A 72089-nucleotide genomic window follows, 5' to 3' on the forward strand; every position below is an offset into this window, starting at 1 on the left:
AGACAATTCGCACAAACAACATACACTGGTTCAATTTCTCGAAAATGATAGTTGTATCCGATTGAATTATTCGGGTGAACCACCGAAATAATTTGATCTGAGAGTGATTACACGCCTCTCTGATCATCCGGCAAACCGAAATTCCCCAACATACATGTTAAACGTTAAGCGGATTAACATACCATTAACTTGTAGCATAATCAGATTGTGACTCTGGATTCTGGTACGCCTGTTGGCAATGCGAGTCAATTCCCATTAGGAGGCAGCTTCGACAATGCCGGTGGCCTCTGAAAACCCCCCAAAGCCCATCCCCTCGTCCCAAACAACTGCTTCCTTAAAACATCATACAAATGCCAAACAACTCCTTCAACGCTTCAAACGCCAAATCCAACCTCTCCAACAATCCATCGCATTCTTATTATACATAAACAACCCATAATACAACTCAAAATTATAATAGTCTGGTGTCTCTCTCATGTAGGTATAATAGTCTTTTAACCATTTTTGACAGTCAACCAGATGTTTGACTGACAGTAGGTGTCAATGTGTGATGAAATGAGCATCACATGGTGTCATTTGGCAAAAGTTGAAAGATAGGGTGTCAATATGCAGTATGGACCAAACCACAGGATGGCAAGTTGTACTTTATTCTATTATTTATTTGAAAGGTAAAAAAAGTCATAAAAAAGAAGTCTGCATGCCTGCCCCTATCCACCTGTTCTAATAGTCACATGCTCAGAATATCAGTCTAAGAGCATTTTGTAACCTTGCTCTTATCACTTCACGCTAGTCCAAACGAAAGTATGTATGTCCTTAGGTATAATACATAGCATACAGAAGACGGAATTAGACAAACAATGATTGATGTTAAACTCTAACGATGGTTTGTTACAAAATTAACACAACAAAAGTCACTGAGCGTTAGATAAGTCTAATAAGAATTTAACGCTTTTTTTAGCTTTAAACCAAAATTGTAGTAGAGAAATACAGTTATCGAATTGACATTAACTCAAGACCCCCATTAATGATACTAAAATCCCAACTTTAAAACCTAAGTAGTTAGGATCAGTTGACGAATAAGCCTTTAACATTGGTTTAATTGATCGGAAGTGATACTTTGTGATGTGGGCCCAAGTGTGGAAGAGCGGGCTATTTTGTATTTAGAGGCCCAAGATCGTGTAACCAAAGGGGCTTCACTAAAATGGCTCTAACTTGGGCTACGAGCGTCCGTTTTGGGCGTGCGACCAGGCGAAACGAACATGAGAACGAGCTTCATCCACTACAAAAAAAAATGCCATCTAGTGGCATGCAAAAAGTGCCACAGAAAAACAAGAAAGTGCCACTAAAGAATCTTGTAAGAATGGGCAGCACACAAAAAAAGTGCCACAAGAAGCGCTGACGCTAAAGCCTTTTAGTGGAACTTTTTCAATGTGTCGCACAAAGTTTTTAGGCTTTTAGTGGCACTTTTTTATCTGCCAGTACAAACTTTTGAGCTTTTAGTGGCATATGTTTTTTGCCACAAAAATCACATCAAATTGACGTTTATCATATTAATTTTAATTAATTACAATTATCATTTATTTACATTAAAAATAAAAACAAAATTGTAAAATGTAAAAATCATAAAATAAACTTTTAATTAAAAGTTCAATCAATCTTCCAAAGATTCCAAATGTCTAATAAGTGTCAATCTAAGTCTAATGATCAAACATATAACCCAAATAAACTAACAAGTGTAAGAATAAAAACTCAAAACTTCATTGTTTTCATGAATCTCTTTCACAATCTTCATGCGAGTTAAATAATCATCGTGTTAACGTTTTCTTAGTAGTCATACTTCCACTTCATAGTTCCCAGCACTTACTACTTATTGTCGCTACATCAACCAACTGACTATACTCAACCTGAAATTTCACAATTCATGTTAAGTTGATTAGATCTGATAACCATAGCTATCAAAGATGGAAGAGCAGTTAACAAAAGGCAAACTTACTTCTTTTGACATCACTTTAAGCTCGTCAGCCAAAAGATTGGGTTCTTTTTTCAATACCCCAAGTTGTCGCAATTGCCATCACCATAACAACAAGAGAGTTCGTGATGAGAATGTTTACCCTTCGGTTTATAATGAGTCGAATTGAATTATCATCTGCCTTAGACAGGTCAATTGATGAACTAAAACATTGCTAAAAATATGATGAATGGGTCAATAGGGTCAAAAGATGCCCAAAGTAAATTCTTGAAGCATGCAATCTCTATTTTTGTACTGATGTAGTTTTTTAATCAATTAAAACCCGCTAACTAGAAGTTACACTTCTAGATGGAGTAATAGAACACACGCATACCTGTAAACATGGTAGGCTCTTAATATATTGTTCGATAAAAAAGCCACCTAGAGAAAATGCATAAGTGAATTAAAGTTAATACAACACACCTTCAAATTTGTAGCATATAAGATGAGTAACCTTGGTTACAATTAGCGGTTTCGAAACTTGTGCCCCCATCAATTAAACCATGGTCTGAAATATAGAACATAACAAAAGTTTCATATGATGTAAATCCATCATCTTGTATTATAAGAAAGTTTGCAGTAAAAATAGGAGATTGAAAATAGACTAACCATAATGTCCTCCCGATATTCACGTTGAGATCATGTAAAACATATAACTAGTGGCGTTGCACCTGTCAAACATATAACTAGTAACCAAACTAATCAATCCAGTAAATGTGCGGAAATTAATAAACGAAACTAAAAAATTGGAACCTGAGATTTTTTGATCGGGTCGAATCTGAGACAAACCATGCAGCACAAGAAAACCAGCACACAGAGGCAGGCAACTAGTAGATGCATGCCAATATTGCAACTGTTAAAAATTCAACATCTCTATAAACAAAACATGTTAAAAGCACAAAGGGTAAGATCACAGAAATGAATCAATGTCAGGATGTAAGCACATTTTTTTAAATTGTGAGATCTAGTTATTGCAACGGACTACGTCTCCTCCTATTCAGGCCTTACACAACAAGAACAGAATTCAGAATATACATCATGTTGATATGTCTTCTGCTGATGAGGTTAATAGGGTCATTCACCTGGTGCATTCGGCTGATGCTGTTGTTAACCAAACAACGTCCTCTGCAGATGTTTCTAGGGATCTGAATAACAAGATACAAGATGCTGAGGATGCGAACAATAAAGGAGGCAATGTATGGTTAAAGCAGGATGAGACGGGCTTATCGTTCGAACATAAAACAAGATTTTCCAAGTTTCATTACAAGATTCAAACAAACTGGATATATGCATTTATAGCGAAACAACTTTATTAGCGTAATCGACAAATTATGAGTGATTAAGAATAACCACACTGATAACCATGATAGCGAGTCCCATAAGGGTCGCTCCAACAGCAGTGTGCTCCATAGATATGCCAGCGGTTCCATTTGGATTCACAGTAACCCCATCTTTCAGTGAACTGCCAAAAAAGGACTGGAAAGTATCAGATAAAGTGTTCATCATATCAACAACTGTAACAGTAGTCTTCTGTTTGATTTCCTCAACATAATCCATAAAACCTTTTCCAGCCACGGCTTTAGATTTACCTGTTGCTTTTGTCGAATCAAACGCATTGTTTACATTCGAATCCACTTCTGGGAAAACATCTGCAAACATACAGAGTGTTTGTTTTACGGAGTGCTTTCGTGGAATACGATGATGAAAAGGTTAAAAAATCTGGACAGTTGCTAACTGGTTTTATGGGTCTGTACCCAATGGCGCGTTTCTAACCGAACTCAGCTTTGACCTGTACCCATTAACCTACAACAAAATGGCCAGCCACGACAGTTGAAAGCTAAAATATATTGTAAGGCATATATAGAACTGGTCATGATCATAATTATCAATGTTGTGTGACGAGATGAAACAAGCACAATAAAAGTAGCTGCAATAAAACCTTGTATCAGTGATAAACTCTGGCAATGAACTACAGGAACCACAAAATTGAACTACAGAAACCACAAAACCTTCTAAACACATATAATCCTTAATCTTAATAAAGCCTATTTCTTTTATTTTCCTTTTAAAATGAACTACAGAAACCACAAAATTGAACCTAAAAATTCAACCTTGGTGCTTCTATCATTGGCACTAGTCCATATATACTGTACATTAGCAATTATCTAATAAACTTAACGGATTTATATAAGAAAAGGCCAGATTTACTATTAGAAGCACATATACGCATTTAGGATTGGGGAAATTTTCTTACCAATTGCTCATGTAATCGACCTTTTCCTTATTTTGTATGCAATTGCTCTAGGTCACTGATCCAACCGATATGCACAAAGTAAGAGAAGAAATTTCCTTCGATTTTAGGAGAGTAATTCATACACAAACTAAAATTCGTGTTACCGACATAATGGATTAAACCCAACTGAAAGGTGCTAGCCAGAGAGAGTTGTGGAGATGTCCTAAACTGAACATATTTAGGGACTGGTAGAGTTCCATGAGAGGGTTGCTAATAGTAAAGGAGAGGAGAGCAAAGGTTTCGGTAGGTTAGGTGAAACCCTAATGGTTTGGGGCTGGGAGAGAACAGTTCGTTTAGAGGGAACTGAAAAATTAAACTTTTGAGTTTAGAGGGAAAATTAATATCATAAAGTAAGGGTGTGAATTTTTTACACGACCCGAAAATTCGACACGAACCTAACACGAATTTTGTGGGTTAGGTTTAGTCTAAACGGGGTCGAGTCAGTTTCAGGTTGAACTCGCAAACCCGTTTAGGTTAACGGATCAGGGTCGGGTCAACCTGCTCGGGTTGGCGGGTTGACCCGTTTAACACATTTATACTATATTATATTTTTATAATATATTTTATGTTATAAATTAAATGGGATGTGTATTTTATGTCATGATTATAGCTTAAAAAGAGAAACTAACATAGATTTTATAATTTAGATATGATATTATTATATACATTTGTGTTTTTAAGTAAATTGTAATTTTAATATATATAAATTTAAGAAAAAAAATTAAAACGTTCGGGTTACACGGGTCATGTTCGGGTCAACCCATGAAACTTCGGGTCGTGTTTGGGTTCATATGTACGATACGATTTTCGGGTTCGGGTCGGGTTCGTGTAAAATTTTCGGGTTCGGGTTGAACCCATGAACATGACCCGTTTATCACCCTTACGTAAAAGTTAAATTTTAGGGAAAGTATTATTAAAAGGTTTAGGAGGGAAAATGGAAAAAAAATAACAAAACTTTTAGTAACATATATGTAAATGTAAAGTGACACAAACCTTAATTAGCGGCATAAAAATCAAATGTCACTAAAAGTCAATGTTAAGCAATGTGGCATACGCAAAGTGCCATGAAAACCTAAATAAGTGGCACAAAAGCTAAATGCCACTAGAAGTGTGTGCCACTAAATGGACTTTTTTTGTAGTGATCTTGCTGCAAACGCCTACGGCGGTTTGGGTCGTCATCCGGGCCAAAAAACGCTTATTTCCATTACTTATTTGCATTTTTATATTTTTTTGAACTATTTTGGGCTTTTTGTTTTAGGCCGTGTGTTTGGCCCGTTATCTTTTTTAGGCCCATTTCGAATTTCGGTTTCTATTTATATGTCCCTCTAGTAATATGAATGATCAGAATTGAATTTTGAAACTATCGAATTTTTCACTTCAAATTCCGTGGCCCTTGGGTTGCAATTTGGGGGTTGGGGAAGAACTACACGGGTATTCGTAAAATCAACGTGTTGATCTTCATTTTCCGTATCACGCGCTACATCACTTTGTGAAGGACTAAAGCTGGAACAGCTGAAGGCTACAGGGGCATAATGAAACCATTCCTTTTATCCACATTCCAGCCCCAAAAGAAATTTCCCCCTTTCGCATATAGAATCTCTAAACCTTACTTGGGGCTTTATATAATGAGAAAAAAAAAAAAAAAACCCTCCAAAACCCTTCCTAGCTACGTTAGCTCATTATATATTTTTTAATCTAAATTTTAGTTTCTACAATACTAACATATAGTTAAAGGAAATGAAAAGTAAAACTAAAAAAATGATTGGTTCTTAGTAGTTTTCTTGGTTTTCAAGTTTTCAATGGTTTTCTAATTAACCCTACAAGACTAACATATAACTTTGATCCAGCCAGTTTTGACCCAAGTTCATGTTCATGCAGTACTTAGCCCGCCAGTACTTAGTTTTACTAGCCGTTTAAAACTTGGCCCCACCTTCAATTGCCCAAAACCAGTCTGGAATTCCGGACCTCCCAAACGGATGAGGCAAGGGGACTACAAACCTCCCGAATCGATGAGGCAAGCCGATTAGGGCTACATCGCCGGGCGTTTGGTTCTTGGCAACCAAAATTGCCAGCTAGATCCGGACCACCACTCTAGCAATGACATAAAATCGACCCCACTTGCACTCCTCTTTTTTCAATTCTACCCGAGTGGGTATCCTCCCTTGCGAGCCTTTCCAAGCCATCATGTTCGCCTATGGTATTGCCTATCCACTCCAGCGCAGTATGAAATCCTCTCTTTGTTGTGTGTTTTTTTCGTTTAGCTCCTCTCTTATGGACTTAACCGTGAAGCATACCTTTGAGTCGGATGCCCAACCCCAAACGTCACACCAGTCTTTCATATTCCACCTCCTTAACAGGCTAAACAGACTACGAAATTCTGCCCATGCCTCCACCAAATTGGGATGAGTTTTCCAAGTCCAGTCCCAAACAACATTGCTGCCCAACTCCATTAGGGAGTGATTAACTATCCAAGAGTCTTCCCAAAATCTGACCTTATTACCTCTACCCATCTTGCACAACAACTTTTGCGAAACATTGACATTAAGTTTCACAAATTCCTTATTGATACCCTCTATAGTCTTCCAGATTCCTGAGCGTGTTTGGTTAACTGGAACGATACTTTTCTTCCAGGAGAGTCCATTTAATGCCTTAATCACTTTCACCCAAAGTTGGTTGCCAACTTCCCTTAGCCTCCACCACATTTCAGTAGAAGGGCTTCGCCTCCCTTAAACTTCCCAGCCCCAACCACCACATTTTCTGGAAGCTGCCATTTTCTCCAAACACCTCCACAAAATAACTTTTCGGCTAATGCCTTCCAAAGTGTTTATAATCTTGATAGGAGCCTTGTAAAGAGATAGGTAATATGTCGGTTCTAAAAGTAACATTTTTCGTATAGCTAGCATTACTCGTACTAATAAATTAATAGAGTTTTACACCACAAATATATTAAAGAACTGCTGCTCATATAGTCCATAACACATGTGAATTCAGTATCAAGTATCTACTTGTGTGTCATGCTTCAATTCCATTAGACCAGACGGTATGGGGGCCGGCTTAGGCCCGGCGCCGGTCCCCCACACCGCCCCCCCGGCCCGGCTAGTCCCAAACGTCTCCCACTCGCCGGTCTCGCCGTGCCTCCATTCTCTCACATATACATATACATACATACATATATATATATATATATATATATATATATATATATATATATATAGGATAAGGATCATGTGAGAAGTGATAGGCTAGTTGAGAAACTTGAGAAGCATTCTGGACCACACATTTTTCTAAGCCTTTCGTAATATACACATATGTATAGTTTAAAATTGACTATATACATATGTGTATAACTCAATATACATATATGTATATAGTCAATTTTAAACTATACATATGTGTATATGACGAAAAGCTTAGAAAAATGTGTGGTCCAGAATGCTTCTCAAGTTTCTCATATAGGGTGGACTTCTTTTAGGATCCCTACCCTATATATATATATATATATATATATATATAGAGAGAGAGAGAGAGAGAGAAAGTATAATGTACTTCAAGGCTTAACCTACATTAACATACATGACAAAAAATATAACGTGCGTTATTATCATAGAACGTGCGTGATTATAGTCCCATGCGTGATTATGTGGTCCCATGCGTGATTATGTGGGCCAATGTGTGATTATGTGGTCCCGTGCGTGATTATACACCTGATCCAACGGTTACCATTGTCTCCTACGTGATGTATGATAAGGCTTTTTGTATGTTAACCTTACTCTATATATATATAGGGGAGAGTTCATTGGGGAACACTAAAAAAGTGGGGAACAGGGGAACACTCTTAAAAATTATACTTAACATGTTAAAAAAAATGTTTTTCTAATTTTTTTTCAGCGGTTTTTCTTATAAATACAAGTAGAAACATTTTTGATAAAAAAAATCAAAAACTATAAATATAAAAAAATGTTTAAAAAACAGTTATATCTTATAAAATTAACTTAACATGTTAAAAATAATTTTTTTTTAAAAATTTTTCAGCGCTCTTTTCTTTATAAAAAAGTGGTGAAACTAGTCTAGCAAAAAAATTTATTTTTTCTAAAAAAACATTTTTTAGCCTTTTTTTTAATTATTTTTTTTAATATTTTTAGTTTTTGATTTTTTTTATTAAAAATACTTCTACAAGTATATATAAGGAGAAGCGCCGAAAAAGATTTTTAAAAAAAATTATTTTAACATGTGAAGTTAAATTTTTAAGAGTGTTCCCCTGTTCCTCACTTTTTTAGTGTTTCCCAATGAACCTCACACTATATATATATATATATATATATAGGACAAAGATCCGTTAGGAACCACCCTTTATTGCGAGAACCGCGAGAACCAGTGTGAACACAAACAGTAATACCTAAAAAAATCTAAAAAACACCCAAAAAATTTTTTTTTATTTTTTTCGCTACTTTTAGTATCCAAAAAAAAAACTTTTTTTTTTTAAATTTTTTTTTTAAAAAAAAAAAAATTTTTTTTGGCTACTAAAAGTAGCGATTTGAACATAAAAAATAGTAAAAAAATAAAAAAAAATTTTAGATTTTTTTTTTATTTTTTTAGATTTTTTAGGTTTTTTGGGGGGTTTAGTTTTTAGCATTTTAGCTTGGGGGGGGGGGAGGGTGGGGGGGGTTTAGGTTTTTGGGGGGTGGGGGAGGGGGGTTTAGGTTTTTTTGGGGGGGGGGGGGGGGTTAGGTTTTTTTTTGGGGGGTGGGGGGTGGGGGGGTTTAGGTTTTTTTTTTGGGGGGTGGGGGGTGGGGGGTTTAGGTTTTTGGGGGGTGGGGGGTGGGGGTTAGGTTTTTTTTAGGGTTTTTTTAGGTTTTTTTAGCTATTTTAGCTTGTGTTCACATTGGTTCTCGCGGTTCTCGTAATAAAGGTGGTTCTCGCATGAACCTTACCCTATATATATATATATATATATATATATATATATATATATATATATATATATATATATATATATATATATATATATATATATATAAAGGGGTTCATCCCCCACCCCCTTAGGTCCATCCCCTTCAAGCCCTCCTACATGACGGTTACGTGACGGCCCATCCCTTGAGGATGAGGCTCTCCATACCCTTCAGTCTTAGATAATGCTAAAAATCATGTCAAACAAGAAATCAATACATCATTACATCATGCTTCAATTACTCATATTAACTTTAATCCGCAAAAGAACTACGAACACATCTTTAACTGTCAAAATTCAATACACACATGACACGGACTCACTTTTTTTAATTTTCTTCATATACCTTAGTAAAAAATACACAATATATCGGTTAAGTTCAAAGTTCAAACAAGTTCCATTCCAACAAAAACCAACTCTTTTGAGTTACGTGTTCTAATATCTTCAAAAGAAATTATATTATACATAATTACTTTCTTTTATTTAGAAGCTTGAAACACCATTATAATAAGTAGAGAAAAACATACGGTCTTCTTTGGTGGGCTCAGTTCAGCACATGGTTTTGGTGCTTCTTAATTGGGTGGGTTAGGAAGTTGTTCTTACCATTAATCATTTGTTTTAGGAAGATCAAGCTATGAGTTCTACACCAGTCAATCTCATTTCAGAATGCTTCATCAAACCACTGGACGAGCTCTCACCTGAGGCAAAGCAGCCTATCCATTTCACACCTTTTGAGCTGGCCTGGCTCAACTTCAAATACTCCCAAAGAGGTCTCCTTTTCAGAAAACCACCTTCACCAGATTGTTTCTCAATAACCACTTTCTTGAATCACCTCCAACACTCTCTCTCCGCCACCCTCACTCATTTCTACCCGCTCGCCAGTCGTTTTGCCACTAGAAAACAAGAAAACCCACCTTCATATGTCATCTACTTGGATCCAGAAAACTCCCCTGGCGCCAAGTTTATTTACGCCAAGGCGGGAGCCACAGTATCCGACGTACTTGACCCACCCGACGTACCTTTACTTGTCCATTCGTTTTTTGATCTTAATAACGCCATTTGCTATGACGGTCACACATTGCCTCTGTTATCCATTCAGGTACAAAAGGAAGGAAAAATTACGAAATTGTTGGTTGACCAAGAGGGTTTTCAATTTTGTCACCCTCCTGCGTCCTTGGAAGGATCACTCAGCACGGGAAGAGTCTGCATGTTATGTTGATGTGTCTATGTCCCTAGAGCTGACACGTGTCTGACACGTGTTCGACAGACCACTCCCGTGCGTCGGCGGACCACTCCCGTCCATCGGCAGACCACTCCCATGCGTTGCGGACCACTCCCGTGCTTCGCGGACCACTCCTGTGCGTCGGCAGACCACTCCCATTTTGGCTGACTCTTCGGACATACCGACAGACCACTCCCGTGCGTCGCGGATCACTCCCGTGCTCAGAGATCCTTCCAAGGACGCATGAGAGTGGCAAAAATGAAAACCATGTTGGTCAAAAGACAAATTCGTAATTTTCCCATAAATGTTTGGTAATTATGGTTGATATTTATACAATGTAGATATTTACATAATCAACCGTCTACTATGACTAATTACAATGGGTCTAATAACACAGGTGACTGAACTTGTGGATGGAATATTCATCGGTTGCTCTTTCAACCACATGGTGACCGACGGGACCTCTTTATGGCATTTCATGGCTGCTTGGAGTGAGATATTTAGATCCGGAGGACAATCAGTTTCTCGTCCTCCGGTATTCAAGCGATGGGTGCTGGATGGATATGATCCTATAATCAATCTCCCCTACAACCATCAAGATCAGTTTATTGAACGATTTGAAAATCAAACCTTTAAAGAGCGATTCTTCAGTTTCTCCACAACGGCCATCTCCAAACTCAAAGCAACAGCAAATTCTGAATGCAATACGCAAAATATTTCAAGTTTACAAGCCGTGATCGCGCTTTTATGGAGGTGCATCACCCGTGCGCGATGTCTACCACATGATTGTGAAATCATTTGTTCGTTGATGTTTTCTACGCGGGCAAGGTTAAACCCACCTTTGTCGGATGATTATTTTGGTAACCCAGTTCACATTGTGGGAGGCAAAGCAACTGTGGGAGATTTGTTGGCTCATGGTCTCGGTTGGGCGGCTTTCTGACTACACGAAGCCGTGATAAACCACGATGATAAAGCAATCAAGGAAGAGGTTGAGTCATGGATAAAAAGTCCGGTGATATATAAACGGATTCACCTGTTTGGTGCAAACCTTGTGCGAGCTGCGAGCTCACCGAGATTTGACATGTATGGGTGTGAATTTGGATTGGGTAAAGCGCTTGCGGTTAGAAGTGGGTGCACTAACAAATGCGATGGGAAGATAACAATGCATCCGGGGCGAGAGGGTGGCGGTAGCATGGACGTAGAAGTTTGCCTTTTACCGGAATATATGAAAAATATTCAATCTGACCAAGAGCTCATGAGTTATCTAATGATAGACTAAGAGATGAGTCTGCTTCTGTTGGATCTGGTTTAGGATCGGTCCATGATGGGCGCTAAACCCGCGTTAACGAGTCAGTCACATTGTTAAGTGAATGTGTCTTGTTTGTTTCCGTATTTTCTGTTTATCATTGAATTGGTCTATTGAGTCTGTAAGCTATTTATGGCTCTTCCTTTATTGAATGAGATATCACTATTTTGAGAGTCTATTCATACTTCTTGCGATCTTTCAGTTTCGTTACTAGAAGCCAAAAAGAGGAACAAAATAATGGCTTCCAGCATCCATATGTATAACTTGACTCATAAGGTCAATATAACTAAATTCTAACTAAAGTTTCCATATGATTTTGATAACTTTAAAAACATTTAATATACCTTTAGCAATGTTTGTGGTAAATGAAAATTCTAAGTTTGACATCCAACCCTTCCGGGATCTCTAAGCTTGTCACCTACAAAACCATAAATACTTCACAAAGTTTCACACCCAATCCTCCGGGATCTTTAAGCTTGTCACCTAAAAAACTATAAATACTTCAAGTAGATATCACACCAGAAAAAAAATATAGTTCAGTAAGATTAAAACATTAGGATTAGGATCAATTACAAAGGATCCTTATTATAAGAAGTGTAACAAGGATTTATAAAGTGTCAAGTGTCCAATAACCTAAAAAAACCACTACACAAAAAAAAAAAAAAATTAACATCCACCATCACCAAAAACCTAACCCCCCCCCCTCCCCCATCACCCACCCCAAAAAAAAAAAAAAAAAAAAAAAAAATTACCGGGAGGTGGGGGTGGGTGTTTAGTTTTTTTTAGATTTTTTTTAGGTTTTTTTTTGGGGGGGGGGGGGGTTAGGTTTTAGGTTTTTTTGGAGTTTTTTTTTGTGAGGTATAGTTTTTTTTTTTTTTTTGCCCGAGGGGTGGGGGGTCGGGGATTTACGTTTTTGGGTGGGGGGGGGGGAGTTAGGTTTTTGGGTGGTGGTGGGGTGGGGTGGGGTGGGGTGGGGATGAGTGTTTAGGTTTTGGGTGGTGATATAGTGGGTTTAGTTTAGGTTATTGGACACTTGTCACTCTATAAATCCTTCTTACACTTCTTACAATTAAAAGTCTTTGTAGAATAACTTAACCCTAAAACATTATACGTTTCGGATAAAAAAAGCCTGTGTCACATGTTGTTTCAATATTGGTGCTTCTCCTTTTAAGAGCAAGTGCCATATGTTGTTCTTGAGATAGAAGTGCATCTGGATCAATCCTTTTTCTATATCAAGAATTCTAAGACCTTTTAGTAAAGACATGCTATGTGGAAGATGACTTAAAATTGCATGCATCAGATTTAACTCTTCCAAACATTTTAAATCTCCTAGGTTCTCCGGTAATTTATCAAGCTCATAACACAAAGAAAAGTCAAGTTGTTTGAGATGTTTTAGCTTACAAACGCTACCTGAGAGATGTTTATCTTTTGAATTTGTTATATTTAGTTTTTCTAAACATTCCAGTTGACCAATGTCTTTAGGCAATTCCTCTATGCCACATCTTGTGAGGTTAAGAACTAAATGTTATAAATTACAAATCCTTCCCAGGAGACTCTTGAGCATTGTACATTCCAAGAGATATTGATAAGTGAGTTCTTAAAGTTTTTCAATAAGACATTTCTTTGTGTTTTATGGCCATTGCGTTTTTAAATTAAGACATTTCTTTGTGTTTTTGGTCCATTGTGTTTTAGAAAAAAGTCATTTTTTACGTTTTTTCCATTGCGTTTTACACAACTGGGCTTTCGAAAAAAAATTCGAAAATATAGTAATAGTATACTCGTTTTAAAGATTAAAAAACGCTCGTTTTTTGTGTAATTTTTATAAAAAAAATAATGTCGTATGAAAGAGTTATTAACGTTTAAAAAATGAGGGGAATTGGAGGAGAGAGAAACTATTGTCCTGGATTGACTAGAATGTCTCTACACAAACCCACGCACCTCCTTTTATTTTTCTTCAATTTCACTCATTTAATTAATCTTAGCTTTTGATTAAATCAACTGATAGTCAATATCACTTCCTAGCCTTCCTACCCAAAAAAAACTTCTTATTATATCCTAACCCCTTGGGATCTAATGAATGATGATATATGTATTTGATTCAATTAAGGAGAAGAAGAATCAGGAGTATGGGTGAGGGGTGATGCATCCATTGATTTAGATGAGGGAATCTATATGGATGAACGGAGGGGATGTTCAATTAGACGGTGATAAGTTTATATAGGGGTAAATGGAGGAGCGTATGAGAGAGAAATGTCTGTAAACTGAACGAACGTGGTGAGAGAATGATGGAAACTGCTAAACTGTCGCGCCCTAAAAAAACTGTCAAATTTTGGGAATTAATATGGCTGAGATTTAATCTCACAAATAACTGCCAAGATTGAATGGCCAAGATCATATCAAAATCAGTTATTTTTGTCAAAATTGGCAGTTTCTTAGCTGCAAACAATATAGTAATAATTACCACTTACCTGGAAATCATACCCACTAACTTCCAATGCTTATTAAAAACAAGAAAATATTAAGTGTAATCTATGTATTATATATTATAAAATATCTTAAAATACATACACTAACCACTTTTTCTTATATAACACGAACTTTTTTTTCTTTTATCAAGTTTGTATTTTTATGTATCTACTCCATTTTTGTATGTTTGTACTTTTTCTTTTATCAACTTTGTATTTTTATGTATCTACTCCATTTTTATATGTTTGTTTTATTTAAAAAAAATGTTAGGTGTATATGTTTTATCAAGTTTTTAGTTTTATGTATCTACTCCATTTTTTGTATGTTTGTTTTATTTAAAAAAATGTTATGTGTATATGTTTCAAGATATTTATAATGATACAGTGGTTGGGTTAAATTTGCTTATGTATTTTATAGCTATACTAGCCTAAGACCCCGCGAGCTTCGCGGGTGGCTAAACACCAACTAAACACATAGAATAATTTGAACTTAGAAGCGTTAAAGTGTGATTTGTTAAGCCTAATATTTTGAGACAGTTGAGCACGTCCCAATAGTACATCTACATAATGTTCGTTACAAATTAAGTTTTTGTCAACTAAACCTTCATGATGTTTTCATGATGTCTTCTTTAACTCCACTATCGCATTCATCCTCTGACATTATCAATTCCAATCAGGACGACCTAGAAATTAAAGCTCTATTGCTAGATTATTAAAAAGAGTTAATTAATGTTTTCATCCATGTGGTTTGTCAAAAATCACTATTTCAGTCCATTAGTTTAAAAATTGCGATTTCAGTCCTTGTGGTTTCACTTTCGTAACCATTTCAGTCCACCTCGTAACCATTTCAGTCCCTGTACTTATAGAATAAATGGATTGAAATGGTTATGAAAGTGAAACCACAGGGACTGAAAATGGTCACGAAAGTGAAACCACACGGACTGAAATCGCAATTTTTAAACTAATGGACTGAAATAGTGATTTTTAACAAACCACAGGATGAAACAGTAATTAACTCGAAAGAGTTAATTACTGTTTTATATACATGAAATTAATTTGAAAAAAAGAGATTCTTACTTAAGTGTAAGAACAACTCAAACAGGTTCTAAGAGATATCAACTCAAACGGGTTCTAAGAGAATCTAGCAATGACCAAGAGAGATTAATGCAACATTTGGAAAAGCGAACATAAGTGAGCTTAATGCAACAATATGCAAGCCACATACAAATGAAATTACTTTACAAAACATCAACTTCTAGCAAGCCCTATAATGTCAGTAAGGGGCCACAACAATTACCATATATGTTAGACAATTAGACAAGTGGCCATGATAGACTAAGTACTGACAGCTGTTTACTACTTTTTTAATCATGAGATCTTTTCTGTTGATGGCACTAAGTGTAAGGGTGAGCGGGGCACTACGCGGTTCACCCAACTCACGCCCCGTCATACCCCGCGGACACGTAACCCGGTAGTGGGCTGGCTCCGCGGACACGTGTCACCAAATGCCCAACCCAAGCCTCAACCCCCGCCCCACCATACCCCACGGCCTTAGAGCATCCCCAATAAGGGATGTTTTTTCATATTTTTTCTAATGCCAAGGTGGCACTTGCCCAACCAATCCCCATCTTTCTCTCACTTGCCCCTCTCACAAACACATTTCTTCTCTCTCTCCTCTCTTCTCTCTCCTCTCTCCTCTCTACACTCACATAACTTTTCTCTCTCCATTTTTTCTCATTCTTCACCACAAACATCTCTACACCCTCTCTCCTCCACATCACTCTCTCTCTCCCTAAAAACACCAACAAATCCTCCTATTGTGGATGCTCTTACCGCATAAGGGAGAGAGAGAGAGAGGGAGAGGGTGGCCCACCATATCTCTCTCTCCTCCACATCACTTTCTCTCTCCCTAAAAACACCAACAAATCCTCCTATTATGGATGCTCTTACCGCATAAGGGAGAGAGAGAGAGAGGGAGAGGGTGGCCCATCATATTTTCAACCAATCAAGTTATTTTACTTTTTTTTCTTTTTGAATAAAAAAACAAGTCTCCTAAGATAGGAGTGCCGCAATCAAATTGAGGGTGTGAGGGGAGTTAAGGGGAGAGTTGACGTGGCGCGTGCTGATTGTTTTTTTGTAAGAGAGGTCACTCCCCCCATACTATGTTCCTGAGACTCATTTAACAGGGGGAGGGAAAAGAGATGAAAATATGAAAAACCATGTTCCCGAGTTTCATTTAACATGGGGAGGGGAGGGAAAATGTAAGAAAATATGACCAAATATGACCATATATATATTCATCCTCCCAAATTGGAGAGATTAGGAGAGAAAATTTTCCTTCCCCTCACCTCCCCCTGTTAAATGACTCGGGAACATAGTGTAAGAGAGGAGTGTCCCTCTCACCCTAATCAGTAGAAAAAGCTTGCAAGTTTTGAGTTATCAACAATGATTTCAGAGACTTTAGCTACAAACAGGGTTGGAATTACACCAAGGTCATCTTGGTATCAAACATAAGAAAGAAACATGACACAAATCAAATAATACAACGACCAAGGTCATCACAAACTTAAGAATAGTTTTATTTCGCCCATCCAGCTTCCACTAGTTCCCGCTTTAATCCTTCACAAAGTTTCACATCCAATCCTCCGGGATCTTTAAGCTTGTCACCTACAAAACCATAAATACTTCAAGTACATATCACACCAGGAAAAAAATTATAGTTCAGTAGCCTGTGTCACATGTTGTTTCAATATTGGTGCTTCTCCTTTTAAGAGCAAGTGCCATATGCTGTTCTTGAGATAGAAGTGCATTTGGATCAATCCTTATAAATGTATGCATCAGATTTAACTCTTCCAAACATTTTAGATCACCTAGGTTCTCGGGTAATTTATCAAGCTCATAACACAAAGAAAGGTCAAGCTGTTTGAGATGTTTTAGCTTACAAACGCTATCTGAGAGATGTTTATCTTTTGAATTTGTTATATTTAGTTTTTCTAAACATTCCAGTTGACCAATGTCTTTAGGCAATTCCTCTATGCCACATCTTGTGAGGTTAAGAACTCCTAAATGTTACAAATTACAAATCCTTCACTACAAGAAAAAACCCCTATAGGGAGGACACCTATAGGGACAACAAAGGTCCTCTCTATAGATCACCCTATAGAGACGACTTGTCGTTTCTATAGGGTTTTCGTATCTTTTAAAATAGGCTACCTTATAGAGACGACATATCCTCTCTATAAAGTGAAAATAATTTTTTTTTCTTTTTTTTTGTTGAATTGGAAACTTTAAAAAAACATTTTAACTTATAGAGACGACATGTTGTCTCTATAACTTTAAATATTTTTCTTTTAATTTAATTTTATTAATGATCAATATGTATGAAAATTAAAATAAAACTAAAAAATAAATTTTAACCTATAGAGACGACATGTCGTCTCTAACAAGTTTGACTATTCAAAAAATTATTTAAATTTAGGCGGCATAATTTCCCACCATTCCAAATTTTTTGTGAGAAAAAAAGGCTAACCTATAGAAAGGACATATCGTCTCTATAGGGAAACATAATTTTGTTTTGTTTTTTTAGTTTTGGTTAATAAATAATTTATTTTTTATTTTTAACTAAAAATGTATATAACCCTATAGAGACGACATGTCGTCTCTAAAATGTTTGAAATAAAAATTTTAAAAAATAAATAAACTAAACTTTAGAAAGGATATATCGTCCCTAAAATGTTTGAAATAAAAAATTTTAAAAAATAAATAAACCAACCTATAGAAAGGACATATCGTCTCTATGGCGAATTGTTTTGTTTTTTAATTTTGGTTAATAAATAATTAAAAATACTAAAATGTTATTCGCATATAGAGACAACATGTCGTCCCTAATAAAAAAAATTAAGTTTATTAATTTATTTTTTTTAACCAAAAAAATATATTTAATCCTATAGAGACGACATGTCCTCTCTACAATATTTGAAATAAAAATTATCAAAAGTAATAAACTAACCTATAGAAAGGACATATCGTCTCTAAAATGTTTGAAATAAAAATTATCAAAAATAAATAAACTAACCTATAGAAAGGACATATCGTCTCTAAAATGTTTGAAATAAAAAATTAAAAAAATAAATAAACTCTACAGAAAGGACATATCCTCTTTAAAATGTTTGAAAGGTAAAAAAAATCATTTAGGAGGCAAAATTTCCCATGAATTCATGAAAGTTTTAAAAAAATTAACTAACATATAGAAAGGACATGTCCTCCCTATAAGTAAAATTAATTAAATTCAAAAAAATATTCTAGAGACGACATGTCGTCCCTATTTCTTATTTTATTCAATTATATAATTATCACTTTATTAAGTAATAAACAATTAGGTTCTATAATAAAATTAATTTTATTTGGTTTATTAGATGTATTTGAACTTATATATATATATATTATGAATACTACATAAATATAATTTTAAATAAAATACATAAATTTAAAAGACCTACATACTAAAATATAAAAAACACGTAATATCAAACATAATAAGATATTTAATTTCATCAAACGAGCAATCTGCATTCGATGAACGCCCGTCTTCCTATTGATATGTGTATATGTTATGTGTTCGTATATATGTGTATGTGTGTTAGTGTATGTATGTGTGTGTATGTGTTGTATGTATGTGTGTGTATGATGTGGGTGTGTATGAGTAGTATGTGTGTATATATGTGTGTATGTGTGTATGTATGTACGTACATGTGTGTGTATGTATGTATGTATGTACGTGATGTATGTATGTTTGTGTGTGTGTGTGTTTGTGCTAGGGGTACAAACGAGTCGTGCGACTCGCGAGCTGCACGAGATCAGCTCGGGATAAAGCTCGAAACGAGTCGAGTCTTGTCGAGCCCGTGCCGAGCCTGAGCATAAAATAAAGCTCGTTTATTTATCGAGCCTGACAGGTGAAGCTCGTCAGGCCTGTTCTTGAGCCTTAGTGTAATATTTGTTCTTTATAAATATTTAATTGATCTTGATAAACTACTAACGAGCCGAGCTCGAGCTCTCACAAGTTAATTGATCTCAAGCTTTGTCCAGCTCAGGCTCATGTATGTGTGTTCGTGTTTGTGCGTTTGCGTATAGGGTTATTGGATTTTATCACCACTAACTATTGACTATTTGTCGCCGCAACCTCCAACTATCACTTTGACGCCCTGACCGTTGCTTAACATTTAGTGTGTTTTGTCACCACCTCGTTAATTGATCACTAACTTTTGATATTGGTACTATACTTTTGGGGGTGTCATATGGACCTTAGGAAGTTTTAGGGATCGTAGGACACCCTAAATGTATAGTAACAAGATCAAAAGTTAGTAATTAGTTAACGATGTGGTGACATAACACACTAAGTGTTAAGTTGGGGGTGACGGACGTCAAAGTGATAGTTGAGGGTGGCAGCAGACAATAGCCAATAGTTGGGGAGATGATAAAATCCAATAACCTTTGTATATATGTATGTGTGCATGTGTTAGTGTGCGCGTGCGTGTGTGTATATGTAATTGTGTACGTGTGTGTATGTGTATGTGTTATTGTACGCATGTGTGTATGTGTATGTGTATGTGTATGTGTATGTGTACGTGTACGTGTACGTGTACGTGTACGTGTATGTGTTAGTGTTAGTGTGCATGTGTGTGTATGTATATGTATGTATTTATGTGTACATATGTGTGTGTTAGTATAGGCATGTATGTATGTGTTAGTGTATTCATGCGTGTGTCTGTGTATGTAATTGTATGTGTTAGTGTACACGTGTGTATGTGTTAGTGTGCATGTGTACGTATGTGTATGTATGTATGCGTATGCGTATGTGTATGCGTGCATCCCCTTTGACCACCTTTTGGTTGCACGAACCCGATCGTCACTATAAGCCCAATTAAGTTTATTCATTTATTTTTGTTTTTTAACTAAAAATATATATTTAAACCTATAGAGACGATATGTCGTCTCTAAAGTATTTAAAGTATTTAGAGGAGTGAGACTACCTGATGGTTACGGGTCAAACTTTAAAAGTAAGGTTTCTTCTAATAATTCAAATATAACCGGGTTAAAGTCTCATGATTATCACATCCTCATGCAACTATTGCTACCAATAGGGGTTCGAGCAGGTCTACCTTCAGATGTTTCAACAGCAATCACTAACCTTTACATCTTCTTTAAAAAAATATGTGCACGATCTTTACATGTGGAGGACATGCGAAAAGCACAAAAGGAAGTGGTTAATATATTATGCAATTTGGAATTGATATTTCCTCCGGTATTTTTTGACATAATGATCCATCTAGTTGTTCATTTACCGGAAGAAGCTATTCTTGGTGGGCCTGTCTTTATGAGATGGATGTATCCTTTTGAAAGATACATGAAAAAGCTAAAGGGCTATATCGGAAACAAAGCCAAACCCGAAGGCTCAATAGCAGAGCGTTATATTGCAGACGAAGCATTGACATTTTGCTCAATGTATCTTGAGGGTATGCAAACCAAATTCAATCGCCCTGATAGAAATGCAAATGCTGGCATTCCGAAGAGGCAGTTGCATGTGTTTTCATCACAGTGCCGACCAACTTCAAAGAAGCAAGTTAGAATACTTTGTCCAGAGGCCAAAAAATCATTAGAATGGCTTGTATTGAACAATTGCGATGAAATTAAAGATTACAAATCGTAAGTATTTTTTTTAACTTTCTTTTTTGTTATTATGATAAACTAATTTGAAGTTTTTGTCTCCCATCCAGCAAATTTGAATCTGATTTTCTGGAGGGCAATATGAAAAAAGAATTTTCCACTTGGTTTAAAAATAAAGTGAATCTTTCTTCGTCATCATCTATGTCTTTCGACTATACCAAGGAATTAAGGGCATTGGCACATGGCCCATTGAAAGCGTATTCCTACACCGCTTGCATAGTTAATGGTGTTAAATTTGTGGTACACGATCGTGATGTCGAAAAGGCTACTCAGAACAGTGGCGTTGTTTCAATAGGAGAAGATGGTACTACATTTTATGGTCAACTAGAGGATATCATAGAGTTGATTTATATAGATGGTTACTCAGTTGTACTATTTTGTTGTAAATGGTTTGACACGTCAGGTGCGAGATTAAAAAAGAAAAACAATATCACGACTATCGACATTAGCCGTAAATGGTTTGCTGGTAATGCATGGTATGACGATGAACAATATATTTTAGCCACACAAGCTAAACAAGTGTTCTATCTCCAAGATCCTTCTTCTCGAACCACCAACAATTGGAGGGTTGTAGAAGACGTTCACCATCGAAAACTTTGGGATCATCCAAGTATGAGTGTTGTTAATGAGATAGATGTACTACACGACACTCAATCATCTGATTTTAACTTGGTTGTCGACTCGAGCTATGAAGTTGGTGAACCAAGTGCACGACTCGTTGATGATGAGACAAATGTCTTACGAGACACTCAATCAATCCAATGTAACTTGGTTGTCGACTTAGGCTGCTTGCCCATGAGGACACCTATTGTCCCGATTGTGGACGATGAAATGGTCGTTGATGATGATGAAGATGACATGTACACTTTAGACAAGGATGAGGAAATGAACGAGGATAAGGACGAAGATGAGGAAGAAGAAATGAATGACGATAAAGACGGCGATGATCGTCTAAACACAATTTATAATAGTGATGATTCTTATTGAATGTATGTCTATTATTTATTTTTTGTTAAATTGTTAAAATTTGTGATTTATGTTTATTGTTTCTTAAACCCATCTGAATGTATCTTTATAGTTTAATTTTGTTCAAACTGTTAAAATTCATCATTTATGTTTACTGTTTAGTTACTTTACATTGTTTGTTTTTTTTTGAAGGAATGGCCGATGTTGCACGATCACACGGGGGGACGGTGGGAACGAACGTCCTAATCGGAATTCAAAACGGATCCGGACAGGTTGCGAGTCATGTAAGTTAATTGTTCAAACCTTTACTATAAATATAGGTATTAATACGATTCTTGTTTTTATTAATTTTTGGGTTTCGGGTCGGGTCGGGTCGGTTCTTGAACACAAGAAAATCCAACCAAACCAGTGAAATAAAAATGTCCAAGTTAAATTAAAAGAAAAAAATTAAAGTGCAGGTTGTGCAAATGTACAAGTTAAATTAAAAGAAAAAAATTAAAAAAAGTTACTGTAGCACAGATTTGACATAGCACCATTTGACGGATGCGACAGTAACCATAAGTTTTTTTAATAATATTTATAATAACATATTCTGTAGTCATAGTTGTTTTTTTTAATAATATTTATAAAAAAAGTTACTGTAGCACATATTTGACATCACACCATTTGACGGTTCTAATGCCACTAGATAGTGTTTAATCGGAATCCGTTAATATCTTTCCTATGACTTCCTAGTTTCAAGAGACTATGTATTTGAACCTTTTCCGGGAAAATGAATACAGTGGTTACAAAATCATTGTCCGTTAATATCTTTCCATTTTTTTTTGTTCCTTTTATGCTGATTTATACACTTTACATATAGTTTTAATGAGGCCCTGGTTGTTTTTGTTAATTTACTAACTTTGTTGTTTTATTTGTCAATGTAGCACAATCTAAGAAAACACGTGGAAAGGCGAACAACAAAAAATTATATATTAAATTTAGAAACAACAAAAATCAGCCACTACCCGTTGAGATTAGTATAAGGGGGGGTCAGTATAAATTTGTCGGAGATAATGCCCAGGATATTATACGGATGATATCAAATGAAGTTGCAAGGGTTGCTCCTTTTTATCACCGTACTTGGCAGCGTGTTCCAGATGAAACAAAAAGAGATATATATACCACAATTTATGTAAGTTTACGATCTAATAGTTATTTTAATTCGTATTCTTAATTTTTATATGTTTTCTAATTACTACTTTTTGCAGCAATATTTTGATCTTGTTTCGTTTGAAGACACAAGTGAGTGGCCAGGTGTACAGCTCGGAATTCAGGCCGAGTGTCAAAGAAGCTACTCGACACGGAAATCGAAATATAAGTCACATTATGATACATATGAAGATGTTGAAACTGCAAAGAATAATCCGCCGGACGACTTTGCATCTGAACCAGAAAGGTGGATTGAGATTATTGATCGGTTGTACCAAGATCCGAGATATATAAACCAATGTGAAAAAAACAGACAAAATAGAACAAAATTGCGCTATACAAGTTATCATGGAACTCAGTCATATGCGCAAAAACGACATATGCGGGTAAGTTGTATCCAAATATGTATTAAGTGTCATATTGAAATTGTATTAATAGTATGTTTGATGTTTACAGCTGCCCGGGCACACAAATCCTATTGAAGGTTTTAAATCATCCCACAGGAAAGAAGACACGGGATGGGTAAACGAGACCGCATCATTGGACCATGTAAGCAAAAAAAACTTGAACGAAAAATGCATTAGTATGCTACTGTTACATATTTATGCAGTATTTATTGCACACAAGGGTAAATTTGTCTTTTTCTATTTTAAGGACTATTTGTGCAATAAATCAGGTATCTTTTTTCTTCTTATATATATCAGATTTTCTTTTCTGACCTAATTTTCCTGCATTTTAATCCATTCAACTCGTTCTTCATGTTGAAATCTGTATGTTTTCAAGTGTTTTTGATCGAAAACTTGCTTATAGTTCGTGTAGATATGCGCACTTCATGTATAGCATCTAGTCTGATTGCGTTTACTGTTTTAGTGATTTTCTATGCTAATATGTTAAATTTGTTGGATGATTACATGATTTTGCACTAGATGCTAACTTTTAGGTGATAATTTGATAGAAGTGATGAAGTCGTATATTGTTACGCTGTTGATTTTTCGGATTCGCTCTATTCGCAGGAGTAACGACTTGCTGAGATGCAGCTGGCGTGTTACGAAGATGCGATAGAGCGAATCCGAAAAATCAACAGCGTAACAATACACAGCTTTGTCACTTCTATTAAATTATCAACAGCGTAATAATACTTCAAGATATGTGCATCTGATGTTTTTATTCAAGTCCCTTGTGCATCTGATGTTTTTTTTTTCAAAGTGCCATGTGCATCTGATGTTTTTTCTTTGTGTAATTGCGTATCTAAATGCTGCAATTCTAGAATCAAAGTGCCAAATTTGCAGTCAAACCAGTTCTGACCCGGACCCGTTTCGACCCGAAACCCGTTCTGACCCGAACCCGTTCCGACCCAAACCCGTTTTGACCCAAACCAAAACAACCCTTTTTTTAATTGACCCGTTTTTACTCGAACCCGTTTTGACCCGAATCTGTTTTGACCCATGACCCGATCCGACCCGACCCGACCCATTTGCCAGGTCTAGAGTTAATATAAACTTTTAGTTGTGCGGTTTGTTGCTAGTAAGGGTGATTTGTTGAAATTTGCGAATTATTATTGCTTAGTATTTATAGTTCAACAGGTTGGTTATTCATTTTATAGTGGTAATGCTTCCGAAATTTAGTAAAAAGTTGACATAGGTTTATTCTATATATTGTTTATGCAGGAAAAGATTCTAGCAGAAGCTCGAAGGATGGAACGTGATGTTGGTGATTTATCACCAAATGATCAAATTGAATGTATGAAAAACGCTCTAGGGGAAAGGCATGGTCATATAAAAGGTGTTGGACATGTGGTGAGAAAGCCAACCCCGGAGGTGTCCTCAGGTAGACAACTCACCCCACGAGAATATTGGCAACAAAATGTTGGTAATGTAATTGAAGAAAATATTGCAAAACGAGTGGAAGAACAAGTACAAAGAAATGAACAAGAGTTTCATAGACGAGTTGAAGAGCAAGTTCAAAGACAAGTTAACCAACAATTGGCACAATTGCAAGAAGAGATGCGGCAACAATTTAACCAACAATTGGAAAAAATTACAAGTACTTTTAAAAGAAAGGAGCAAGTTATAAATAGACAATTTCGACTTCTACCTGGTAATCGTGGTGATAGTAGTGGTAGGCGTGATTATAGGGGTGATAGTAGTGGTAGTCGTGATGGTAGTGGTAGTCGTGATGGTAGTGGTGATGATGAAGATGATGGTTAGCTACTTAGTTTAGTTTGTGTTATGTTGGTATGTGATTTAGATTACTTTGTTTTGTAATGCATGTTTAATGTATGACATTTAGTTGTGTAGTTTTGTTTAACAGGTTTAAATTTGTTTAATTATTGGTATTTTTTGTTTAAAAACCTGGAAAAACAAAATTTTTAATATTTTATTTTTTTTTATTTTTTTTTATTTTTTAAGACTTATAGAGAGAACATGTCGTCTCTATAGCTAAAAACAATATTTGACATTTTTTCAAAGAAAATCTTATAGAGACGACATGTTGTCTCTATAAGTGAAAAATTTATATTATTTTATTTAAAAGAATATCCTATAGAAACGAAAAGTCGTTTCTATCGGTGAAAAAGTTGAAATTATTTTATCTATATTAAAATCCTATAGAGACAATAAGTCGTCTGTATAGGTGAAAATCTGTTTTTTTATTTTTTATAAAGAAAAACATATAGAAAGGATAAGTCGTCTCTATATGGCTTATATGATTTTATTTTTATTTTTTATGAATAACCTATAGAGACGACATGTCGTCTCTATAGATGATTTTTTTTATAAAGAAAAACCTATAGAGACAACAAGTCGTCTCTATAGGGCTTAAATGTTTTTTTTAGTTTTTTAAAGAGAACCTATAGAGACGACATATCGTCTCTATAGGGTTATAAAAATTATTAGAATAAACATTTCTTTTATTTACTAAATATTAAGTTTGATTTTTAATTTTTTTTTGCACAAACTTGTAGGGACGACATGTCGTCTCTACAAACTATTCTACAGCAACGACACCTTTAGAGACGACTTTTGAAACCTATAGGGACGAGGCTGTAGAGACAAATGTTATAGAGACGATATGTCGTCTCTATAGGTGAAAAAGGCCTATAGAGACAACATGCCCTCTCTATAAGCTGAAAAAATGTCCTCTCTATAAGGTTTTTTTCTTGTAGTGCCTCCCAGAATCTCAGGAGACTCTTGAGCATTGTACATTCCAAGAGATATTGATAAATGAGTTATTAAGTTTTTCAATAAGACATTTCTTTGTGTTTTCTAACCATTGCGTTTTAGAATTAAGACATTTCTTTGTGTTTTTGGTCCATTGCTTTTTACGTAATTGGGTTTTCGAATTTTTTTTCAAAAATATAGTAATAGTATACTCGTTTTAAAAATTAAAAAACGCTCGTTTTTTGTGCAATTTTTATAAAAAAAATAATGTCGTATGAAAGACTTATTAACGTTTAAAAAATGGGGGGAATTGGAAGAGAGAGAAACTATTGTCCTCGATTGACTAGAATGCCCATACACAAACCAACGCACTTTCTTTTTTTTTCTTCAATTTCACTCATTTAAACGTGTAATCATACCCATTGCTCTTCCCTTTCTTAATTACCACTTACCTGGAAATCATACCCACTAACTTCCAATGCTTATTAAAAAAACAAGAAAATATTACGTGTAATCTATGTATTATATATTATAAAATATCTTAAAATACATACACTAACCACTTTTTCTTATATAACACGAACTTTTTATTTTATCAAGTTTGTATTTTTATGTATCTACTGAATTTTTGTATGTTTGTACTTTTTCTTTCATCAACTTTGTATTTTTATGTATCTACTTCATTTTTATATGTTTGTTTTATTTAAAAAAAATGTTAGGTGTATATGTTTCAAGACGAACTTTTTCTTTTATCAAGTTTTTAGTTTTATGTATCTACTCCATTTTTGAATGTTTGTTTTATTTAAAAAAATGTTATATGTATATGTTTCAAGATATTTATAATGATACAGTGGTTGGGTTACATTTGCTTATGTATTTTATAGCTATATAAAGTATTTATTTTGTTTCTATACGGAAATTTTATTACATGATAATATTTCTAATAAACAATTCACCTTTACCTAACATGGTTTATTTATCCACTCAAACTAGAATTACTAGCCGCCACAATACGACGGGGATTCTTTAGTTATAACTAAATCGATTTAGGACACGCATGTTATGTTGGACCTGTCAAACAGGAAAAATAGACGATGTAAAAACGTTCACCCACACACGCACGTTGCGTCGTGTTAACTCGTAAAATTTAAAACGAAATGTGAAAATGCTAAACCATAGACGCACGTTGTGATGTTTTAAGTCACAAAATTTAGAACGAAGCATAAAGAGAAAAATTTGCGGAAAATGAAAACTATAAAGGACCAAAGTTGAAAGTAAAAAAGTTGTGTGGATAGATTGCAAAAAAATAAAAAGTTTTGTGTTAAAAGTAAAAAAACAAATAGTTTTTTGTTAAAAGTAATTTATGAAATTCTTTTGGGTAAAAAGTAAAAAAAATCAGTTTTTTTTTTTTTTTTTGAAAAACCCCCAAAGTCAAGGTTACAACAACCATAGGCATAACCATTTTTTCTTTGAAAAAACTCCAAAGCCAAGATTACAATATATAAGTAAAAAAAATCAAAGTGGTTAAATCGCAAAAGATGGAAACGTTTGAATTAGAAGTAAAAAATCAAATTAATCAGAATGGTTAAATTACCAAAGATTAAAACTTTAAACTTAAATTGTCAAAGATTAAAATTTTAGTGTTAAAAAGGAAAGAAAGATTAAAAATTTTAAACTTAAATTATCAAAGATTAAAATTTTAGGGTAAATTGTTAAAGATTAAAACTTTAGGGTTAAAAAGGAAACAAAAATTAGAAGTTTAAATTTAAATTGTCAAACACTAAAACTTTAGGATTAAAAAGGAAAATTTTCATTTTTTTTGAAAGACTCCCAAAGCTAAAGGTACAACCTTTTATGCACATATAACGTGTTTATTTATAGGTTAATAATATGTCATTCCTTACGCCACATAAACTGATTTTGAAATAATTGTACCAATGTTTTAAAAACCGTTTTTTAACTTATATCGGATTGAGCTAAAAAAATGGTTCAACCGGTTAAACCGTATCATACCGGGTTGCCTAGTTAACTATAGATTTTGTACATTAAGTACTAGTATAAAAAACATCATCAAGCTAATAATTCAATTGTTTTATATACTAAAAAGGAATTGGCAGAAGGGTTGTTTCAGTTTCGCACGTGGATCCACAACAAATGCACTTTCATCGGCCACTAAGATTAAGCCAGCAACACCAGTTCTCTTCCAACCCAACAATAACAATTCACTACCATCACCATCTCTTACTTGACAAGTAACAACAATTCAAAGAAAAAGTTAAGAAATATTACCCATGAAAATGAAACCGGAAGCATGATGAAGATGAACCGCTTAAGATGGATAGAACGTGAATGATGCTTTAGGATTTTGATCATTTTTACGTCTGTGAGGGAAGCCAAAACGGTTTACGGTTAAAGTTGCAGATGGGCCATTAAAAAGCGTAAAAAACCAAAGTTTCCAACCCAAAAAATTACCTTGGGCCGGTACCGGGATATATTACGGTTCAAACCGGTATACCAGGTTTTACCGCCGGTACAACTCTTATGTTGTTTCACTAATTTACCGGGATGTTTCGTACCGGATTTACATCCGAGACAGGTAATATCGGTAATACCAGTCGGTATTACCGGTTTTTAAAACATTGAATTGGACTATTGCAGAGTTTATAAATGTTGATTTCAATATGTTTGGAGTATACATGTAACACCCCGAAAACGGGTTTGGTAATCAAAACTCCTTTAATACTAAAAGACGGGTAAAGTACCGTTAGTAGTAAAAATAACCCGGTAAATATTTGGATTTAAATAAGAAATCCTAATATTAAATACGAGCGAATCATACTTTTAAGGAATTGAATTTATAAGGGCCCTAGTTACCGGGACTTAAAAGTAAAACGAGTTTTTAAATTACCGAACCTACTAAGCTGACTAGGAATAATTCTAACCTAGTTAGATAGTGACTTATGAGTGGGTTAAAACACTTAAATTATGAACTAAGGAAAAAGGAGAGGCCAAACTTGTTAAACTTGAAACTTGATTTATTTAAAACAAGAATTAAAACACACCAAACACCCACTTAGGGGTGTCTGGTCGATTAAGAAGCAGGGGGCGACATGGGTTTCCTTCAAACCATAAAATCCTCACAAAACTCACAAAATGAAGCCTCTAATCAAGTCTAAATCGAATTTCAAGCACAAATTCATGATCACCTAGTTGAAAGGATCATAAGGTATGTAAAATTGTGATATTTTGATCAATATTAAATTCTAGGTTATTTGTAAGAAACTGAAATTGAGCTTGATTATGTCATGCATGGATGAATCTTGAAGTAATATGATGTCTAGGAGTAAACCCTAGTCAATAACATGTTGGATTATTGGATAATCTATGAAATTCATGATGATCCATTGATAAGTTAAATGGGTTTTGTAAATTTAGATGAACACAAGAATCATGACTACCGAAAGTGGTGTTACTTGATTACTATGAAATGATTTTGAGATTAGTATGCATGTTTGACATGATGAAATCGATATGTATGTTTATATTGGGCAAAATATCAAGTTATGAACTTGGTTTTAATGATGTAAAATTATACCCGTTAGGTGTTCGTTAAAATGCCTAAATGAAAGATAAATGTGGAAAATCGGACAAAAACGCATGCTTGATGGATATGGCAAATTATGCGTTAAGACTTATAAAAAGGGTTCTAAACGGATTGTGAATTGAACTCTTTAGGCAAGGAATCCGGATCGTCAAGTGGACAAGCCGGTGGAAATACGCGTTTGAAAAAGGTGCTTAAAAGGTACGTAACTACGATTCCGTTACGTTATGCTTGATTCCGTATTTTCGCTAGTAGACTTTAAATTAGCATAATACATGAAATTGGCATTTGCTTGAAGTGACGAAGGTCACTAGGTAAATAAACGTGTCAAAAGGTGAAATTATCACCCTTTGACAATATTGTCTAATGGTTTGTCGAGTTACATGTTTATAGGAATAAATATCAAATTGATACGTATATCCCTATTGCTTAGCGGCTACTAAGTCAAGGTATTGAAACGGGTCTATATATTGATCCGAGCCAGGTATGTATAATTGTTCAACTCATCATGTAGAACTTGGGATTCTATAAGAGTTAGACAAGGTTAAGATATAGATATTCGGTTACTTTTTTGGTAAACCGAATAAATCGTATTATATTTATGGTGTTTAGAAGCACATGGGTTTATAAACAAGGATATGGTTAAAAGGGTCGGGTTTTGGGGTCAAACAAGTATTCAAAGGACCTTGCAGTAAAAGAAGGATGAAAATTGACCAAAATGCCCTTGAAGGATAAACCGAGCGAACGACCTATAAGGGTTGTTCGGAAAAGAGTAGTATGCATAATTAAACACTTAGAATGAGTAAACAAAAGCGAATGATGTGAATCTGTAACACTCTCATTTAAAATACACAAATTTTTACCGACTAGATAAGAATGTTCATAACCATTTGAAAACAAACATTAATATTAATGCTAGTTTAGCACATAAGTGTTTAAAACCACCAAAAACACTAAGGATACATAAGTATTCCTTCTATTACAAAATTTTCACTAATGATCATCTAAGACAAAAGTTTTCGGAACTACTTCTTGAATGTGTTCGGTTCATGAGCCTAGAGTTGATCACCATCTGCTTGATTGACTTACTTGTAAGCTGGAAAATTTAACAAATATAAATGTTAGAATCCTTCAAATTTCACATAATTAAGAGTACGCTTAAAACGGATTCGAACTATAAAAATATTCAAAGTTTAACAATTTTGGCTGGGCTCCACCGTAACTTACGGTGGTCACTGGGCTCCTGTGGTTCTGCCGTAAATCAGTACAGAATCATCGTAACAATTCACCTTCTACCGTAAGTTACGGTGGCTACCGTAACTTACGGTAGCTTCTGCATATTTTCTTGTTTTGCTGTTTTGACCCGTTTATTCCAATTTTCGCACTTTTAAGTCATCAAAGCGCAGTACGGGGCATTTCTTTGCCACAAGTATGACCCGTTTTGGATCCCTTGCTTCAACACCCACGCTCCCATTACCGGTTTGCGTGTTAATATTATTCTTCCCATTACCCGACACGCGGGTTTATGGTCTACGGATATGGTACTCCCGTTTCCCGGTTTGTACCCACCATTGTTAACCCGTTTGGTTTGCCATTATGTAGTCCCTCATTTAAGCAACCAAACCATCACAACTCTATATTGTTCATAACTAGTTAACAATCAAAAAATGAAAACCAAATCATCAATATTATAGTAACGTTAACCACGTACCTCAAAGCTTTCCCTTTAAACGAGCGTCCGCACCGGCTTGACTTCCCGACGCCTCGCTCGTATTGCCTAAAACATACAAGCCAATTACCATTAGAACCATTCGGCACATGACTAAAGCTTGTTACTTTACCAACACCACAATTTGTGTCGATCAATGTCTTTTAGGCATTTTATCGAGCATCTTATGTGCATGATTTCTCACAATTCATAATTAGGTTTAACATTTATCATTTAGCCATGATAAACATTAATTTAGGCAATTTCACATAGTTTTCACATCAATAAATTCAGAACCTATTTCATAGAACTTGAATTACACTAGGATAACATCATAATCCTGATTTCCCATACTATTCTACAAAATCCTCATATCACCTCTAATGGTGATTATGAACTTTACAAGAATTAGACCAAATTTCAACAAGTAATCGACTAGGGTTCATCCCTATACACTATTTCAATCAAAACAACTATCATGCATGCTCAGATTCGAATCTCGTGAATTTATCTAAAATTTAAGGTAGAACCAAATCATGAAATTTTGCATACCTTACGATCCCTTAGTCAGGGTGATCTCAAATCTATATTCAGATTTCAATTCGGACTTGATTTGAACCTTCAATTGGTGAATTTTTGTGAATGTTAGGGTTTGAGGGGAAATCCCCTTGTTGCCTGCGTTCTGGTCGATCAAACACACACTTAGGTGTGTGTTTGGTGTGTTATTTTACTAGTTAATTAAGTTGAGTTTCAAAATTGACAAGTTTGGTCCCTTAACTATACACCAACTATAAAAAGGGAAATTAAATCATATTTGTCATATTTCATTAAGATACCAACTTACTAGGTTATCTTTTCCTAGTCTTTTATCTTAACTTATTACTGATATTTAATTTAAAATATAACCTTAAAAATTTCAGGGTGTTACAAGTCCACCCTCCTTAAAGAGGGTTTCGTCCCCGAAAACTGTTTATGTATAAAAATTTATACACGTACCGAAAAGTGTAGGGTAGAGTCGTCTCATTTCCTCTTCAGACTCCCAAGTGGTGTCTGATCCTTTTCGGTGTTCCCATTTGACCTTTACTTGACTAATCATCTTGTTTCTCAGGCTTTTTACCTTACGGTCTAAAATCGCAATTGGTCTCACCGCGTAGTTGAGACTGTTATCCACCTCGATGTCGTCATAGTGAATATACGCGGTTTCTTCAGCTAGACATTTCCTGAGATGTGATACACGGAACGTGCTATGTATCCCACTCAACTCTGCAGGCAGTTCGAGAAGGTATGCCACCCTGCCGACCCGCTCAATGATTCTGAAGGGCCCGATAAACCTTGGGCTTAACTTTCCCCTTTTTCTAAACCGGATTATTCCTTTCCATGGTGATACCTTCAGCATCACCTTATCACCAACTTGAAACTCAATTGGTCTTCTTCGTTTGTCTGCATACGCCTTTTGTCGATTTTGAGCCGCCCTCAGGTGAGCTCGGACTATGTCAATCTTTTGATTCGTCAGTCCGACTATATCCTTATGTGCAAGTTCACGCGGACCAACCTCACCCCAACATACCGGAGTTCGGCACTTCCTACCGTATAGCATTTCATACGGAGCCATGCCGATGCTTGCGTGGTAGCTGTTATTATATGAAAATTCAGCCAATGGTAGGTGAACATCCCAACTACCCCCGACGTCAATTATGCACGCCCGTAACATATCTCCCAATGTTTGTATTGTTCTTTCACTTTGACCATCCGTTTGAGGATGGTACGCGGTGCTAATGAACAATTTAGTTCCCATTTGCTTCTGGAAATCGCACCAAAAATTTGAAGTGAACCGGGTATCCCTATCGGACACGATGGATACCGGCACTCCGTGGCGTGCTATTATCTCATTAGTGTACACTTCCGACATCTTCTCTGACGTATAGGTTTCTCGGATAGGGATGAAATGGGCACTTTTGGTTAGTCTATCCACAATTACCCAGATGGCATCAAAACCACGGCTAGTTCTGGGCAGTTTGGTTAGCAGGTCCATTGTAATTTGTTCCCACTTCCAAACTGGAATATCTAATGGTTGCAACTTACTGTATGGTTTCTGATGCTCCGCTTTGACTTGTAAACAAGTCAAACACTTCTCCACGTATTTAGCCACATCCCTTTTCATCCCCGTCCACCAATAGTTTTGCTTCAAATCTTTATACATCTTAGTCGCTCCGGGATGGATCGAATAGCGAGACTTATGAGCCTCGTCATGCAGGAGACTCTTAACACCACATGTGTTTGGGACCCAAATCCTATCATTCCGGTATTTCATCCCATTACTTCCTTCCGTAAGGTCTTTTACCATCCCTTTTATACGTTCTTTCTTCCAATTTTCTTTCTTTACCGCTTCGGTTTGGGCTTCTCGGATTTGCTCAAGCAAACCTGAAGTTACTACTAACTGCATAGACCGTACTCGAATTGGGGCGCATTCGTCCTTTCGGCTAAGGGCATCCGCCACCACATTAGCCTTCCCGGGGTGATAGTGGATCTCGCAGTCATAGTCTTTCACCACTTCTAACCAACGTCTCTGCCTCATGTTTAACTCCTTCTGATCGAAGAAGTACTTCAAACTCTTATGGTCAGTGAAAATAGTACTTTTCACACCATACAAGTAATGCCTCCAGATTTTCAAGGCAAAGACCACGGCCGCCAACTCAAGATCATGAGTCGGGTACTTTGTTTCATGTAGCTTAAGTTGCCTAGAGGCATATGCGATCACCCTTCCCCTTTGCATTAGCACGCACCCAAGGCCTAGGTGTGATGCGTCCGAATACACTACCATATCCTCCGTACCATCCGGTAAAGTCAACACCGATGCACAGGTTAACTTTTCTTTTAATGTCTGGAATGCCTTTTCTTGATCGCTTCCCCAGATGAACTTTTCATTCTTACGGGTCAATTTGGTCAATGGCGATGCGATTTTGGAGAAATCCTGAATGAATCTCCGATAGTAACCTGCCAACCCCAAGAAACTTCTAATTTCGGATGGATTCTTTGGAGGGTTCCATTTTGACACCGCTTCCACCTTCGACGGATCCACCAATATTCCCTCGGCACTTATGACGTGCCCTAAGAATTGCACCTCTCGTAACCAGAAGGCGCATTTTGAGAATTTAGCATATAATCTTTCCCGCCTTAATACCTCCAATACTTCTCGTAAATGGTTAGCGTGCTCTGCCTCGTTTCTTGAATAAACGAGGATGTCGTCTATAAAAACAATCACCGATCTATCGAGCATCGGCTTGCAAACCTGGTTCATGAGATCCATGAAAGCCGCGGGCGCATTCGTTAATCCGAAAGACATCACGAGAAATTCGAAATGTCCATATCGTGTTCGGAATGCCATTTTTGGTACATCGCTATCCTTTACCCTTAATTGGTGGTAACCCGATCTCAAATCGATTTTTGAAAACCAGCTAGCGCCTTGTAATTGATCGAATAAGTCGTCGATTCTCGGGAGTGGGTATCGATTCTTTACCGTGAGTTTGTTTAACTCCCGGTAATCAATACACATCCGCATGCTCCCGTCCTTCTTCTTTACAAATAGCATTGGAGCTCCCCAAGGAGACACGCTAGGCCGGATGAATCCCTTTTCAAGTAACTCTTGTAATTGAGACATTAATTCTTGCAGTTCCGACGGTGCCAATCTATACGGTGCCTTAGCAACTGGTTTAGCACCCGGAGTCAGTTCAATCCCGAACTCTATTTCGCGCTCTGGTGGCATTCCCGGAAGATCCTCGGGAAATACATCTTCGAATTCACGCACCACAGGTACGTCTTCGATCCTTGGCATTTCCTTTTTGACGTCACGTACATAAGTTAAATATGCCTTACACCCGTGTAGTATAAACTTGCGGGCTTCTACCATCGAGCTTATCATAGGATTACAAGCCTTCTCCCCATAAATGATGACACGCCTTCCGCTCGGAGACGTTAGGTGTATCTCCTTACGTAGGCATATCACCTCAGCATGGTAGCGGGATAGCCAATCCATTCCGACGACCACTTGAAATTCACCCATGGACATGGGTATTAAATCAATGGAGTATTCCTCGCCATCGATATTCAATTTGCATTCCCAACATACATCACAAACAATGAAACTTTTGTTATTACCTACTTCTACTTCCATTGGCATAGGTAATTTTGTTAATGTAAATAAGGGGTTTTGAATGAATCTATGTGAAACAAAAGACTTATTCGCACCCGTATCAAATAAAACACGTGCAAGGATCGAATTTACAGTAATATACCTGTAACCACGTCGGGTTCCATTTTTGCTTCAGCAGCAGTGATCTGGAATGACCTTGCCTTAGCTTTTGGGGTTTCATCCCTAGAGTCGGCACTCTCTTTCTTTCCCTTCAATTCCGGACATTCTGACTTTTTATGACCCGGTTGGTAACATTTATAGCACACCGTTACTTTGTCTGGGCAATTTGCAACCCCATGTCCTATCTTACCACATGCAACGCAAGGTTTGTTTTTGAAGTAACATTCACCTTTATGAGTGCGTCCACATGTTTTGCAACTCGGAGAACCTCCTTTTGCACTTCCTTTCTTTGAAGATTCAGCTACCTTTGGCTTCTTTGCGGGACTCGGGTTTTCATCCAAGGCCCTTCTCTCACCTCTTTCAACTTGCCTTTTTAGTTCAATCTCGCGTTCCCGCGCCGCATTGATTATATCGGTGAGATTTTCATAATGTGAGGGAGTCATAATTTCCCTATATTCAGCCCTAAGCATGGTGTGATAGTAATAGATTTTCTGTTCTTCAGTTTTGACCAAGTCATCACAAAACTTGAGCTTATCCATGAACATCCCCGTAATTTTATCAACGGTTTCACCCTTTTGCCTCAATTGCATGAATTCTTCCTTTACCTTGTTTATTACTGCCTTGGGGCTATGATGTTTGAGGAATGGTGTTTTGAAATCTTCCCAAGTCATTGCTCTTTTTGCTTCGACACCCCTTTCGTTTCTGAGGTTGTCCCACCAATCCTTGGCTTGGCCTCTAAGTTGGCCAGTTCCATAAGCCACGAAATCACTTTCATCACAATGCGTTCGTTCGAAAACACCCTCGATATCGCTTATCCACCTTTGACAAGCAATTGGATCCACCTCTCCATTGAAAATCGGAGGTTTACACGCCATAAACTTGTTGTAAGAACAACCTTTCTTTTCTTTAGCCTTGCCTCTATCATTGGTAAGGTCTTCTCTTAATTCACCAATCTTTTCCTCCATAGTCGAAAGTAGGGTGTTTTGCATCCTCTCTATAAATCTTGGTAGGCTAACTTTGATTGCCCTTCCGACTTCCTCGGCAATCTTCTCTTTCAACTCGTCGGTAGTGAGGGATAGGACATTATCACTATCACCTCCCAACATCTTCTTACTGAAATATTAAAATAATTCGATAAATAATCTTGTTCCATCACTCTCATGCCTTTATATGGGACTTCATACTCGTTATTCGGTGTAAGGTCTAAAACTTAAAAGACACTAGCGAGCTTCATTTGACAAAAATATCAAACGGGTCAATAATTCATAAGTAAAAACTCTACATTTTACCATGACATAACTAACTAGGGGTTACTAAAATAGTTTACAACCCAACATTTCATAAGCAACTAACATAGTCTTCAGCTACGAGTTCGACAACTAACAACAACCAAGTTATGTTACTTACAAAAAGACCCGTTTTAACAAAAAGTACATTTAACAAAAGTTTTAACCAAAACTAATGTCCTTGCGGAAGCGTGCATCATGAGTGTGTTCGATCCAAGTAACGCCGTTTAACAAGTCGCTTTACCTACATACAAGCAAACCATTGGACGTTCTTATTACAAAAATTTATACACCATCAATTACAATTATGGACCTCAAGTCAACCTTTTAATCCTTCTTTCAAACGTAAGCTTCTCTAACTTCTCACATAACCCTTCTAACTCATTCGACCCATATCTAAATTACATAAATGGCTTACAATAACTTGTTACAATTAAACAACTTCAACCATTGAACAATAGTATACTACAACATTACATGCTAGTGATACTATGTAAGCAAGAACTTACCTTTATCGTTCTTCGTTTGAGACTCGGATCGGCTTGAGCTTTCCTCCTTAATTCCTACAATCCATAATTACATACTTAGTATCATATCTTTCTTTCCATTCCATTATCAATAGCTTCACTTTAACAACTAGCTAACTCTCTATTCTAGCCATTTAGCGATATACAACACATGATCAACTCATTCAAGCATTTTGACAAACACTTGGTGTGCATGCCATTAGATAAACATAAGGTACAAGTATTGTATGCATAACATGACTAGTTCATGACAATAACATCAATATCATCAATTTCAATCAAATCTCATACAACCTTTACCCTAATTCGATTCCACATAACATCATCTTGTTAATAACATCATTATACAACATCATTATACTAATCTACATCAAAATTTCATGTTACATATCACTACCATTCTATCATAAGTGGGTTTTTCATGCTCAACATCAATTCATCCAAATACAAGAGTAAATTGTGTTCTAAGTGATGCAATTAACCACAATCATGCAACTTCTCATATAAATTCATTGAATTCTTGAAACCCTATACATTCATAGTCATCAAAAACATGAAATTCTTGTTACCTTATGCTTTAATGGACTTAGAAGATCAAGAATCTACCAACATGCAAGAGTAATTGTCTTGATTAGGGCCTCAATTTGTGCAATTTAGTGAATAAAGAAGGGGGGTTCATCCTGTGCTTGCTCCTGGCGACATAAACACACGCATATGTGTTTGTGTTTGTGTTACTTGTTCTTTTAATCACTTAACTTCTCTTATTTACATTCCCCCCCCCCATGTATGCACACTTAATTTAAATGGCTCATAACTTACTCAACCTAGTTAATAAAGTTCTAATTCACATTCTTACTAAGCTTACATTCCTAGTTACTTCTTATAACATGTCGTGGCATCGTACATAATTAAATTTTGGGGCGTTACAAGTCCATCCCCCTTAAAGAAGGTTTCGTCCCCGAAACCTAATTTACGTACCGAATAAGGACGGGTAAAACTTTCTCATTTCATCCTCCGGTTCCCAAGTGAGATCCGATCCCTTTCTATGTTGCCATTGAACTAACACTTGCTTGATTTCCTTGTTCGCGAAGAGTCTTCACCTTGGTATCCTTTATAGCTACTGGTCTTTCTATGTAATTCATTCTCTCGTCTACCTCGATGTCTTCGAGAGGCACGTGAGCCGTTACATCCGCAAAACACCTTCGTAATTGTGACACATGGAAAGTGTTGTGGATCCCTTCTAATGTTGAAGGCAATTCTAATTGGTAAGCTACTTTTCCCACTCGAGCTAAAATCTTGAATGGTCCGATATATCGGGGACCCAACTTACCTCGTTTAAGGAATCTAATTATGCCTTTCCACGGAGACACCTTCAAGAACACTCGATCCCCCACTTGGAACTCAATATGGCGCTTCTTTTTATCTGCATATGACTTTTGTCGGTCTTGCGCCGCTTTTATTCGAGCCCGTACCATGTCAATCTTTTCATTGGTTATAGCTACTACATCCTTAGGAGCAAGTTCTCTTTGTCCCACTTCTCCCCAACAGACAGGGGTTCTACACTTTCTCCCATACAACATTTCATACGGCGCCATTTTTATGCTACTTTGGTAGCTGTTGTTATACGGGAATTCTACTAATGGCAAATGTTCATCCCAATTTCCCCCGAAATCCATAACGCATGCTCTTAACATATCCACAAGAGTTTGGATGGTCCTTTCGGATTGACCATCCGTTTGTGGATGATACGCGGTACTTATATGCAATTGTGTGCCCATTTCTTCGTGAAATTTCTGCCAGTAACGGGAGGTAAATCGCGTGTCCCGATCTGACACAATAGAGACAGGTACACCATGGCGGGAAATGATTTCATCTACATAAATTTCTGCCAACCTTTTTGAGGAATAAGTCTCCCGTATCGGTAGAAAATGGGCGCTTTTGGTAAGTCGGTCAACAACGACCCATATTGCGTCATGCCCTTTTTTCGTTCTAGGAAGTTTGGTCACAAGATCCATTGTTATATCTTCCCATTTCCACACCGGGATTTCTAAAGGTTGCAATTTTCCGTAGGGTTTTTGATGTTCCGCCTTTACTTGGGAACATGTCAAGCATTTAGATACATACTTAACAATATCACATTTCATTCCCGGCCACCAATAATTTTCCTTCAAATCGTGATACATTTTAGTGGCTCCGGGATGGACCGAGTAACGGGATTTATGCGCTTCCTCCAATAACAAAGTCTTTGCTTCGCAATAACGTGGTATCCACACCCGCCCAAACCTCGTTCGTATCCCGCTCGCGTTTGCTTCAAGTTTATTTTCAAACCCCTTCGTTCTTTCACCTTTCGGATCACCTTTATTCAAAGATTCGTCTTGCTCTTTCCGTATCGTTTCAAGAAGATTTGGGGTAACTATCATTCTCATCGATTTCACTCGAATAGGCGGTGGGTATTCTTTCCGGCTTAGTGCGTCCGCCACCACATTGGCCTTACCTGGATGGTAAAGAATGTCACAGTCATAATCTTTAATCAATTCCAACCATCTTCGTTGCCTCATATTAAGATCCTTCTGCTCAAAGAAATACTTAAGGCTTTTGTGGTCGGAATAAATTGTACACTTTGCTCCATAGAGATAATGCCTCCAGATTTTTAAGGCAAAAACAACCGCCGCCAGTTCCAAATCATGGGTAGGATAGTTAATTTCATGCTGTTTTAGTTGTCTTGAAGCGTAGGCGATGACCTTGCCTCGTTGCATCAAGACACATCCTAACCCCTGATGAGATGCATCCGCATATATCACTAAATCTTCAGTCCCCTCTGGCAGGGTTAAGATAGGAGAACTTGACAATTTCTCCTTTAACATTCGAAAAGCCTTCTGTTGTTCATCATTCCATTCGAACCTTTCTTCTTTCTTTGTTAGTTTAGTTAAAGGAAGGGCTATTTTGGAGAAGTCTTGAATGAACCTCCGATAATAGCCGGCTAGACCTAAGAAACTTCTTACTTCACTAACATTCTTCGGGGGTACCCATTTCATCACGGCTTCCACCTTAGAGGGATCCACCAAAATTCCCTTTTCGTTAATTACGTGTCCTAAAAACTGCACTTCCCTAAGCCAAAACGCACACTTAGAAAACTTTGCATATAATCTTTCCTTTCGAAGCGTCTCGAGTACCTGACGTGAATGACTTGCATGTTCAGACTCGCTACGAGAGTATACTAAAATGTCATCAATAAATACTATGACGAATTGATCTAACATATTTCGGCATACCCTATTCATTAGATCCATAAAAGCGGCCGGAGCGTTAGTTAACCCGAATGACATTACTAGGAATTCATAATGTCCGTAGCGAGTTCTGAACGCAGTCTTAGGTACATCCTCTTCCCTTACTCGTACTTGATGGTAACCCGATCGCAAGTCGATTTTTGAAAACTAACTTGCCCCTTGTAGTTGATCAAAGAGATCATCTATTCTCGGAAGTGGGTATCGGTTCTTTACCGTGAGTTTGTTAAGTCCACGGTAGTCGATGCACATTCTCATCGACCCATCTTTCTTTTTAACAAACAATACAGGCGCTCCCCACAGGGACACGCTAGGGCGTATGAAGCCCTTGTCAAGAAGTTCTTGTAATTGGACCATTAATTCCCGTACTTCCGCGGGTGCCAACCGGTAAGGGGGTTTGGCTACTGGTTTGGCATTTGGTTCTAATTCGATACGATATTCGACTTCCCGCTCGGGTGGAAGTCCCGGCAATTCATCCGGAAATACATCCGGGTATTCATTCACTATCTTATTATCTTCAATTCTTAAGTCTCCTAATTTAGTATCGACAACATAGGCTAAGAATGCTTTACTTCCATTCCTCACGTACTTAACTGCTTCTAAGATAGTACAAAATTTTGCCCCTACTTCCCTTTCCCCATGAATGGTTACCCGTTTCCCTTTAGGAGATGTCACATGAATAATTTTGTTTTCGCATAAAATTTCTGCGTGATAACGGGATAACCAATCCATACCTACCACTACTTTAAATTCCCCTAAAGCCATGGGAATCAAATCAATATCAAAATCTTCATCATCTATAGTGATTCTACAACCTCTACATATTTCGTGCAAAAGGTAACTCTTACAATCGGCAATTTCTACTTCGAGAGGTGTACACATTCTTTCTATCGTGAATAAAGGGAAACGTGCAAGCTCACTAGAAATAAATGATCTACTAGCTCCGGTATCAAATAATATATAAGTGGGTATAGAGTTTATCATATAGATACCTGAGACCACATTCGGGTGAGCCCTTGCTTCTTCCGTGGAGATTTGGAACATTCTTCCCTTAGCTTTCGCGGGTTCTTCTTTCTTTCCTTCCTTCTTCACCCCTTGTTTAAGCTTTGGGCATTCAGCTTTCACATGGCCCGATTCGTTACAATTGTAGCATACCCTCTTGGGATTCGGACAGTTGTAGTACGGATGCCCTTCTTGTCCGCAATTGTAGCACCCCTTCCTTCCCAATAAACATTCACCGGAATGGGGTTTTCCACATGTCTTGCATCGTGGAAACCCGCCCTTGGAAGCTTCTTTCTTTCCTTGATCGTGCGTCTTGGATTTCTTAGAAGAACCTTGCGTTGACCCCTTCTCGACTTGCCTTTTCTCTCCACGTTCGTCTTGCCTCTTTATTTCAATTTCCCTATCCCTCGCTAGATCGATGATCTCATCCAAAGTTTCACATTTTGAAGGAGTTATGAACTCCCGTATTTCAGCCTTCAGCATGCCATGTGTCACACCCCAACAGATGGCGGAATCATCGGGGCGCGGCACTGAGCGAAACAGATTGTCCAGAAGTTTCCACAACAACTATCATACAAATTTAGTTAAATGATACGTCCCATACCGTATCCCAAATAAATAACAAGTTATCATAGAAAACAACTAAACAATTAACACTGTTCCGACAACTCAGATTTAATTATTACAAACCAAATAAAATATTGTCTGATGTTTCTAAGACCCCTATTTTGTGGACCCCTCTGGCTATAATGCCAGTGGCAAGATCTACAGATAACTATGACCCCGGATCAGGTTCGTGGACAAGGGCCATAGGTTATGGGCTCCTAGAAGCTTATTATTGCCTCGCTTTCCTAGCAAGCTAACACCTTAAACACCTGTCACATACGTTAAAATAAAGTCAATACATATAATGTAAAGGTGAGTACACAAGTTTGATATAGCATATAGAGTTCGAATAGTTTACGCATAACCAGGCACGTACACAGAGGAAAACGATGCATGTAAATTATCAACATGGGACCATCGGTACCAACGACTGCGGGTTGACTGTCCGAGACAGTTCGCAATACATGATTACCACCGTAATCCACGCAAGTAATTGTCCTTAGCAACCCCCGTGTGAACGGGTGCTGAGTCCAAACTATAGTACTATGTTGCTAAAGCAGGTAGATAGCACTCCACGTGTAAACATAATAAACAGCAATCATTTAGTCAAGTAGCACATGCGGATAGGTTAGCGTTCAAATAGTTTGTGTTGTATGTGGTTTTGATAGTTTACGTATGTAACACCCAAAAGTGCTGAAAGCAAAAAGGGATCGAGTATACTCACAGTGGTTTGGTATGGATTGAAGGGAGCACTGAGAGAGGTTAGCCTGAATAGTTCGATAGCATAATCGATGAGTAACGTAGAAAAAGTAACGAGTGATAATGGATCGATTGGGTCATTCGATCGGACAGCTGGTTCGATCGGACGGGCTGTTCGACCGGTTTGAAAGTCCGTTTGAACACTCCCATTCGATCGGCCGGCTGGCTCGATCGGCTGGTCCTTTCGAGTGGATTGTTTCTTCCTTTACTGAAAAGGATATGTTTGTGTATGATGGTTTGAACTTTTGAAGATTTAGTTGCAGCATTTGAAATCATCAAAGTGTTCTTACCTTTCAAGTCGGTCGATCGAATGGGTCGTTCGATTGGTTAGTCCAACCGATCGGTTAGCACTTTATTTGTTTATCAAATGGCAATGTGTCACTCGGTCGGGTGGCATGCTCGATCGGGTGACATTCCAATGTTTCGAAAAGGTTAAGTGTTGAAGTGTAATATCTCATGATTCAATGAGTAATGTTTACAATCGAGTGGCTCGATCGATCGAACATCACTTCGTCAATATCACACTTGTGAATTTGTGGGTCCATGTGTTAGCCGATCGGCTGGCCCGATCGATCGGCTGGGTTGTCCGTTCGGTTGGGCTGTTCGATCGAACAGCCTAACCGTTCGGCCAGCCTTTTCTGACCTGGTTAGCCTATCTTCTAACACTTGGTTATTCCCGTTAACTTGGTGTGATCTCGAGGTAGTTTGATAACGAGTTGAACCACAAAGCTGAAATCCTTACTTAGTTCACTGACTCGGGCAGGAATCACCCAAGTCCGGTCAGTGAGCGGTTCAGAACCTTAGTTTAACGTTTAACCCGAAATCGGTAAACCTCGTGGTGGAATCCGAATCTTGAACTGTGTGTTTGTTTAGAATGATTTGTAAGTCGGTTCAAGCTCCGTTTTCACCGGTTGAGTGTAAAAGAGTTGAAAGATTGATGAAAATCCATCTTCCAATCCTTTTCCACCGTGAAATGTTAAGATCTTTGGTAGATTTTAAGTTATTTATGTGGAAATCGGTTAGATCTAAGCTAATCATGGTGGAATGATGCCAAAACATGATGTTCTTGAAGAACACCATGATGACATCACCCAAGAACACCTAGATCTTGGTGATTTCATGGTTGAAATCCAAGTTTTGAAAGATAGAAAGGTGTAGAATCAATAGGTGAACAAAATCGTACAAGATTTAGAGTAAAACACTTACCGGATTGAGAGAAATCTGAGAAATAGCGAAGAGAAGAGGCTGGTCGGTCAGAGCTTTTCCAAAAGTGGAAAGAATGACAATGACAACCCTATTTATAGGCTTCCAAAAGAGGAAAGGCCCATTCGTTCGAACAACATTCCTGGTCGAATGGGTTGCTCGATCGAACAGCCTGTTCGATCGGCTAGTCCTGTTCGATCAGGATGTCCTGTTCGATCAGAATGCCCCCTTTTGAGCGTTTCGCGACGATTTTTTTGATATTTCGATTTCGATGGATGAGGAATTGAGTAGGATAGAGTTCCTACTCAAATTACTTTTAGTCCCAACTACTATATCTAACATACAAGCATCCTTACACCACAATTCGGGTTCGGTTTCGATTGAGTTCGATTATCCTTCGTGTTTCGATTTGATTTGATTGATTCACCACACACTTCAACGTAAAAGTAAACATGCACAAGTAACACATAAGGCACACACACACGTATAAAGTACCAAATTCCCACACTTGAGTTCGATGATTGATTCGATTAACTTGATTATTGATTGATTAACTTTATCGTATTGTTACTTCATATTATTCACAGTCGGTCGTCGATTTGCGGTTAGATTATCGGTCGATTAGTTTAGATTATACAACACTTACTCAACATAATTCATAATAAAAATTAAAATCACTTTAATTCCAATTACAGTCAACATTTGACTTTGACTTTGACTTTTGGAAAACACGGGGTGTTACAGCCTCCCCTCCTTTAGGGAATTTCGTCCCGAAATTAGGTTGAGAGCCGTACATCGCCGTGTGATTTTACCAATTTGACGATTCAGATCTATCTAAATAACTGCGGGTACTTGGCCTTCATGTCGCTTTCGAGTTCCCAAGTGAACTCCGCGCCCCGCTTGCCTTACCACCGAACTTTCACGATCGGAATGCGAGAGCGTCTGAGTTGCTTGGTCTGGCGGTCCATGATCTCGACAGGCTTTTCCACGAAGTGTAATGTCTCGTTGACCTGAAGATCGTCAAGCGGTATTATCGCATCGTGATCAGCTAAGCACTTCCGAAGGTTTGATACATGGAAAGTCGGGTGGACGTTGCTGAGCTCCTCCGGTAAATCGAGTCTGTAGGCAACCTTTCCGATTCTTTCCAGAATCCTAAAAGGTCCAACATATCGCGGCCCGAGTTTCCCTTTCTTGCCGAATCGGACTACACCCTTCCAAGGTGATACCTTTAGGAGTACGTAGTCACCGGCTTCGAATTCGAGGGGCTTGCGTCGATTATCGGCGTAACTCTTTTGTCTTTCCCGGGCTTTCACCAAGTTTTCCCTGATCTGGTGGATCTTGTCGGTCGTTTCTTGTAGAATCTCGGGACCGGTTAATTGAGAATGACCGATCTCGTGCCACACAATAGGCGAACGGCATCTCCTACCATACAAGGCTTCGAATGGTGCCATCTGGATGCTGGAATGGTAGCTATTGTTGTACGAGAATTCGACCAATGGCAGGTGTTTGCTCCAACTACCACCAAAATCGATAACACATGCACGGAGCATGTCTTCAATAGTACGGATTGTTCTTTCAGTCTGTCCGTCGGTTTGTGGATGGAATGCGGTACTCAAATTCAGCGTCGTACCAAGAGCCGCTTGAAATGTTTCCCACAATCTCGAAGTAAACCGAGCGTCACGATCAGAGATGATGTCCCGAGGCGTACCATGATTCTTAATGATCTCGTCGGTGTAGATTTGGGCTAGTTTGGCCACCTTATAGTCTTCTCGTATTGGCAGAAAGTGGGCTGATTTGGTTAGACGGTCGACTATAACCCAAATGCTGTCGTGACCTGATGGCGTGGTCGGAAGCTTAGTTATGAAATCCATAGCTATGCTTTCCCACTTCCATACGGGTATCGGCGGTTGTTCGAGTAAGCCGGAAGGTCTTTGGTGTTCAGCCTTGACTCTTGCACAAGTTAAGCAGCTACCAACATAGAGTGCGATATCCCTTTTCATCCCAGGCCACCAGTACTTGTAGCGAAGATCCTGGTACATCTTGTCTGCCCCGGGATGAATGGAGTATCGGGATTTGTGGGCTTCATTCATGATGATCTTTCGCAAATCTGTCCTCCTCGGAACCCAGATTCGGTCCAGATAGTAGAATATCCCATTGGCTTTGCTTACGAGATGAGCTCCATCGTGATAGATTCTTTCTCTCTTCAACATACGCTCGTTGAAGCAAGCATGTTGTGCTTCACGGATGAGAGCTTCGAGGTTATACTGTGCTTGGATGTTTCGAACACCTAGCACATAATTCTTCCTGCTGAGCGCGTCAGCAACTACATTCGCTTTGCCTGGGTGATAGCGAATTTCGCAGTCGTAATCGTTGAGAAGTTCTACCCATCGGCGTTGACGCATATTGAGTTCTCTCTGATTAAAGATATGTTGTAAGCTCTTGTGATCGGTGAAGATCGTACACTTTGTACCGTACAGGTAGTGTCGCCAAATCTTTAACGCAAAGATAACTGCGCCTAGCTCGAGGTCATGGGTTGTATAGCTCTTCTCGTGGATCTTGAGCTGTCGAGAAGCGTAAGCTATAACCTTGTCTCGTTGCATGAGAACACAGCCAAGACCAAGGTTCGAAGCATCACAATAGACAACGAAGTCATTGCTTCCGTCGGGCAGTGTAAGAATCGGTGCATGGCACAGCATATGTTTGAGGGTTTGGAAGGCAGTCTCTTGTGCGGTTCCCCACACGAAAGGCTTGTCCTTATGAGTAAGAGAGGTAAGCGGCACAACGATCTTAGAGAATCCTTCGATGAATCGTCGGTAGTAACCTGCTAATCCGAGAAAAGAGCGAACTTCTGACGGATTCTTAGGCGTAATCCAACCTTTAACTGCCTCGATCTTCGCGGGATCAACGTGTATACCCTAACTATTCACAATGTGACCCAGAAATTGAACCTCCCCCAGCCAGAATTCACACTTGGAGAACTTGGCGTAAAGTTGATTCCCCTGAAGTAACTCGAGAACCAACCGCAAATGCTGCGCATGTTCGGCCCTTGATCTGGAATAAATCAAGACATCATCGATAAACACGATGACGAAACGATCTAGGAAGGGCTTACACACGCGATTCATCAGATCCATGAAGACCGCGGGTGCGTTTGTCAAACCAAAAGGCATAACAACGAATTCGTAATGGCCATATCGGGTTCGAAAAGCGGTTTTGGGTATGTCTTCCTCTTGAATCCGCAACTGATGATAACCTGAGCGTAGATCGATCTTTGAGAAGCATTGAGCACCTTGTAATTGGTCGAACAAATCGTCGATTCTGGGCAAGGGGTATCGGTTTTTGATGGTTAGCTTATTCAATTCCCGATAGTCGATGCACATCCGGAACGACCCATCCTTCTTTTTGACGAAAAGGACTGGTGCGCCCCAAGGAGAAGTGCTCGGGCGAATAAAGCCTTTTTCAAGTAATTCTTGGAGTTGGTTCGATAGTTCGCGCATTTCAGATGGAGCAAGTCGGTAAGGGGCTTTGGCAACAGGATTGGCTCCCGGAATGAGGTCGATTCGAAAGTCGATATCACGACTTGGAGGTAATCCAGGGAGATCATCAGGGAACACCTGAGGAAACTCTCGGACAACTGGAACGTCCTTGACTTCAACTTTCTTTTTCTTGTCCTCCTCCGCTACTACAATATTGGCCAAGAAGGCTTGATATTCCTTGCGGAGATATTTGCTGGCTTGAAGACATGACATGAGCTTGAGACCTTTCGTAGCAGTTTCACCATACACACATAGAATATCACCACTAGCTAACACGAATCGAATCATTTTATCGAAGCACACAACTTCAGCATGGTTTTCGCGAAGAAAGTCCATGCCTACTATGACATCGAAACTTCCGAGCTGCATCGGAATGAGGTTGATAGGGAAGATATGATTGTTGAGCTCAAGAGTACAATCACGGAGCACAGAATTTACAGCGATGGTTCTTCCAGTAGCGACTTCAACTTCGAATGACGACGAAAGATAAGAGCGCTTACGACTAAGAAGCTTCTCGAATTCAAATGACACAAAGCAGTTATCGGCTCTAGTATCAAACAAACATGATGCATATATACCATTCATAAGGAACGTACCATTGACCACGTTGTTGTCAGCTTGAGCCTGACGTGCATTGATGTTGAAGGTTCTGGTGTGAGCTGCTTGCTGTTGTTGCTGAGGCTGCTGTTGTTGTTGTTGCTGGGGCTGTTGGGCTTCTTGCTTGACTACCCTGTTCGGGCACCGGTTTGCAAAGTGGTTAGGGTCACCACATGCAAAGCAGGTCCGAACATTTGCTGCTGGGGCCTGAGCGGCTTGTTGAACTTGTGGAGCAGGGAGTAGAGCCTGGTTGACAGCGGCTTGAGCTTGGGCTTGACGGGGACCATAGCGACAACTCGCAGTGAAATGCCCGTAGAGGTTGCAGTGAGCGAAGAATCGGCAAGCCACACCCACTGGATGATGATAGGAACACGTTGGGCAGAGTGGATGGGGGCCGGTGTACGCACGCTTAGCTGGCGGCGCATTGATCACTGGAGCGGTGCGCTGTGGTTGCTGTTGTTGCGCTGGTACGGACTGAAGAGGAGCAGCATTGGTTGCAGCAGCGCAACTTTTGTTCTTCTTCCTCCTTCTTGAAGACTTGGAGGCTTGAGCAGTGGTGTTGTCGGTTGATGCGGTGGTAACTTGATGCAGTGACTTGGCTTGCTTATCCCAGAAACCAGCCTTCACCCGCTTGTCATTAATCTCAGCGGCGAGCAGGTAGGTTTCCTCGATTGTTGCGGGCTTAGAGGCGTGAACAAAATCCGCTACACAGTCGGGTAGAGCACGTATGTATTTCTTGATGGTCATATCGGGAGTCTTGACCTGATCGGGACATATTATGCTCAACTGCTTGAAGCGAGTAGTGAGACCAGCATTGTCTCCCTCTTTCTGCTTGATACTCCAGAATTCATCCTCCAACTTCTGGCGTTCATGGGGAGGACAGAACTCGTCCATCATGATCGCTTTCAATTCCTCCCACGTCAGCTCGTATGCTGCGTCGTTCCCGCGCTTGTTCCTTTCGGCGGTCCACCAGTCCAAAGCACGTGACTGGAAGACACCAGTAGCATTGAGAGTACGGAGGTGATCAGGGCATCCGCTTTGTCGGAGGGTAACTTCCACTAAGTCAAACCAATGAAACAGGGCTGTGGGGCCCTCTTCACCGGTGAACTCCTTTGGTCCACATGCCTTGAATTGTTTGAAGCTAAAAGTAGCTTTGTTGGAATCCTTGGGCGTGACAATTTGGGATTCCTCTGATGATTTGCTTGCGTTCTCGAACACATCACTGACGGCTTTTGCTACAGTCTTTGAGATGATCGCAGCGAGACGTCGATCTCTCTTTTCCTGACGGGTAAGACGTTGGCGAGACATGGATGACGACATGGTCTGCAATAGACATCGCCACAGGGCTCAACACAATGAATTCGAATCTCATCTCACACGTCTTAGATTACTAGAGCTTAGAATCACACCACAACACGTATCACAGCGCACATATCACAGGCACAAAAAGCACAAAATACACAAAGTCCACGTACTCACAGAAGCACATAAGCACATAAGCAGGCAGGGCACATAATTTTCTAAACACATACACATTTTTTTTACAGAGGCTGTCAGAAAACAGAAACCTATAATTCACAGGTCGAGTGTCGTTCGTATAGTATATCAAGTAACATCATATCGTCTAGCTTAGTCGTATATCGCAATATAACACACTATCATCGCCTAGATTGCTCTAGCTGGGAATTGAATTGATATAGGATAGCAGTACAAATCGTGCAGATTGATAACAAAATCGAATAACCAACGGAAATATAAAACACGTAGCAAGCAAAATATACAAAATCAACGATACAATACGTAAAAATCACGAGATGGATCGTCTGCGGCTACTAGACATTGACTAACCAAAGCAATTTAACTATTCACAGTGGACTTGTCGTCACTTTCAACTCTAGGGGTTGTGTTTCTGCCTCAGTTCCCGGGCATTACGCACATGTTCCCTAGGTCATACTCGTGAGTTCAGGTCGTTGGAGTCCATCAATTGCCTTGGCGAGATAAAATAAATTCGGAACAACTGCCAAGGTTAGGGTTTCACCCCTAGCTTAGCAATTTCTTCCTTGTTTTTAAGAAAATTCAGAGGAAAATTTGCATCAAATTGCGGGTTTCAGTCCTGATTTGGTATAATTTTCCCCGTTTGTTGTTAGAAAATCACACATAAATAATCGGCAAAATCCAACAATTTAAGCAGGAATTTACGGCTTTCACACCTAATCCTGTCCAAACTGCAGATTTTGGTTTGGAGTTCGAGTGCAGTGATAGAATAGAATGAATAACAGGAATAAGCACATAAACTTGGTCTCTTGGTTCTTAGCTATAGTCTAGGTCTCTAAGACAGCGACCCGGACTAGGTCGTGTCTAACCTAATTCCCTATAGTTATGGCTCTGATACCAATCTGTCACACCCCAACCGATGGCGGAATCATCGGGGCGCGGCACTGAGCGAAACAGATTGTCCAGAAGTTTCCACAACAACTATCATACAAATTTAGTTAAATGATACGTCCCATACCGTATCCCAAATAAATAACAAGTTATCATAGAAAGCAACTAAACAATTAACACTGTTCCGACAACTCAGATTTAATTATTACAAACCAAATAAAATATTGTCTGATGTTTCTAAGACCCCTATTTTGTGGACCCCTCTGGCTATAATGCCAGTGGCAAGATCTACAGATAACTATGACCCCGGATCAGGTTCGTGGACAAGGGCCATAGGTTGTGGGCTCCTAGAAGCTTATTATTGCCTCGCTTTCCTAGCAAGCTAACACCTTAAACACCTGTCACATACGTTAAAATAAAGTCAATACATATAATGTAAAGGTGAGTACACAAGTTTGATATAGCATATAGAGTTCGAATAGTTTACGCATAACCAGGCACGTACACAGAGGAAAACGATGCATGTAAATTATCAACATGGGACCATCGGTACCAACGACTGCGGGTTGACTGTCCGAGACAGTTCGCAATACATGATTACCACCGTAATCCACGCAAGTAATTGTCCTTAGCAACCCCCGTGTGAACGGGTGCTGAGTCCAAACTATAGTACTATGTTGCTAAAGCAGGTAGATAGCACTCCACGTGTAAACATAATAAACAGCAATCATTTAGTCAAGTAGCACATGCGGATAGGTTAGCGTTCAAATAGTTTGTGTTGTATGTGGTTTTGATAGTTTACGTATGTAACACCCAAAAGTGCTGAAAGCAAAAAGGGATCGAGTATACTCACAGTGGTTTGGTATGGATTGAAGGGAGCACTGAGAGAGGTTAGCCTGAATAGTTCGATAGCATAATCGATGAGTAACGTAGAAAAAGTAACGAGTGATAATGGATCGATTGGGCCGTTCGATCGGACAGCTGGTTCGATCGGACGGGCTGTTCGACCGGTTTGAAAGTCCGTTTGAACACTCCCATTCGATCGGCCGGCTCGCTCGATCGGCTGGTCCTTTCGAGTGGATTGTTTCTTCCTTTACTGAAAAGGATGTGTTTGTGTATGATGGTTTGAACTTTTGAAGTTTTAGTTGCAGCATTTGAAATCATCAAAGTGTTCTTACCTTTCAAGTCGGTCGATCGAATGGGTCGTTCGATTGGTTAGTCCAACCGATCGGTTAGCACTTTATTTGTTTATCAAATGGCAATGTGTCACTCGGTCGGGTGGCATGCTCGATCGGGTGACATTCCAATGTTTCGAAAAGGTTAAGTGTTGAAGTGTAATATCTCATGATTCGATGAGTAATGTTTACAATCGAGTGGCTCGATTGATCGAACATCACTTCGTCAATATCACACTTGTGAATTTGTGGGTCCATGTGTTAGCCGATCGGCTGGCCCGATCGATCGGCTGGCCCGATCGATCGGCTGGGTTGTCCGTTCGGTTGGGCTGTTCGATCGAACAGCCTAACCGTTCGGCCAGCCTTTTCTGACCTGGTTAGCCTATCTTCTAACACTTGGTTATTCCCGTTAACTTGGTGAGATCTCGAGGTAGTTTGATAACGAGTTGAACCACAAAGCTGAAATCCTTACTTAGTTCACTAACTCGGGCAGGAATCACCCAAGTCCGGTCAGTGAGCAGTTCAGAACCTTAGTTTAACGTTTAACCCGAAATCGGTAAACCTCGTGGTGGAATCCGAATCTTGAACCGTGTGTTTGTTTAGAATGATTTGTAAGTCGGTTCAAGCTCCGTTTTCACCGGTTGAGTGTAAAAGAGTTTAAAGATTGATGAAAATCCATCTTCCAATCCTTTTCCACCGTGAAATGTTAAGATCTTTGGTAGATTTTAAGTTATTTATGTGGAAATCGGTTAGATCTAAGCTTATCATGGTGGAATGATGCCAAAACATGATGTTCTTGAAGAACACCATGATGACATCACCCAAGAACACCTAGATCTTGGTGATTTCACGGTTGAAATCCAAGTTTTGAAAGATAGAAAGGTGTAGAATCAATAGGTGAACAAAATCGTACAACATTTAGAGTAAAACACTTACCGGATTGAGAGAAATATGAGAAATAGCGAAGAGATGAGGCTGGTCGGTCAGAGCTTTTCCAAAAGTGGAAAGAATGACAATGACAGCCCTATTTATAGGCTTCCAAAAGAGGAAAGGCCCATTCGTTCGAACAGCATTCCTGGTCGAATGGGCTGCTTGATCGAACAGCCTGTTCGATCGGCTAGTCCTGTTCGATCAGGATGTCCTGTTCGATCAGAATGCCCCCTTTTGAGCGTTTCGCGACGATTTTTTTGATATTTCAATTTCGATGGATAAGGAATTGAGTAGGATAGAGTTCCTACTCAAATTACTTTTAGTCCCAACTACTATATCTAACATACAAGCATCCTTACACCACAATTCGGGTTCGGTTTCGATTGAGTTCGATTATCCTTCGTGTTTCGATTTGATTTGATTGATTCACCACACACTTCAACGTAAAAGTAAACATGCACAAGTAACACATAAGGCACACACACACGTATAAAGTACCAAATTCCCACACTTGAGTTCGATGATTGATTCGATTAACTTGATTATTGATTGATTAACTTTATCGCATTGTTACTTCCTATTATTCACAGTCGGTCGTCGATTTGCGGTTAGATTATCGGTCGATTAGTTTAGATTATACAACACTTACTCAACATAATTCATAATAAAAATTAAAATCACTTTAATTCCAAATACAGTCAACATTTGACTTTGACTTTGACTTTTGGAAAACACGGGGTGTTATACCATGATAACGGATAATCTTCTTTCTCTCCGTTCCAACTATTTCTTCACAAAACTTCAGTTGATCAAGGAAGGTGTTCGTGATCTCATTGACAGATTCATCCCTTTGTCGGAGTCGGAGAAAGTCTTCTTGGATTCGATCCACCGCTGATTGTGGACAATGATACTTGACAAAAGGTTGTTTGAATTCTTGCCAAGTCAAAGTTTGAACTCGATTTTCTCCGATCTCCTTACTATACGAGTCCCACCAATCTTTAGCCCTTCGTAAAAGTTGCCCCGTGGCAAACATGACTTGATCTTCCTTGTCACAATGACTCCGAATGAACACCCCTTCCATGTTAGCTATCCATCTTTGGCATTCTATGGGATCAATTTCCCCATTAAAGGTCGTAGGCTTACATGCCATAAAATCCTTGTAGGTGCACCGTCTTGCCTCTTTCTTGCCTTGAATTCCGGCTATCATTTCCTTCAATTCATCTACTTTGCCCGTGATCATATTCTCTACCGTGCTTAGTACTTGGCCCTCCACCTCTTGTGCTAGCTTGGAAACGTTTGCATCAATTGCCCTCGTTACTTCATCCGAAATCATCTTGTTTAACTCGTTCCGAGTTATACGTTCTGTGTTATCCGTGTTTCCTCCACTTGCCATCTACAATTTAAACATTCATATTAATCATTGTTACTTTCATCCTCCTCATCTTTCTATATATACATCATTTGTTCTTAATAGTTCATTTTCACAAGTCGTGAACCCATCCAATCCCTCTTTACAAACATTCTTAATGTGTCACTTACTTTATCCATTCGCATGTCAGAACTCCTCATTCTTTCGCACGTTCATTATTAAAGCATGCTAGCTATCTTGAATTTCTTAGTTTCATAGTTGATTCGGGGTATTCTTTATGTTTAACGAATGCCATAATCGAATTAAGGGCCTTAACATGAATAACAACAAATTCAGCAAAAACAATTAGGGGGACCCGTCGCCGACGACACTGAGGGCGTCGCCGACGGGCTCGGGAAAACCCCGTCGCCACATTTTGCCCGTAGGCAGGTGGTTAAGCCGTCGGGTGGAAGGGTGCCGTCGCCGACGGCATATAGGCCGTCGCCGACGGGCTTCCTGGTGTGCAAACGCTGATTAACCAAAAATTTCATTTCCAGCCCCCCTTTTCCAACCCGAAACGGTCCTGGGCAGTCCCGAAGCCTTCCATAGCACCCATTATCATCTAAACCCATGTCATACTAGTAACTAAACCATAACCCATTCCCATTCCTAACTAAAAACATGGAATTCTTAAAGTACTTACTCGCGTGGCGCTTTGGAACGAACACACTTTCACAAGAGCTTTCGGTTTGAGTTCGAGCACCATCACTTGCTCGAATCTCTCAAACCTTGGCTTTGATACCAACTTGTAAGGTCTAAAACTTAAAAGACACTAGCGAGCTTCATTTGACAAAAATATCAAACGGGTCAATAATTCATAAGTAAAAACTCTACATTTTACCATGACATAACTAACTAGGGGTTACTAAAATAGTTTACAACCCAACATTTCATAAGCAACTAACATAGTCTTCAACTACGAGTTCGACAACTAACAACAACCAAGTTATGTTACTTACAAAAAGACCCGTTTTAACAAAAAGTACATTTAACAAAAGTTTTAACCAAAACTAATGTCCTTGCGGAAGCGTGCATCATGAGTGTGTTCGATCCAAGTAACGCCGTTTAACAAGTCGCTTTACCTACATACAAGCAAACCGTTAGACGTTCTTATTACAAAAATTTATACACCATCAATTACAATTATGGACCTCAAGTCAACCTTTTAATCCTTCTTTCAAACGCAAGCTTCTCTAACTTCTCACATAACCCTTCTAACTCATTCGACCCATATCTAAATTACATAAATGGCTTACAATAACTTGTTACAATTAAACAACTTCAACCATTGAACAATAGTATACTACAACATTACATGCTAGAAATACTATGTAAGCAAGAACTTACCTTTATCGTTCTTCGTTTGAGACTCGGATCGGCTTGAGCTTTCCTCCTTAATTCCTACAATCCATAATTACATACTTAGTATCATGTCTTTCTTTCCATTCCATTATCAATAGATTCACTTTAACAACTAGCTAACTCTCTATTCTAGCCATTTAGCGATATACAACACATGATCAACTCATTCAAGCATTTTGACAAACACTTGGTGTGCATGCCATTAGATAAACATAAGGTACAAGTATTGTATGCATAACATGACTAGTTCATGACAATAACATCAATATCATCAATTTCAATCAAATCTCATACAACCTTTACCCTAATTTGATTCCACATAACATCATCTTGTTAATAACATCATTATACTAATCTACATCAAAATTTCATGTTACATATCACTACCATTCTATCATAAGTGGGTTTTTCATGCTCAACATCAATTCATCCAAATACAAGAGTAAATTGTGTTCTAAGTGATGCAATTAACCACAATCATGCAACTTCTCATATAAATTCATTGAATTCTTGAAACCCTATACATTCATAGTCATCAAAAACATGAAATTCTTGTTACCTTATGCTTTAATGGACTTAGAAGATCAAGAATCTACCAACATGCAAGAGTAATTGTCTTGATTAGGGCCTCAATTTGTGCAATTTAGTGAATAAAGAAGGGGGGTTCATCCTGTGCTTGCTCCTGGCGACATAAACACACGCATATGTGTGTGTGTTTGTGTTACTTGTTCTTTTAATCACTTAACTTCTCTTATTTGCATTCCCCCCCCCCCATGTATGCACACTTAATTTAAATGGCTCATAACTTACTCAACCTAGTTAATAAAGTTCTAATTCACATTCTTACTAAGCTTACATTCCTAGTTACTTCTTATAACATGCCGTGGCATCGTACATAATTAAATTTTGGGGCGTTACATTCGGCCAAGTGTATAACTTTGCCTTACTCGTTTATACTAAGTGTACTTCCCGGGTTCGAGTATATTATTGTACTCCTCCCATACACAATAAATCATTACCCTTTTTAATCTTTTTAAATTAAATTTTGCTTTAAATAAATTCTTACCGGATGTTGATCAAGCCTTGAACCGAACACAATTCTCCTTAACCTTAGCTCTGAATACCAACTTGTAACACTGTCATTTAAAATACACAAATTTTTACCGACTAGATAAGAATGTTCATAACCATTTGAAAACAAACATTAATATTAATGCTAGTTTAGCACATAAGTGTTTAAAACCACCAAAAACACTAATAGGATACATAAGTATTCCTTCTATTACAAAATTTTCACTAATGATCATCTAAGACAAAAGTTTTCGGAACTACTTCTTGAATGTGTTCGGTTCATGAGCCTAGAGTTGATCACCATCCGCTTGATTGACTTACTTGTAAGCTGGAAAATTTAACAAATATAAATGTTAGAATCCTTCAAATTTCACATAATTAAGAGTACGCTTAAAACGGATTCGAACTATAAAAATATACAAAGTTTAACAATTTTGGCTGGGCTCCACCGTAACTTACGGTGGTCACCGTAAGTTACGGTGGTCGCTGGGCTCTTGTGGTTTTGCCGTAAATCAGTACAGAATCATCGTAACAATTCACCTTCTACCGTAAGTTACGGTGGCTACCGTAACTTACGGTAGCTTCTGCATATTTTCCTGTTTTGCTGTTTTGACCCGTTTATTCCAATTTTCGCACTTTAAGTCATCAAAGCGCAGTACGGGGCATTTCTTTGCCACAAGTATGACCCGTTGTGGATCCCTTGCTTCAACACCCACGCTCCCATTACCGGTTTGCGTGTAAATATTATTCTTCCCATTACCCGACACGCGGGTTTATGGTCTACGGATATGGTACTCCCGTTTCCCGGTTTGTACCCACCATTGTTAACCCGTTTGGTTTGCCATTATGTAGTCCCTAAGCAACCAAACCATCACAACTCTATATTGTTCATAACTAGTAAACAAACAAAAATGAAAACCAAATCATCAATATTATAGTAACGTTAACCACGTACCTCAAAGCTTTCCCTTTAAATGAGCGTCCGCACCGGCTTGACTTCTCGACGCCTCGCTCGTATTGCCTAAAACATACAAGCCAATTACCATTAGAACCATTCGGCTCATGACTAAAGCTTGTTACTTTACCAACACCACAATTTGTGTCGATCAACATCTTTTAGGCATTTTATCGAGCATCTTATGTGCATGATTTCTCACAATTCATAATTAGGTTTAACATTTATCATTTAGCCATGATAAATATTAATTTAGGCAATTTCACATAATTTTCACATCAATAAATTCAGAACCTATTTCATAGAACTTGAATTACACTAGGATAACATCATAATCCTGATTTCCCATACTATTCTGCAAAATCCTCATATCACCTCTAATGGTGATTATGAACTTTACAAGAATTAGACCAAATTTCAACAAGTAATCGACTAGAGTTCATCCCTATACACTATTTCAATCAAAACAACTATCATGCATGCTCAGATTCGAATCTCATGAATTTATCTAAAATTTAAGGTAGAACCAAATCATGAAATTTTGCATACCTTACGATCCCTTAGTCAGGGTGATCTCAAATATATATTCAGATTTCAATTCGGACTTGATTCGAACCTTCAATTGGTGAATTTTTGTGAATGTTAGGGTTTGAGGGGAAATCCCCTTGTTGCCTGCGTTCTGGTCGATCAAACACACACTTAGGTGTGTGTTTGGTGTGTTATTTTACTAGTTAATTAAGTTGAGTTTCAAAATTGACAAGTTTTGTCCCTTAACTATACACCAACTATAAAAAGGGAAATTAAATCATACTTGTCATATTTCGTTAAGATACCAACTTACTAGGTTATCTTTTCCTAGTCTTTTATCTTAACTTATTACTGATATTTAATTTAAAATATAACCTTAAAAATTTCGGGGTGTTACAGAATCCTTAGTCATTTGACTACATAATAGTCTTTGCCGTAAAATAATGATTCGAGGGGTAAAACTCGGAGTTTAGGAATTTCCACACTGAATACAATACAAATATAGTTGTGAAGAAAGATTATTTGACAAGAAATGTCGTAGTATAATGCTTGATGTGAATGAAAGAGACTCATACTTAAAATAGGCTTAATTACCCTTAACGGGTCAAAATAAGCATACGAGCGAAAACGGGTTTAAATTGTGTAATAAACCTGTGATTAGAACCTAATATGGTAGATAACCTTAAATTGAAGACCTGTAAGGGATATAAGGATCAAACAAATATGTTTGTTTGATAAAATGCATAAACGGGGTAAAAGTCGATAAAAAGGTAACGAGTCGAAGGCTTAGAAGTCTCAAAATTTATTATGTTGGACGTTGGATTTTAACTCCATATGATGGAGAATTAAATTATGGACGCGTAGAAAAAGAATCGGGTAAAACGGATTAAAAACGAGAGAGTTATGCTCGTTTCCGTGAAATCGAGTCATGCTGGGTATGTACAGCAACATATTAAGAACATTCTGCCAAAAAGGGGGCTAGGTGGGGCGTCTAGCCCCTAGGCGTGACGCCTAGCCCCCCCTGAACTTGAAAAACATTTAATTCTGTTTGTTTGACCCATATAACTTGTTTAAACTGGTTATTTAACTATCAAAACTAACTTTTAAGTTGGTTTTGATCATAGGTGATTGTCAAGAGTGCCCGGATGAAGATCAAGCTCGAAGAAGAACCGAACACGATAAAGTTAAAAGCTTCAACGCGACGTTTCGTCGTATCTTTTAAACGAAGAATTCAATCACATTAAGTTATTCTTAAACTTTTATTGTAAAAGTTTTAGTAAACTCGTATGGACATACTTACGTGTAATCGTATAAACATGCATTTTTATGAAACTTATATAAAATATTGTATTTTTGAAATGTTGTAAACATGTGGGAATGTTAGTATGAAAAGTTTTTGTAAAGTCACATTTTAGCATTAAAATGTGTATTTTATTATTAAAATCTTGATTAATTAAGTCGGGTGTTACAAGTTGGTAATCGGAGCTCAAGGTTGTTGACAAATGTGTTCGGTTCGAGGCTTGATCACAAATCCGGTAAGACATGTATATCAATAGTTTCGTATGATTAAAGTGTTGAGAACAACACATATTGTTATCGTGTAATACACGTTACACCAATAAAATCGATATAGAATAGATATAGTCAACGAAATTACACGCGTTGATGCGTATAGTAGAAAAACCTTGTATTATAATACGGGCATCCTTTAATGTTGAAATTACTAACTGTTGTATTTGTTTTAGTTGAAGGACACTCGCATATGAGGATAGAGAGAGTTTAACAAATCGCAAATCTGACAGAAGAACGGTCCAAAGAGTATGCTCATCAAGGACCTAAATCGTGTAACGGTCGAGAACAAGGCTAATGGCAAGAGAAGCCCGTTAGGGCAAGCATTACCAGGTGCACATTTCAAATTTAATTGCACAAATAGTAATATGCAACAAATAAATAGAAATTGAAAGTTGCATATGTAGATTAAAAACTTGGAAAAAACCCGAATAAAAAATGTATTCGGGATATTGTTTCTAAGAGAAACAAATAGAGGCATTACTTACATAGGGCGTGATGTGAAAACTATAAAAAGTTCATGCGCGTCATGTGTTAATCGCTTACTCTGGCCAAGTAAGTAGTGGCATATGATACCATGAACTTCTTATAGCGGACACATTTACATCCGATGTAGTAAGGACGGGGTGAATGGGACAAATTAAAAAGTACCCAAATGAAACAAATGAACAAAATAGTTGATAATAATGTAAACGTACAGTCGGGTGACAGAAGCGTATTACATTAGGATAATAAGCCCCAGAGAAGGGACAAGGATTTATGTAAATGATGATATAAATGAATGATCAAAATAAAATTCACGAAAATAAGTCATCTTGGATGAAAGGGCCATGTTGAACGAAATGGGCAAGTAAAACCAAAGTATAGATGATCCGCCGGGTCATAAAAACAAAGGTGTTGCCCACACGAAAAAGATAATCAAGGTTGTTAACTTTAGTCGTAGTAAAGCAAGGATAACGATGATAATCGTCACTTATAATTAATAAGGCCGCCAATGGTGGTCACGTAAAGAATAAAAGACATGGTTGAAAAAAAGCGACGGATTTCGCTAAGGTGACCAAGTAAATCGAAATGAAGTCTTAATGCATACCGGAAGGGGGTACAATCATAACGATTTCGGTAAAACACCCGGCTGATGGGTAAGGAATTGAACGCATGCGTAGACTGAGAAACAGGAACGCGCATGGAAAGTCAAAAAGACTCGGGTTTCGGGTCATGACTAAAGGACGATAAGATACTGCAATTAGAAATTTTGATAAATTACGTTCAACTATTTCAAAGCTGAACGGGTCGAACAAAGACTGAAGTTTGACATTTATAAGTGATGAATTTTCACACGAACAAGTCAAACAAATTTAATAAAGGATGACACTTGCTAAAGTTAGTAAGCGCGAATCGAATAAATAGAAGTGCGAAATATTAATAAACCTATGTAAAGGAGTTATAGGCGTTAAAAACATTAAAATAAAAGAGCCCGGGTAATGGGACGTAAAGAAGTATAGGTAACAACCGGGTAACGGTAAGTGTAGGGCAAACCGACGTGTAATTGATGTTAGAAGTCAAGAAGTCAGAAAGATAATTCGAAAGAAAACAATGTAGCCTTAGACTACGGTCAAGGTCAAACGAAATCAAAAAGGTAAAGGTGAATAATTCTAAACATAAAAAGGGGTGCCTTAACGCCATATGCGTATATAAACGTATACACATTTGAATAAAGACTCGAATAAAAGATGATCTATGGGATCATCATAACCTACGGGATATTAATTAATGTAACGGTCTACAGGGCCAAAATGACACACGGGTCATGAATTGAAGCAAAGTTATCATAAGGGCCTCGCCTTAAAGAGGTGAAAGCTTAAGGAAATAGCCTACGAGGTTAAGTGAAGGAACCTATGGGTCAATAGTGTAAGGTGAGGGAACTTGTTACGATTCCCCGCGTAAAACGAGAACGGAAAACAATAAATTATGGGTTGTCAATTTCCTTGATATGAGTAATTGACATAGTTAAAGAGAAAAACGTTAAACTAAAATTCAGTTTTAGTAAGAAATAACGTTTTAACAAATATGAATACTATAAGACGAATTCAGAAATAACAAATATCAAAGAGTATGGGTCTTAACATCGATAGGTGCGAGACAATACATTCGAAAAGAAGAAGTATGATAAAGAAACGTTGATATAAATTAAACATGACGTGACACGATCACGGTCAAGAAATGCAATGTGAAGTGGAATCACATTATAACCAAGCGAGCGGTAAAGAGTAACTGGACTAATAAGTCTAGTTAGTGAGACCAATTAAGGTCATTTAAATAAATTTGGTTGCTTGTAAGCGGTGGATTCGGTATAACTAAACCGAATAAATGAATTTGAAAACAAAAGAAATTGTTGCTAAAAGTGAAAGATTTCACTAAAGACCTTTAAACAGGTCAAGGTAACAGACTCACAAAGAGTTCGACAATATATAAAAGCGATGGATATCGCTAAGTTAACTAAACTAGTAGAAATAACGAAATTACGTTATTTCAAGTTGCATTATGTCTTATGAGGTACGTAGATGTTTTGTAACCAAAAAGATATTACCATAATTTTTTCTGGTAATACTAACAATCGGTTAAAATATGAGCAACGCTCAATTGATTATCGAGAGCAAATGCATGGAGTTAAACTTGATAAATTATGTAACAAAAGGTTTCGAGGACGAAACCTCTCTAAGGGGGGTAGACTTGTAACACCCCGAAAACGGGTTTGGTAATCAAAACTCCATTAATACTAAAAGAAAGGTAAAGTACCATTAGTAGTAAAAATAACCCGGTAAATATTTGGATTTAAATATGAAATCATAATATTAAATACGAGCGAATCATAGTTTTAAGGAATTGAATTTATAAGGGCCCTAGTTAACGGGACTTAAAAGTAAAACGAGTTTTTAAATTACCGAACCTACCAAGCTGACTAGGAATAATTCTAACCTAGTTAGATAGTGTCACACCCCGATTTCCACACGTTTCACCGGTGGGCCCGGTGGGGGATTACCGTGACGTAGTTGGCAACAATATATTCAAACCACACAATATATAAATGCACAGCGGAAGCAAAATAGATAAATTTCAACTGAATATTATTGTAATATTAAGTATCACAACAGTTGAAAAGAAATCCACAGGGGATCCAAAAATAAATAGAAAATAGTGTTCAACAGATTGACGTCCAAGCTTGCGAGGCTTGTTGAGGACTCTAGGAGGAAGCCAGCCTAGTTCGTTTAGTACCTGCAGTTAACCTTTTTGGGAAAATACGTCAGTTTACACTGGTAAATACATTCAACCGACACTTTTGTAAATGGTTTAATAAGATTGATTTGAATGCACAAGGCACAAACTTTTATAACTTGGGATAATTATTTTAATATAATGCTTGTAAACGAATTACATGTTTCTTTGCGTTCAGTAGCCCGTTCCATAAACCGGGTTAAAGACTAATAGACACACCACAGGTATAATGCTCACAAGGTTAATCCTTTAGTGAGATACCATTTTTCATATGCAGCTGTCAGGTGTACGCCTACACCCCGTGCTTAAGTCGTGGCCATCTCGTAAGATGATGCTAGGGATATCCGGGACATGGTCATTAACCCCCCAAAGGCTTTAAGCAACAAATCAAATTTTCTAACGGGTCATATTGATAATACTTAACCACTAATCGGTTAAGGTCAATAGCCCGACCAAGCGCTATTTTAAATACCGTACCCCAAGCCCGTATAGGGAAATAAGTTAAAAGTATTTACCTTTGCAAGTATAATTCACAAACAGCTAATGCAAGTAGCTTTTACCGGGTCTCCTATTCTGGAACGAAGGTTTATAATATCCTATTAGAATCCTAACGGGTCTTTGATTAAGCTTAAGCTTAGACCGGTTAGTTTTAACGAAAGATACGGTTCGAAGGCACGATTAAGCGAAGACCGGAATAAAATGTGATTTAGGCCCGAAAAGTTTGAAGACTTGTTTAACATGGGTAATCCAATCACATTCTGGATTTTGAGAATAAAACGACAATGTTTGACCCGTTTCGGCTAATTTATGTAAACTAGTTACATAAACCGAACCGAACGCGTAAAAGGCGTAACGGGTAACCGCAAGAGTCCTACACGGGTTTCCTAAGTTAATATGCTCCAAATAGGTTGTGGTATCAGTAGGATACCCTCCATTATGCCCACAACGAGTTAAATCCCAATATACGCCCCGTAGGGGTATTTTGGTTATTTTAAAGATTATAAAAGAGATTTCCGGGTTCTACAGGAAATCTGAGTTTTCTGAGCATGTGATAAAGTTCAAAATACTTTATTTATTATTTAAAATTAGTAGCAACTGGATTCGGGTCAAAATACCTTGTAGAACTCATTTTATGTTCGAAAAGGGTATATTCGGTATTTACCGAATCCATGCCATAACCGCAGATTATGAACAGGTAAAAAAATAATTAAAAATCTTTAAAAATCCCTAAATATTATTTTATACCAGTGGGTAAAAGGTTTGGTGTCGAAAATTGGGTTTAGATAGGCTTTATGCTCGTTGCGACGTTTAATTACAAAAGTTTTCTTTAATTGCGCTATTTAGCATAACTTCTATTCTAGACCTCGGATTGACATGAAATTTTAGGGACATATTTAGAAATCAGTAGCTAAGGTTATTGTCCTTTCACATGTCCTAAATTCTCGTTTTAAAGTCAAAATGGCGTTATGGTCAACATTTAAGCATATTACGGAAATGTGTAAACGACTCGGACAAACAACGAACCGGTCACAGAGGGTTATACCATCATGTAACATGTTCCTAAGAGAGTCCTAAGGCATATCTAAATCATACCAAATCGGGTCAGAACTGAAGTCAAAGCAAAAGTCAAAGTTTTGCGACTTTCGGTTCCGAACCGGGTCAAAACATAAGATGGTCGGATCAAACAAGCTTAGATCAGTTATAATACTTATTATCAAGTTACATGAGTGATAAAATAGGTTACATGCCTTCTACATTGCTAAATACATGTTAATTCAAAAATTAAGCTTCTGTTGACTTTTTCTAAACAACTTTGACCCGACATTTGAACTAGTTAGAGTGGGAATCAGAGGGTGCCCTTTTAAGGGTTTAATGTCCACATAATTACCAACATATAACTATCTTTGATTCAACTAATCACTGGACCATTAGTGATTAATCGCTAAGTCAACCGTTAATTACGACGGTTTGACTTTTAAGCTAAAACTAAGCAAAAACTAAACTAAGGAAGGCTAAGCATACTTACTAAAGTCTAATGAATGACCAGAGATGCTTAGAGAAGGCACTTGTGCTCCAGAGAAGCTCCAAGAATGCAGAATGAAGTGTGAACAATTGTTACAACATGAGTGGCCTTTTATAGTGAATTTAATCCATTGAGATCATGACAACTAGGTCTATCAATGATCCCAGATCATTTACAAGTGTTTCCTAGTGTCTAGGATGGGTTAGGGGTCGCCCATGTCTCTGAAAATATCTTACCATGCTTGTTTTACCGTTTACAACAGCCAACAGCCAAGCTGCTGTCGCTGGGCATCTCTTACGGACCGTAAGGCAAGGCCCTTGCGGTCCGTGAGCCTTTGACAGAGAAAAATTTTAACCTTTCGCAGCTCACGGACCGTAAGGCAGGACCCTCGCAGTCCGTAAGCCCTTGCCAGAAGGCAAAAATTTTTAACCTTCCTAGCTTTGAAAGGGAAACATGCATAGTGAAACTTTGAGTCTGAATTTGTCAGTATGAGACCCTTTTAACCCATGCTTGATCAAGTGAGCCTACCCATCATGAAGATTATTGGCTTGCAAAATGATAAATTATCTATGAATGATTTATTGAGCATTATTTTCATAGGATCTCATTTTTAGATTTTGGGAATCTATTATTATTAGTAATCACCGGATTAAGGTATACTAGATGTTTATTAATCATGCTAGGGTCTTGGGATTTATGATGAAGTCGTTCAGGGGTGTAAATTAACATGTTGACGAGCTCAAAATCCTGCCATACACCTTTAATCAAATCCGGGTTTATAGTACTTTTGTCGTATGTGACACGTGTCGTTTATTTATTGGACACAAATTTTTGAGGTGTTACATCCTCACCCCCTTAAAAGAAATCTCGACCTCGAGATTTACTGAAACAAATGAGGGTACTTTTCTTTCATTGTGGATTCTACCTCCCATGTGTATTCGGGACCTCTACGGGCATCCCATTTTACCTTCACGATCGGTATATACTTCCTTCAAAGCTTCTTAACCTGTCGATCCTCGATCGACACAGGTTTTTCAACAAACTTCAAGCTCTCATCAATGTGTACATCTGTATGTGGTATAACTAGTGATTCATCAGTGAAACACTTCTTCAGATTGCAGATGTGGAAAACATTATGAATACCACTGTGCTCTTCTGGTAAGTTTAACTTATAGGCAACCGACCCGACACGTTCGATGACCTCGAATGGTCCAATATATCTCGGGTTCAACTTGCCTTTCTTACCAAATCGCATCACTCCTTTCTAGGGTGATACTTTAAGCAATACCTTGTCACCTACTTTGAAGTTGAAAGGTTTACGCTTCAAATCTGCGTAGCTTTTCTGCCTATCTCGGGCAGCTTTCAAACGATCACGGATCTGGACAATCTTGTCCGTCGTCTCAAAGACTATTTCTGGTCCCCACAGTTGGACATCTCCAACTTCCGCCCAACAAACTGGCGTTCTGCACTTCCTACCATACAAGGCTTCAAAATGAGCAGCTTTAATGCTCGTATGGTAGCTATTATTGTATAAAAATTCGATTAATGGTAGGTGGTTATCCCAACTACCACCTAAGTTGATCACACATGCACGAAGCATGTCCTCCAAAGTTTGGATCGTACATTCACTCTGTCCGTCCGTCTGAGGATGGTAAGCCGTACTGAAATTTAAGCGAGTGCCCAAAGACTGTTGGAAACTTTTCCAAAAATGAGATGTGTACCTGGTATCTCTGTCAGAGATAATAGACACCGGCACGCCATGTAGAGATACAATCTTATCTAAGTACAATTGGGCTAACATGTCGGAGCTATAAGTCTCCTCAATGGGTAGGAAATGTGCTGATTTAGTCAGTCTGTCGACTATCACCCATATTGTATCGTTCCCTTTCCTTGTCTTCGGCAACTTGGTGATGAAATCCATCGTCACCATTTCCCACTTCCACTCGGGAAGTTCTAGCTGTTGTAGCAAACCTGACGGCTTCTGATGTGCAGCTTTGACTTGCGCACAAGTCAAACATTTTGCTACATAGGTGGCTATAGACTTTTTCAAGCCTATCCACCAGAAGTTTGCTTTCAAATCCTGGTACATCTTGTCCGCCCCAGGATGAACGGAGTATTTGGAACTATGGGCTTCCTGGAGGATAACATCCCGTAGTCCTCCATAGACTGGAACCCATATTCGCCCATTCAGCCTTAAGATTCCATCCTTGCCACAGGATAACTGTTCTTCAGTTGCTCCTAGCTTTTCATTTGGGTAGTTGGCTTCCAGCACAGCTTCCTTCTGTGCAGCTAACAATCTTTCATTCAAACTGTTCTTTATCTCAATGCTCTTGGCATTGATTCGAATAGGCTTCACCCTTTCCTTTCGGCTCAGGGCATCGGCGACTACATTCGCCTTGCCAGGATGGTATCTTATTTCACAATCATAATCATTTAAAGTCTCCATCCATCGTCGTTGCCTCATGTTCAAATCCTTTTGATTGAACAGGTGCTGGAGGCTCTTGTGATCAGAATAGATCACGAATTTGATACCATATAAGTAGTGTCTCCATAACTTTAGTGCGAATACAACGGCACCCAACTCCAAGTCATGGGTGGTGTAATTCTTTTCGTGTACTTTCAACTGACGTGAAGCATAGGCAATAACCTTGCCTTTTTGCATAAGCGCACATCCCATTCCTGTGTGTGATGCATCGCAGTATACCACAAATTCTTCTGTTCCTTCAGGCAATGTCAACACAGGTGCATTGCTTAGCTTCTGCTTGAGGGTATCAAAGGCTTCCTGTTGCTTTGGTCCCCAGTCGAACTTAATTTTCTTCCTAGTCAGAGAAGTTAGGGGTGCAACAATCCTTGAAAAATTTTCAATGAAACGCCTGTAATATCCTGCCAATCCCAAGAAGCTACGAATTTTTGTGGGCGTCTTCGGCTCTTGCCAATTCATGACAGCTTCCACCTTAGCGTGATCCACTTGGATACTACGCTCACTAACCATATGTCCAAGGAATTGGACTTCTCGAAGTCAGAATTCACATTTAGAGAATTTAGCGTAAAGCTTTTCTTGTTGAAGTAGTGAAAGAATACATCGGAGGTGCTTCTCGTGGTCAGCTTGGTTCTTCGAATAGATGAGAATGTCGTCTATGAAGACGATGACAAATTTGTCCAAGTATGGCTTGCAGACACGGTTCATGAGATCCATGAATGCCGCTGGTGCATTAGTGAGCCCGAAAGGCATCACTAGGAACTCGTAATGACCATAACGAGTCCTAAATGCAGTTTTGTGCACATCTTCATCTCTAACCTTTAATTAGTGATAACCTGACCTTAGATCAATCTTAGAGAAGTAGCTTGCTCCTTGAAGTTGGTCGAACAGATCGTCGATCCTGGGTAATGGATATCTATTCTTGATAGTAACCTTGTTAAGCTCATGGTAATCGATGCACAGACACATCGATCCATCCTTCTTCTTGACAAATAAGATTGGTGCTCCCCAAGGAGACGAACTAGGTCTAATGAAACCTTTGGCTAGCAATTCATCCAATTGCGTTCTTAATTCCTTCATCTCTGTTGGTGCCAATCTGTAAGGTGCTCTTGCAACTGGTGCTGCTCCAGGGATGATATCAATCCGGAACTCCACTTGCCTATCTAGGGGTAACCCAGGTAGCTCTTCGGGGAAAACTTCAGGGTATTCAGAAATGACGGGGATACCTTCAATCTTGGGTTTCGGCTCGTCAATAGTCACTTGTGCCATGTAAATGACACAACCCCTTTTTAAACACCTAGAGGCCTTGAGCATAGTCACTTGCTCAGGCAATCCATACTGGGTATCTCCTTGAATAGTAAGTGATTCACCAGACGGAGTCTTGATCACCACTTGCTTCATATTACAGACAATCTGGGCCTGGTTTTAGATAACCAGTCCATACCCAAAACTATGTCGAACCCAGCTAACTTCAAAGGAAGTAGAGACAATGGAAAAGAGTGGTCCCTAATGGATATGAAGCATCCTTCTAATATGGTTGAGGCGGTTTCTAAGGTGCCATCAGCTAGCTCCACCTCATATTTCACACTTAAAGTCTTAACAGGTAAATTCAGCAATTTGTAAAACTTATTGTCCACAAAAGATTTATCAGCTCCAGAATCAAATAATACTCTTGCATAGACATCATTTATAAGGAAGGTACCTGTGATCACGTTGTCGTCCTGCACAGCTTCCTTGGCATCCATTTTGAAGACTCTCGCATTAGTCTTCTTTCCCTCGTCAGCTTTCTTTGTATTCTTTGGGCAATTCGCCTTAATGTGCCCCTTTTCATTGCAGCTGTAACACGTTGCATCTTTCAGCTTCTTGCACTCGAGGGTCTTATGCTCCGTGGATTTGCAAATTCCACAACGACCCGCCTGAGACTGGGATTTGGAGTCAAGTCTACATTTCCCATAATGGTATTTCTGGCAAGTCTTACATTTGGGCTTATCCCCAGACTGATGCCCATCTTTCCTTGAACCAGACCCTTTCTTGTGGTCGTTGTTCCCTCGGTGCTTTTTGTTTGATCGACGGGAGTTGCTGTCGTCATCATGCTTTCTCTTTCCAGCATCCTTGTTCCCCAGCGATCTCTGCCTAACCGCATCCATAGTGAGGGATAAGGATATATCAGCTACTGACCTGAATGTAGCTGGTCGAGAGGCTTTCACACTAGCCTTGATTTCTGGGGCCAGACCCCCAATGAAACGCGCAATCCTTTTAGGTTCTGGGGTCACCAAGTATGGAACCAATCTAGACAGGGTGTTGAAACTCGTGAGGTACTCCTGGCAATCCAGGTTCTTCATGACTAGAGATAGAAATTCAGACTCTATCCTTTCAATCTCGTGCTGCGGGCAGTAATTTTCTTTGATAAGAGCAATAAATTGCTCCCAAGACATGTTGTACAAAACAACCTTTCCTGAGGCTTGAACCAATGACCTCCACCACGCTAGAGCTTCTCCTTTAAATGACTGGGATACAAACTTCACCACATCCATCTCAGCACATCCACTTATGTCCACAACAGTGTCCATTTCGTCCAGCCAGGTCATGCAATCCACAGCGCCTTTTTCCCCAGTAAAATCTCGGGGCTTGAAGGAAAGGAAATACTTATACGTGAAACCCTTGGCGCGAGGTGCATCATTGAACACTATTTTCTTGGGACGGACACTATTCTCATTTGATGAATGACGATCATCATCCTTCTTAGGTTTAGAAGATGGTTTGCTATGGGATGCAGAATGGGTTCTTGGTTTTGAGTGTGGTGTAGATAGGGTCCTGCTTCGAGACTCGCTATACTCTTCATATTGCCGATCCAAAGCCGTTGCAACAGCGTTGTCTACTAACGCTTTCAGTTCAGCACCCGTTATATTAATTCGAGTTATCATGCTCATTTGCCGTTGGATGACTATTAACTTCTTTCGAGTCAGCCATTGAAACCTTAATCTGCCACATAAGATAATGACAAAAGTCTTATTTGGGAGTTTATTATGGAATTGTCTTTTATGGCAATTCATTAACGTGGTAAACACAGACCATATTTGGTTAATTTGTTACTCACATTATTTAGGATTTTAATATATTTTATCCTAATTATAAACAATATTGTTAGTGGCGCAAAAGCCTAGTCACATAGACGTTTTATATTATCAGCCAGGATTTCAGAGAATCAAGGCATGAAGGTCTGAACATAGTTCTTTTACCTTTTTCTGACAGGGAATTATAATTACAACTGTCTTTTGTCTTATATGACAATGAATATGGCCCGAAGGCACTACATCACTAATGGATGTTTGATAAGCGATCATCTTATTTGATGATTTAAACCCATGATTCATAGATCATTAAATGAGGCTTTGGGATTCTCTGGAGAATCCTTATATAAGAGAGGCATGTGTGATTTTACAAATCACTTCTGCCAGGAGTGTTAACATAATTCCAGAGGTTAACAGGGATTTGAATCTTTTAACCAGGTCTTACCGTCTTGGCCAGGTCTTATCACGACACAAAGGCAAGGTTATACCGTTAAGATTCTTTATTTAACTGGTAGGCAGATTCAAATTAAAAGGAATGATTTGGTTTATCTATTTCATATAATAGTGCATATAATGATAAAAATGAAATTCAACAACTTATCATTCCAATATTTATTAAAAGATTACATACTGCCCTAAACGGGACTTTTCAGATAGACAAAATACCTACGCAGAAGTTAAACGGAAACAAATCCACCTAGGGATCAAATACAAGGATAGATGTCCACACAGGGACTAAACACAAAATAGATGTCCACGCAGGGACTAAATACCAAGACAAATGTCCACGCAGGGACTTAATTGAAATAAGAAGTACAATAGCATATATAGAGACTAATGATCTCGCTTCTTCTTTCCCTTCAACAGGTTTGCTAAACCTTTGAGAAATCCGTGGTTATTCTTACGTTCCTCTTCAAAATCTCACTCCACCCTGTTTAAACGCCAGAGGATTTCTTCCTGTTCCGGTGGGGAAAAACGGGGCGGCTGCGATAGATGCTGAGCTGGAGTGCTAGCAGGCACCGAATACCCATGAGTTGAGTATCCCATTCCCCATGGAAGTTCATAAGGTACTTCAGGATGACGGGCGTGATAGTTTGCTGCTATTTCATGGTATGGGTCGACACCAATGTAGTCGTAGTGAGTGTGAGCTGGCTGCTCAAAC

General features: G+C 38.3%; 3 protein-coding genes and 3 long non-coding RNA genes across 6 annotated transcripts; 2 read left to right on the forward strand and 4 right to left on the reverse strand.

The window, feature by feature from the left end:
- Nucleotides 1-1638: 1638 nt before the first annotated feature.
- On the reverse strand, nucleotides 1639-4110 carry LOC110934380. Its single transcript, XR_004892085.1, has 4 exons — nucleotides 2762-4110; nucleotides 2618-2679; nucleotides 1994-2516; nucleotides 1639-1904 (listed from the first exon to the last, which is right to left on the reverse strand). It is a non-coding gene; the product is annotated as an uncharacterized LOC110934380 (long non-coding RNA).
- Nucleotides 4111-9883: 5773 nt separating this feature from the next.
- On the forward strand, nucleotides 9884-11923 carry LOC110935766 (uncharacterized acetyltransferase At3g50280). Its single transcript, XM_022178113.2, has 2 exons — nucleotides 9884-10348; nucleotides 10869-11923. The coding sequence occupies exons 1-2, from the start codon at nucleotides 9884-9886 to the stop codon at nucleotides 11409-11411; spliced, it is 1008 nt and encodes a 335-aa protein (XP_022033805.1). The 3' UTR covers nucleotides 11412-11923.
- A 10186-nt stretch (nucleotides 11924-22109) lies between these two features.
- Nucleotides 22110-25384, forward strand: LOC110935764. The gene is made up of 5 exons (XM_022178112.2): nucleotides 22110-22215; nucleotides 22858-23105; nucleotides 23182-23508; nucleotides 23579-23671; nucleotides 24790-25384. Exons 2-5 carry the CDS (start codon nucleotides 23007-23009, stop codon nucleotides 25327-25329), a joined length of 1059 nt encoding a protein of 352 aa, XP_022033804.2. The 5' UTR covers nucleotides 22110-22215; nucleotides 22858-23006; the 3' UTR covers nucleotides 25330-25384.
- A 10483-nt stretch (nucleotides 25385-35867) lies between these two features.
- Nucleotides 35868-37004, reverse strand: LOC110932923. The gene has a single exon (XM_022176175.1). The coding sequence runs from the start codon at nucleotides 37002-37004 to the stop codon at nucleotides 35868-35870; it is 1137 nt and encodes a 378-aa protein (XP_022031867.1).
- A 269-nt stretch (nucleotides 37005-37273) lies between these two features.
- Nucleotides 37274-38469, reverse strand: LOC110934378. Its single transcript, XR_002588281.2, has 3 exons — nucleotides 38281-38469; nucleotides 37694-37747; nucleotides 37274-37428 (listed from the first exon to the last, which is right to left on the reverse strand). It is a non-coding gene; the product is annotated as an uncharacterized LOC110934378 (long non-coding RNA).
- Nucleotides 38470-55407: 16938 nt separating this feature from the next.
- LOC110934377 lies at nucleotides 55408-56723 on the reverse strand. Its single transcript, XR_002588280.1, has 3 exons — nucleotides 56518-56723; nucleotides 55944-55997; nucleotides 55408-55678 (listed from the first exon to the last, which is right to left on the reverse strand). It is a non-coding gene; the product is annotated as an uncharacterized LOC110934377 (long non-coding RNA).
- Nucleotides 56724-72089: the final 15366 nt, after the last annotated feature.

Source organism: Helianthus annuus, chromosome 4 (assembly GCF_002127325.2).
Source record: "Helianthus annuus cultivar XRQ/B chromosome 4, HanXRQr2.0-SUNRISE, whole genome shotgun sequence".
Taxonomy (NCBI): Eukaryota; Viridiplantae; Streptophyta; class Magnoliopsida; order Asterales; family Asteraceae; genus Helianthus; species Helianthus annuus.

Bases quoted from the DNA above. Each gene is read 5' to 3' on its own strand.
- LOC110935766 (XM_022178113.2), top strand. From the start codon at position 9,884: ATGAGTTCTACACCAGTCAATCTCATTTCAGAATGCTTCATCAAACCA. The intron at 10,349-10,868 runs GTACAAAAGGAA...CTAATAACACAG, and splicing joins TGCCTCTGTTATCCATTCAG to GTGACTGAACTTGTGGATGG.
- LOC110935764 (XM_022178112.2), top strand. From the start codon at position 23,007: ATGATATCAAATGAAGTTGCAAGGGTTGCTCCTTTTTATCACCGTACT. The intron at 23,106-23,181 runs GTAAGTTTACGA...TACTTTTTGCAG, and splicing joins ATATATATACCACAATTTAT to CAATATTTTGATCTTGTTTC. The intron at 23,672-24,789 runs GTAAGCAAAAAA...TTGTTTATGCAG, and splicing joins AGACCGCATCATTGGACCAT to GAAAAGATTCTAGCAGAAGC.
- LOC110932923 (XM_022176175.1), bottom strand. From the start codon at position 37,004: ATGTTGGGAGGTGATAGTGATAATGTCCTATCCCTCACTACCGACGAG.